The sequence below is a fragment of the Hirundo rustica genome, chromosome 29 (assembly GCF_015227805.2).
Source record: "Hirundo rustica isolate bHirRus1 chromosome 29, bHirRus1.pri.v3, whole genome shotgun sequence".
NCBI classification, from domain to species: domain Eukaryota; kingdom Metazoa; phylum Chordata; class Aves; order Passeriformes; family Hirundinidae; genus Hirundo; species Hirundo rustica.
The window spans coordinates 480,836-541,783 of record NC_053478.1 but is presented as its reverse complement, the minus strand read 5'-3'; the positions used below and the strand labels follow the sequence as shown (position 1 = coordinate 541,783).

At 58.4% G+C, this 60,948-nt stretch overlaps 8 protein-coding genes across 14 annotated transcripts; 5 read left to right on the top strand and 3 right to left on the bottom strand.

The window, feature by feature from the left end:
• Window positions 1-704: 704 nt before the first annotated feature.
• On the bottom strand, window positions 705-17,358 carry IQGAP3 (IQ motif containing GTPase activating protein 3). 2 transcript variants are annotated; one of them, XM_040088186.2, is made up of 38 exons: window positions 17,299-17,358; window positions 15,798-15,885; window positions 15,285-15,441; window positions 14,523-14,600; window positions 14,264-14,340; window positions 14,056-14,123; window positions 13,687-13,800; window positions 13,115-13,293; window positions 12,750-12,837; window positions 12,320-12,483; window positions 12,058-12,145; window positions 11,762-11,925; window positions 11,441-11,601; window positions 11,088-11,212; window positions 10,740-10,903; window positions 10,458-10,548; window positions 10,211-10,378; window positions 9,950-10,092; window positions 9,706-9,876; window positions 9,318-9,401; window positions 8,779-8,850; window positions 8,155-8,224; window positions 7,633-7,841; window positions 7,291-7,443; window positions 7,016-7,179; window positions 6,662-6,886; window positions 6,437-6,577; window positions 5,877-5,961; window positions 5,349-5,581; window positions 5,129-5,261; window positions 4,301-4,403; window positions 3,996-4,140; window positions 3,741-3,828; window positions 3,249-3,461; window positions 2,972-3,138; window positions 2,725-2,826; window positions 2,268-2,376; window positions 705-2,025 (listed from the first exon to the last, which is right to left on the bottom strand). In XM_040088186.2, the coding sequence occupies exons 1-38, from the start codon at window positions 17,321-17,323 to the stop codon at window positions 1,912-1,914; spliced, it is 4,923 nt and encodes a 1,640-aa protein (XP_039944120.1). In that variant the 5' UTR covers window positions 17,324-17,358; the 3' UTR covers window positions 705-1,911. The 2 variants fall into 2 exon arrangements, with proteins under 2 accessions (XP_039944120.1, XP_039944121.1); XM_040088187.2 differs by lacking the exon at window positions 17,299-17,358 and having other exon boundaries at window positions 15,769-16,040.
• A 1,039-nt stretch (window positions 17,359-18,397) lies between these two features.
• Window positions 18,398-23,031, top strand: TTC24 (tetratricopeptide repeat domain 24). 4 transcript variants are annotated; one of them, XM_040088188.2, is made up of 11 exons: window positions 18,398-19,059; window positions 19,353-20,186; window positions 20,265-20,483; window positions 20,570-20,698; window positions 20,836-20,957; window positions 21,073-21,189; window positions 21,310-21,380; window positions 21,480-21,544; window positions 21,660-21,792; window positions 22,032-22,205; window positions 22,852-23,031. In XM_040088188.2, the coding sequence occupies exons 2-11, from the start codon at window positions 19,373-19,375 to the stop codon at window positions 22,949-22,951; spliced, it is 1,944 nt and encodes a 647-aa protein (XP_039944122.1). In that variant the 5' UTR covers window positions 18,398-19,059; window positions 19,353-19,372; the 3' UTR covers window positions 22,952-23,031. The 4 variants fall into 4 exon arrangements, 3 of the variants coding, with proteins under 3 accessions (XP_039944122.1, XP_039944123.1, XP_039944126.1); XM_040088189.2 differs by lacking the exon at window positions 21,310-21,380 and having other exon boundaries at window positions 21,427-21,544; XR_005704201.2 differs by lacking the exons at window positions 21,310-21,380; window positions 22,852-23,031 and having other exon boundaries at window positions 21,434-21,544; window positions 22,032-22,170.
• A 451-nt stretch (window positions 23,032-23,482) lies between these two features.
• On the top strand, window positions 23,483-25,659 carry NAXE (NAD(P)HX epimerase). Its single transcript, XM_040088307.1, has 6 exons — window positions 23,483-23,706; window positions 24,007-24,115; window positions 24,464-24,574; window positions 24,701-24,814; window positions 24,900-25,047; window positions 25,129-25,659. The coding sequence occupies exons 1-6, from the start codon at window positions 23,525-23,527 to the stop codon at window positions 25,329-25,331; spliced, it is 867 nt and encodes a 288-aa protein (XP_039944241.1). The 5' UTR covers window positions 23,483-23,524; the 3' UTR covers window positions 25,332-25,659.
• On the bottom strand, window positions 25,601-28,172 carry LOC120764354 (G patch domain-containing protein 4). The gene is made up of 7 exons (XM_040088305.2): window positions 27,898-28,172; window positions 27,483-27,556; window positions 27,308-27,400; window positions 27,000-27,107; window positions 26,781-26,884; window positions 26,611-26,661; window positions 25,601-26,522 (listed from the first exon to the last, which is right to left on the bottom strand). The coding sequence occupies exons 1-7, from the start codon at window positions 27,971-27,973 to the stop codon at window positions 25,934-25,936; spliced, it is 1,095 nt and encodes a 364-aa protein (XP_039944239.1). The 5' UTR covers window positions 27,974-28,172; the 3' UTR covers window positions 25,601-25,933.
• Window positions 28,173-33,554: 5,382 nt separating this feature from the next.
• UBQLN4 (ubiquilin 4) lies at window positions 33,555-45,180 on the bottom strand. 2 transcript variants are annotated; one of them, XM_040088181.2, is made up of 11 exons: window positions 45,000-45,180; window positions 42,935-43,086; window positions 40,495-40,700; window positions 39,925-40,187; window positions 38,591-38,749; window positions 37,716-37,941; window positions 37,208-37,347; window positions 36,686-36,769; window positions 35,983-36,098; window positions 35,176-35,353; window positions 33,555-34,771 (listed from the first exon to the last, which is right to left on the bottom strand). In XM_040088181.2, the coding sequence occupies exons 1-11, from the start codon at window positions 45,156-45,158 to the stop codon at window positions 34,619-34,621; spliced, it is 1,836 nt and encodes a 611-aa protein (XP_039944115.1). In that variant the 5' UTR covers window positions 45,159-45,180; the 3' UTR covers window positions 33,555-34,618. The 2 variants fall into 2 exon arrangements, with proteins under 2 accessions (XP_039944115.1, XP_039944116.1); XM_040088182.2 differs by lacking the exon at window positions 36,686-36,769 and having other exon boundaries at window positions 45,000-45,164.
• A 454-nt stretch (window positions 45,181-45,634) lies between these two features.
• LAMTOR2 (late endosomal/lysosomal adaptor, MAPK and MTOR activator 2) lies at window positions 45,635-47,483 on the top strand. The gene is made up of 4 exons (XM_040088172.1): window positions 45,635-45,734; window positions 46,599-46,761; window positions 46,877-46,966; window positions 47,256-47,483. Exons 1-4 carry the CDS (start codon window positions 45,667-45,669, stop codon window positions 47,310-47,312), a joined length of 378 nt encoding a protein of 125 aa, XP_039944106.1. The 5' UTR covers window positions 45,635-45,666; the 3' UTR covers window positions 47,313-47,483.
• A 643-nt stretch (window positions 47,484-48,126) lies between these two features.
• Window positions 48,127-51,682, top strand: RAB25 (RAB25, member RAS oncogene family). 2 transcript variants are annotated; one of them, XM_040088079.2, is made up of 6 exons: window positions 48,127-48,466; window positions 49,361-49,556; window positions 49,679-49,872; window positions 50,035-50,115; window positions 50,439-50,535; window positions 50,894-51,682. In XM_040088079.2, the coding sequence occupies exons 1-6, from the start codon at window positions 48,427-48,429 to the stop codon at window positions 51,165-51,167; spliced, it is 882 nt and encodes a 293-aa protein (XP_039944013.1). In that variant the 5' UTR covers window positions 48,127-48,426; the 3' UTR covers window positions 51,168-51,682. The 2 variants fall into 2 exon arrangements, with proteins under 2 accessions (XP_039944013.1, XP_039944015.1); XM_040088081.2 differs by lacking the exon at window positions 50,439-50,535 and having other exon boundaries at window positions 50,894-51,144.
• Window positions 51,683-52,554: 872 nt separating this feature from the next.
• LOC120764230 (ras-related protein Rab-11A-like) lies at window positions 52,555-58,348 on the top strand. The gene is made up of 5 exons (XM_040088075.2): window positions 52,555-52,639; window positions 56,180-56,375; window positions 56,451-56,644; window positions 56,726-56,806; window positions 57,032-58,348. The coding sequence occupies exons 1-5, from the start codon at window positions 52,600-52,602 to the stop codon at window positions 57,169-57,171; spliced, it is 651 nt and encodes a 216-aa protein (XP_039944009.1). The 5' UTR covers window positions 52,555-52,599; the 3' UTR covers window positions 57,172-58,348.
• Window positions 58,349-60,948: the final 2,600 nt, after the last annotated feature.

Genomic DNA, 60,948 nt, shown 5'->3' with positions numbered 1-60,948 from the left:
AGCCCATGCTGCAACTGCGCTTAGTGAACAGTTGGGACTATTATTATTATTATTAGGTGGAGTTCCTTACCTCACGCTTCCCCTCCATCCCCCAAAGCACCCCAGAAAAGTGGTTTTAGCGTGCCAAATGCTGCTGGTGCAAAGCCAGTGGCTGCTTGGCTGCTGGGGTAGGTGGCTGGCAGCAGCAAACCACCCTGAGCCACAGCCAGAGACCTTCTGGATCCTCCTCTAGAGGCAAGGAAGGAAAAAAGATAAACAAATATGGTAAGCAGAAGATAAAACCCCCAATGTGGTAACGGGTAATGTGCAGCAGCAACTTCCCAGGGTCCTGTCCCTGCAGATTGTGCAGCATCCAGCAGGTTAATGGCAGCCTGGTCCTATTTTAAACACAGAAAAGTGCTGCAGCTCGATCCCACTTCATTCCTGTAGAGATATAATCATAGTCTTTAGGAGATGTAATCATAGTATTTATTTAAGAATTAAGTGTGTCTGAAAGTGGCCTAAATTCCCTGTGCAAGAGCTGAGTTGGTGCCTGAGCACCTGACTGGGCACTGCTGGGAGGGAGCTGGTCCCTGGTGCCCCTGGCCAGAAGCCAAAGGGGGAACCTTGTTTTGGGAACAGCAGCAGCCTCAAAGACCCTGGTAAGCAACGGGAGAGGCAGGTGAGGAGCACAGGGAAATGACCATCCAGAGAAATTCTGCATTTTCTGATACATCTTTATTTGGAGTCAACAAGCAGAGGCAGCACAGCAGGAATCCAGCATGGATGGGGATAGAATAAGCACAGTTTGAGGCATTTATATGAGAGGAGGGAGAGAAAAAAAACACATAAAAACCTCAGAAACAAACATCACTTTCCAAAGACGAGACAGAGCCGGAGATGCCAATAGATCAGGTACTGCTGAGCTGCCTCAAGGTCCCAGAGCAGTTACCGAGCAGCAAGGGAGATTCCTATTCCAATCCCCCAAAATACTTTGCAGAGCAGGTTTGGTTCCCATGCCTGAAGGAGATGGGGTAGGAGGAGGTTGGGACTACCAGCATCTCCCTTCCCATCCCATGGAAGGGCTGGAGAAGGAGCTCACACGGAGAGAAAGTGCTTTAAATGCAGCCATGGTCCAACACTTGAAAACCAATTAAGCACCAGAGCAAATCAAGAGGGCACGGAGACACCACCATCCCTACTGAGATGGTGCTGTGAGTTGTTCCACAGCAGGTGCCAGGCAGCAATGTGGGCCCTGCTCCAGTCCCTCACAGCATCTGGGGGACAGCAGTGACACTGAGCCTCTCCCATGTGTTTCACAGCCTGGCTGAAGAGCAGTGAATTTCATCTTTAAAATCAAAATTCTTCTATTGCACCTCAATGTACTAGAGGAGAGCTCACAAGCAGTTATTGCCTCTGTTCTGGCTTCTCCCTATGCCTCCCTATAAAGACTGATTCTGACATTTCCCCAGCCTTAGCGTGAAGAATTTATACATACATATAGATATATAGCTAGATAAATATATATTAGAATACCTTTATTACATCAGTAAAACCTGTGTAGTGTCCAGAAATACCGTGGCCTTGGGCAGCTGGCTGTTGGCAACACAGGCATTAAACAGCCAAAATACCCAGATAAAATAGATTTTAAAAGCAACACAATGCTGCAAAAGCTTTGGCAGCAGCAGCCTCCTGCAAGGAGGTCGGGCACTGGTTTAGTACCAAGCTGGGGGTACCCAGGGCTGGGGATCCCTGTGTTCCCCAGTCAGGCACTGCTGCCTGCAGAGGCTCAAGCACACTGCAGATGCCTGCACACCATGCAGGAAAGCTCCACGGCCAGCAGCAGCTTCCCTGCCCCGGGATCACTAACCCCGAGGTCTCTTTGGCAGGTTTACATTGCTCCCCTTCCCCGTAGCCCCACCCCTGACCCTGTTACTTCTTGAAGAACTTCTTGTTGAGGAGGAAAATGAGCAGGTTGACATTGACCTTGGCCTTATCGAACATCTTCATGACTGCCACACCCTCGTACTGCAGCTGCAGCAGGTCCTGTGGGAGAGGGGACCATCACTGCCACCAGCGCTGTGCCCAGCCCAGGGACAGGCAGCTGGAGTTGCAGATTTGCAGTGGGAAATGCACAGCAAGGCTGCTCCAGCAGCTCAGGGCATGGCTCCACATGGACTCCAAGTCCCCACAAGAGCTGCAGGTGCGGGGACACCACCCAGCCCCCACATACCCCAGCTGTCCTCATCTCCCTGCCCCCCAGCAGCTACAGGACAGGCTCCACACACCTGGTAGTGCAGCTGGAAGTGTTCCATGTCGATCCCCATGAATTTGGCTTTCACCTGGAACCTGCCCGATTCCTCACAGGGGATGATGTCGAAAATCACATTCCTGAGCCTGAGAAGACAGAGCCACTCACTACCAAAAGGGGTTTCACAGCTTTAACACAACCAAGGAGCAAGTCACTCACCCAGTGTACTCCCTCAGCCCAAACCCCACTGCAAATCCCAAATTTCCTGCATTCTCCTACACAAAACAACCTGCCCCATGACAGGACAAGAGTGGCCCGTGTGTGCATCCTCCTCCTTGGTTATTTTCCTCTACCTGCCCAAGTTTTCATAGAAACATGGGATATCCTGAGTCAGAAGGGCCCCACAAGGATCACTGAGTGCATGAAGTCCAGCCTCTGGCCCTGCACTGACCAGCCCCAAGCAAGAGCTCCTCCCCTGGAGCAGGGATACGCACTGGCTGGGCGGCAGGTCCTGGATCTCCAGCAGCACCCCCTTCTCCCACAGCTGGGCTGCCGTGTAGTGCAGCGACGGCAGCTTCTTGCTCTTGCCACTGACCCTGGAAGAGAAGGGACCACGTGCTAAGAGCTCATCTCCACCCCTTGGATTCCCAACATCTCCAGGACTCACAGCAACCAGAGAGCAATGAAAACAAGTTATGGGGTTTTTTTTTTAAATTACTGATTTTTGGTAAGGAACCGCACTTGTTGCTGGCTGCCAGGTTGTCAAGGCAGGTCTTGATGTACTGGTTGTAGTAATCAATTTGCTCCTCATAAAACAGAGTCTTGGCATCGAGGCCCTCCAGGGTCTGCCTCAGCTTCAGGAGCTCCCTGCGGCGCTGCTGCCGGTGGCGCCGCTGGTTCCGGATGTCCTGGAGGGAACAGAGCAGTGCCACAAAGCCAAAATGTCATTATGAGCTGTACCAGAGCAGGACCTCTGGGGGGTTAGGGGTGATCCTCAGCTCGGTGTCCCCCAGCACACCTTGGCCAGCTCATCAATGAGCTCCTGGTACTGGTTGGCAGAGTCCACCAGCCCCAGGCTCTCCAAGCGCCGCAGGTTGCGGATGACCTTGCGCTTCTTCTCCTCCATGGAGAGCTGGCCGTTGGCAGCCAGGGAGCGATGGCGCCTCAGCTGGGCAGAGGCCTGGGCATCCCGCAGCGCCCGCCGGCGCACAAGGTGCTCGTGGGCAGCTTCCTAGGGGTGAGAAGGGGTGAGCCTGGAGCACAGCTGGATACAGCTGGGATAGAGATGGGACAACCAAACTCCTTCACCCACGCTTTGATGTGGGTCTCTCCTGACCCAGAACACGTGGCCCAGTGATTTTTCTGAAAACCAGAGACCAGTCACTGCTGGATCACCAGAGCAGTGGCCAAACCTCTGAGAGGAGCAGGGCAGTCTTTTGCTGAGAACTTTTTTGCCATTTGCCCACAAACTGTTTCAGTTCATCCCCACCAGCGGCCTCACGCATCCCACCTCATGCTCTGAAGCTGGTGTCCACAGGATTTCTGGGAGGGAATCTCCTGGCTGGGACTGGATCAAATCCACCAGCATCTGCTTGGTGCTAGAAACCAGAGAGAGATGCCAGGCATCCGCTCCAGACCATCACCCTCCACAAAATATTCAGTCGCCTCCCAAATGTTTCTTGCCTACCTTGAGCATCCCAGCCCCCAGTACCCTTCCAACACCTGCAGCCCACAGAGTCCTGATGCCCACAGAGTCCATCCTCACCTCAGCAGCAGGCTCCTCGTGTCACTCTCCTCACTGCTGGCCACTGGCACCAGCTTGTTGGTGAGAGTGAGGGAGATCTCTGTTCCGCTGAGCTGGGAGAGCACCTGCTCAGCACCACTGTCTCCCAGGCTGGCAACACTCTCCCCTGCGAGGGCAGAGAGAGCCCTGCTAGCTGTGCTGGGCTTTAGAGGGCTGGATCCCCATGCCCAAAGCAATCCAGCTCAAGATTTGGGCAAGGAAAGAAGTGTGCCCACGTCCACCCTCCTCCCATCAGGGACGGTGGTGTGTCCTGAAGTTGAACCTACCGAGCAGGGACTGGACTGTAGGGAGCTCATCAAGATCCTCCAGGAGCTCGTGCAGGGGGTCACTGGGGTGTGGTGCGATGGAGTCCCGGTGCTCGAGCAGGAGCTGGACAGGGCAAGGGATGAGTCAGTGGCAAAGGAAGATGCAAAGGGAGAGTGAGGGAGGGCCAGCCAGGGGCAGCACAGCACCCTTCACACCCGAGGGGGGATGGAGAAGATATAAGGTTTGCAAAAAGACAAACCTGCAGAATCTAGGTGATTTCCTTGCGTATAAGAGGAAAAGAAAGGGTCAGGAGGAGGAAAAGAAAGGGTCAGGAGGAGGAAAAGAAAGGGTCAGGAGGAGGAAAAGAAAGGGTCAGGAGGAGGAAAAGAAAGGGTCAGGAGGAGGAAAAGAAAGGGTCAGGAGGAGGAAAAGAAAGGGTCAGGAGGAGGAAAAGAAAGGGTCAGGAGGAGGAAAAGAAAGGGTCAGGAGGAGGAAAAGAAAGGGTCAGGAGGAGGAAAAGAAAGGGTCAGGAGGAGGAAAAGAAAGGGTCAGGAGGAGGAAAAGAAATGGTCAGGAGGAGGAAAAGAAAGGGTCAGGAGGAGGAAAAGAAAGGGTCAGGAGGAGGAAAAGAAAGGGTCAGGAGGAGGAAAAGAAAGGGTCAGGAGGAGGAAAAGAAAGGGTCAGGAGGAGGAAAAGAAAGGGTCAGGAGGAAGAAAAGAAAGGGTCAGGAGGAGGAAAAGAAAGGGTCAGGAGGAGGAAAAGAAAGGGTCAGGAGTGGGATACAGAGGAATGGGAGGAACGCTCAGGAGGTGGGAGCAGAGGAAACAGAGGGTTTTATATGTCCTGACCTTGTGTGTGTTGATGAGCTCCCCCACAGTGATGTAGATGACTGGTTTGGCCACCGCCACCATCTCCGAGTACTCATCCACGTTGAACCTCTCTTCAGGCTCAGGGACGCAGCAGGCAGCAGAGATGAACCTCCTGCAGGAGCAGCCCCTTTGGTCAGCCCCAAACCCCTGCCACCAGCTCCCAGCCACCCTCCCACGCCATCGCCATCCTGGGGCCCACCTGAACTTGTTGTGGGTGTCCTCCAGGTACTGGTTCACCCCGCAGAGATGGGCACTCTCCCCCTGGAAGGCCTTGCGGGCGGCAGCGTGCTGCAGCACTTTGGCGATGGACCCCAGGCTGCGGCGCTGGTCGGGGTGCAGGGCCGCCCCGGCCGACACATCCACGACGGCAAAGCCATCAGGGGCCACCACCGCCGGGTTCATGAAGCGGTAGTAGAGCAGGTTGCCCACGATCTAGGGCATGAGACAGGCTGGGGAGTGGGGAGCAGATGGGTTGGGGCCCAAGGAGGGGATAGCTCAGCAAGGAAGGATGTTCCATCCTTGCACTGTAAGGTAGGACCCTCCCGGGAGAGATGGCAGTGTAGGGAAAAGCCCATCTTGGCATTTCCTTAGTGGCTCAAGGAAAATGTTGACTTAGAGGTGTTTTTAAGTCAAGAGGACCCGACCTTTTGTGGAAGGATATTGGCCCTTCATGTACAGACACAGCTGAAGCCCACCAAACCATGCAGATGCCCCAGCCCCACGGTACCTTATCGACCTCCTCTGCCGGCGCCTTGGGGAATTTCTCAGCCAAGGACATCCTCAGGATTTTGGCCATGTAGCGCATCCCATAGCTGAGGAGAGGTAGAGAGAGGACCATCACAGCATGTGGGCTCACCCTGATGACCCAGTCCTGCTACCCATCATCCAAGAAGCAGCAAGCCCTCAGCCCTGGCATGGTGGAGAAGCCCAGAGGTAGGATTGGCAGCTACAGCACCCCTCAGCTCCCTCCCCACCCTGCTGCCACCCCAGGCATCTCTGGAGGAGGCCTTCACCCTCTGAGATGACCACAAAGCTCAGATTCTTCCTGGCAGAGATCTTAATGTCAGCAGAAAACTACCCCGAAATGGCGCAGAAAAGAAAGGCAGCCCACGGGGTGCTGCTGATATTTGGGGTTCCCCTTGCTGACAGTGCAGTAACTCAGTCCTGCAGCAGCAAAGGGGCCAGGAAGCCCCCCCTTAACCCAACCTCCTTTCTAAGGCCTTGCTGGAGACACCTTAGAGCCAACAGCACTCCTGCAGCGTGCACAGAAGCCATCAGGATACTTACGGGATCTGCTCAACAGAAGAGGTGATGGCAGAGACAAACTTGTCTGTGATTGCCAGGAGATTGCGGATAGAAATGTCCAGCCGCCTTTGGACCTCGGGATGGCTGAGAGCCTGCTCAGGGCTGACCTCATACGGGAGCTTGCTGTGGAGGGAAGACAAGATCCCCATCACCACCCCCATGTCCATCACCCTGTGGCCGAGCCAAGCCTTCTCACCAGGGTCTGACCTCCTATGCCCACTCTGCGACTCGGTCTGATTGATCCACGCCTTGTAGATGTTCACGGGGTCGGTGCGGATGCTGAGGGTCTTGTCCTGCAGGACCTCCTGCACCGGGCCAGCCAGGATGTGCCGCAGGGCGTTCTGCCCACGCACGTTGCGATAGAAGCTGACCACCAGCCGGATCACCGTGGCATTGCCAGTCAGGATGTCGTGGACGTGGTCCACCTTGGACCTGGGGACAGAGATGGGATGGACCGGCCGTGCGTGCGTCCTCCAAGCAGGAGGCAGCAGACAGAAGAGATAACAGCATCCAAGCTGATGCAGTTCAGCCTTTCCCTGGGCTGCCCCCATGGACACCCACCTGATCTCCTCCTGCAGCGCTGCTTTGAAGAGCTGGAGCAGCAGATAAGCCTCCCGAGGGTTGGACGCATAGTTGTAAAGCGTAAAGATCACCGACTCCATGAATTTGGTGGACTTGTTCTGGGGCATCTGGAAGATCAGCCTGGCCAAGTACACTGGCTGTGTCTGCAGGGAGGAGGGACACCAAGCTGACCCAAGTGTCGTGGGGTAGTCGGGGATGAGGTCTCTGCACTGCCCCCCCAGCTGTGGGGGACACAGCAGAGACCCCCACCCCACCTGCAGCAGGTAGAAGAGGTGCTGATAGGCCTCCAGCTTCTGCCGCTTCTCCTTGCTGAGTGACTTCAGCCCCTTCTGCTTGTCCATGGACATCATCTCTGAGAGCTGCTCCCTGTTCTTCTTGGTCAGCTTCTTGCAGTGGGCGACCACCTCCTGTGGCCACAGAGGGAGAGAAGCACTGGGATGTGCCTAAGGCTCCAGCATTGTGACCAGGGCCAGAGGCACCCCAGTGTTCCCCAACCCCTCCAAACTGCTTAAAAAGTGAAGCAGAAACAAATCCAAGCTGCAATGTCACTGAGGGCAGGACAGCATGAGGCAACCAAGTCCTCCCCCACTCTCTACCTGCAGTGTGATCCTATTCTTGACCAGCAGCCCGATCTTGATATCCATGAGGTCCAGGTCACTCTCCAGCTGCTGGTTGGCACGGATCCTCTTCACCACCTCCTCCTGCAGCCGCAGCACCTCCGACTCCTCCCAGAAGTCGTGCTGGCTCTGCTCCAGCAGGTGGATGAAGCGCCGGACAATGCCCAAGGGTGGACTCTTGGTGTGGACTGCAGCAATGCACAGTAAGGCCATGAATATTTGCAGACAGATGGAGTGGCCACCCCCACCACAGACCCCCAGCATTCACCCAGACACCCCATCCTCCTCCCCATACCGTGCAACAGCCTCCAGGAAGCTTTTGAGGGCAGAGGAGCAGCCCCAGGGCTGATGACCAAGGCTCTGTCACTCCTGACCTTGCCAAGGGGCCACCAGTGGCCTGCCCACAACTGCTTCCCCGCTATGCAGGACCAGCAAGGAAGAGGCAGAGTTCCCTTCCCAATCAGCCATTGCACTTTAGAGCAGCAACGAGCAGGCACTCACCCAGCATCCTGTAATCCCCACGGGCCTTGTTTGCTCGCACAAAGGCCTGGATTTTAATTACAGCTTTAATCTGCCAAGACAAACAAGGGGGTGGGAGATATTTTACTGTGGTGTCCCTAACACACACGGGGAGTGAAGGAGAGCTGGACAAGCACATTGCTGCCTGGTCCCGCTGCCAAGAAATGTATTAAGGCCTGGGATGAGGGTCTCTATAACACAGGAGAGATTTTGGGATTCTACCCTTCTCAGTGGTCATTCCCCTCCACTCACTGTATATCAGAAGCTGCAGCAAGTCCTGGGGTACAACTTCACTTCCTGAAAACTGACACCCCTCCTCTTTCCCCAAAAGTTTCCTTCCCCTCTTAATAGGCATCTTGAAGTTATTGTTGTTTTTTTGATGAAACGGGAGTGGTTTTTCTCTCTTCACACATTACAAAACCTGAGAGTTTAGCTTCCAGACCCACCACGTACTTACTACTTCTCATCTGTCCCCTGCCAGGATGAATCAGTTCTTCCAGCTGCACTGTGAGCACTCAGGGCTGGGGATCCAGCTTGTGCTCTGGATCATGCCCCTACATCCCCACCAACCCGGTCCCAGGAGTTGACTCCCATCCTATCACTTACATTCTGCCTGAAGTAGCGCAGCCTCTCCTGGTACTTCCTCCGTGCCTGCCACATCCTCACAGCTGCCTGGATCTGGGATAGATGTTCAAACATTTGTATTCTGGAAGGACTTGCTTGACCAAAGAGAATGAGTGGAGGGGAAAAATCATGAGGACTTCTAGGGAAGGTTTAGGTTGGATATTAAGGAAAATTTCTTCACAGAAGGGGTGCTCAGGCATTGGCACAGGCTGCCCAGCAAAGCGGTGGGTTCACCATCCCAGGAGGGATTAAACACCCATGGGGATGTGACACTTGGGGACATGGTTAGTGGTGGCCCTGGCCAGTTGGACTCAGTGATCTTCAATGGCTTTTCCAGCCTCACTGAGCCCATGGTAACTATTCTGATTTTTTCTCCCCTGTTCACTCACACACTGCCCTGGCCCAGCTTCCACAATCCCCCCGGCTCCTCTGCTCTGGGGTAGATGCCACCCTCGCAAGCTGAACAAGCAGGCAACAATGCCCAACGTCGGAACAAAGGCTGAAGAAAGAATTTTCCAAACCTTGATTGCAGCTTCTGTGTTGGATTTGAGGTAGTGCAGCCTCTCCAGGTAAGCTCTGCGCTGCCTGTACCCCCTCCAACAAGCCTGGGCACAAGAAGACATCAGGTAGAGAGACCTGTGTGAGGTCACCCTGACTCCATTGGTTTTTTTTCAGGGAGCACGTGAGGAAAGAGAATAACACAGCACGGGGAAAGAGGAAACCAGCACCCAGAGCAGCTACTGTGAGAGAAATAAGCCCCGCACTACTCTCTGCAGCACCTCAGGTGTCCTGTCAGTAAAACCACAGAGCACCAAGCACTGGCACTCCCCAGACCTGCCAGAAGGTGCTGAGAGCAGCTGCCCTTGGTTTGCGTTGCTGTGTTCAAAGGACAGATTCTGGCTGCCTCACCTGGATCCTGATGGCAGCCGGTCTCTGCTCCTGCAGGACGTGCCGCCGTGCCGCAAACCGCTGGCGAACGAGGAATCCCCGGAGCCGCGCCTGCAGCCTCACCACCAGGGTGACGCTGGACGCCCACAGGCGCTCCCGGTCGTGCGCCGCCGTCACTCGGGTGATGACCGACTGCAAGGACACGAGGCACCAGCTCAGCCCCTGTCGTGCCCCCAGTGCCCACGCAGCCCCATCCTGCCCGTACCTGGATCTCCTCCCGGCTCAGATGCGTGCTGTTGAAGCTGCCGTTGCGTGGGCACTGCCAGCTGCCCTCCAAGGTCTGCAGGTTCAGGTAGTACTCGGCACCATCCGGCAGCCTGTGCCGGATCCAGGATGGCTTTGTGCTCCCTGCATGCCGGGATGGATGGGAGCTGCTGGAGAGTGCTGCGCCCCCTGAACGCCCTAGCCAAGGGTGCACCCCAGGCTCCCAGGGTGGGGGAGGTTTTGCAGCCCCCCAGGGTTTTACCCCCTGGTCTCTTGGTGGCCATCAGAGCCGCCAGCTGCTCCTGGTAGGCGTCAGCACAGGCGTTCACCACCCCACGCAGGGCCACGTCAGGGTTGCACAGCACCCTCAGCGTCTGTGACGCCTTCCCTTCCTTGATGGCCTGGTTGATGGCGGCTGTGCCCAGAGCCACTGTGGGAGCAGAGGGGCTCATGTCAGCCCCTTCTTGTCCCCTGACCTCCAGCAGGACCCACGTGGGGAGAGCACTCACTGCTCCTGGCTGCCACAGTGTCCTGGTTGGCCTGACAGACCCCTTCCTGGATCTCTTCCCACCAAAGAACAGCTCCATTGTCCTCTGTAGCCTGCGAGATGGTGGGGATGGGGTCCAGTGAGCTGGGCAGCCCCCTCTGAGCACCTCCTGCTTTGCAGATGCTGCATTGCTAGAGTGGGGGCGGTTACTTCACAGTCTTGCGACCAAGGCGGGGTACCCTGCATCCAGGGGGAATGCCATGCTGCCATGGAGGTACTCCACAGCTGATGACCCCCACCCCACCTGGGCTTTCTGCCTGCGTGCCCCGGACAGGACAGTGTGGTAGCGCGGGGCGGTGGGAAGGGCAATGTCGGGCAGGGTGGGTGCCAGCAGCAGCAGCGCCGCCAGTGTCTTCTCAGGGTCCGCCTGCAGCAGCGCCTCGTTGACCAGCCAGACCGCACGGGCTCCTGTGTGGGAGGGAAGGGATGCGCCTTTCAACCCCTCCAGTGCTCCAGGCACCCAAGGGAGTCACAGCCCAGGGTGGTGCGAGATTTTCTGGTGCCTCACTAGGGCTGGAATCCCACTGCAACCTCTCTCCCAGGATATCTGCAGACCCCCTGCATGCCCAAACCTTCTGTGGGCAGGACTCACTGTCATTTTCTTCCTGCACTGATGAATTGGTGCTGTTGACACTGTCCTGAATGTCATTCCAGCTCAGGAACTCAGCTCCTGCTTTCCTCGACTGGCCTTTCAGCTGCAACAAGTCATCAAAGTACCTGCAGGAGAGACACAGGGCAAGGACTTGGAGCATTCCAAGAAGGGCTCAGCGCATTCCGAGGAGGGCTTGGTGCATTCCAGGCAGGAGGGCACCTGCCACAGCCAGCTGCCCAGCTCTTCAGAGGGGAGAGGCAAGGCACAGGACAGGGAGGCTGCTGGAACAAAGCCCACAAAAAGCTTTCCACAAGATTTCTTCACACCAACCCCCAACACAAAGCCCAACTCACCGCTGTGCATTTGCATCTTCAACTCCTGAGAGGCCCAGGGCAGGGCTGGTCAGGCTGCTCCAGAGCCTGTTGGGGTTCCTGGCATCCAGGGCTTGGTTAACCAGTGCCACAGCTGAGAGCATCTCCACAGCCACAAACAACTCCTCCTGTGCCAGCTCACCCTGCACAGGGCAGGCAGAGACACTGAACCTCCACAACCTCCTCCTCCAGTCCCAGCCTCCCCGGGGAAGCAGCAGTAGAGGAAGCACCCCGGTCCTAGCAGAGGGACCAACCCACCCACCGTCCAAGGGGACCCATGGCCCATCCCTGGGGGTCTCTCACCCGTGGGTGCTGGCACTGCAGCAGGGCCAGCTGGTGCTGGTACAGGGCGGCAGCAGGGGCATGCACATCAGGCAGCTGGGCTGCAGGGTCCATCAGCGCTTCCAAGGTTTCTGCTGGCACCCCTTGGCGGACAGCAGTGTTGATCCGGCCGACAGCCTGCAGCACTGAGGGACAGACAGGGGGGCTGGCACAGCAGGGCTGTGCCCCGTCTCAGGGTCTGGCTGCCAGCAGGCCCACCAGCTCCTGAGATGCACTGGGCAGCAGAACCTGCAACAAGTGTTCATCCAGGCACTCACTGGCTCGCTCCTTCTCGTCCCTCCGGTTCGCTGTGAGGATCCCTGCCTGCACCTCCTCCTGCTCCAGCAGCTCTGGGTAGCCCAGTTCCTGCAACAGGCACAGAGGGGTGTCAGGTCTCACAGCTCATCATGTTTGTGCTGACAGAGAAGCCGTGCTCAGACCCCTGGCAGAAAGCTGCCAACTCCCCAACCCGTGGGACCTCCCTGTTCCCTGGGTTCCCAGTACAAGCACTCTGCACCACAGGCTCCTGCCAGCCCCTACCAGCGCCTTCTCCTCCCGGTCCGTGCTCAGCTGCTCCAAGTAGAGCTCGAGGTTGTTGCGCTGGAGGCAGCGCAGGGCCAGGGCGGGGTCCTGCAGTGCACGGTGCAGCGCCAGCACATCCTGTCTCTCCAGGGCATTGTCCACCTCTTCCAGAGCCCCACGCACTACAAGAGGCCAGTTCACCCCAGAGGTGAGCAGAAAAATCATCCCACAGCTCCAGGGAGCCAAGGCAGCTGTGGCTAAAGCCTGCATACTCCTCATTTTAATTTCTCCTTGGTAGTGCACACCCAGCCCTTCTTCCGACTAGGTCTGAGGCTGGCCTGAGCAGACTCCTTTCTGCTATGCCCACCACTCTCCCCACACCCTGGGCTACCATGAACCCACCATAAGCTCTGGACAGCCCCCAGAGGGAAGGCCCAGCTTTGCTCACCATTGACTTTGTTGATGTTCCCTTGGATTTCAGCCTGGGTCAGACACCAGTCGTAGACATCCTCTCCTTCAGGGATCACCTGCGGGTACTGGACAGGGCCTCCCCAGCCTGAGCCTCCTGCCCAAGCACACCTCACCGTGCACAGTGGGGTCCCCATTTCCCAACCCTAAGCCCCGGGTGAACCAGTCCCCAAAGAGGAATCATCTCCTCTATCTTCTGCTGAGGGGCTCCCAGGCCGTGTTTCAGCCACAAGCACCGTACGGTCTATGGCAAAGGGACTCCTCCAGCTGAAAGCACCCACCTGCCCCTCAGCAAAGGGACTGCTCCTCTCCCAGCCACCCCAAAGCACCCTATGACCTCCTCACCCTGTTTCTGGCATTGCTGCCCTTCTCCAGCTTGGCCTGGTGCAGCACCTCCTGGTAAACCTCTGCCAGCTCCTCGCGCAGTCCCACCAGCATCGCGTGGGGGTTCTGGAGGGTCTCCATCGTCTGGGCCACCACCCCCCGATCCAGCGCTTCGTTGATGGCCAACACTGCAGCGTGGACTGGAGGTGAGGCAGGGAGGAGCTGAGTGAGACGGGACACGATGGACCATCTGCTTTATCCCTGCATGCAGTGGGACAAGGCATTCCACAGGCGATGGTGGGAACCCGCCCTGTTCCAAAGGCAAGTTGCTGCGGGAAGTCTGTGTCGCACAGCAAGCCCAGGGAATGCACAACCCCAGCTGCTGCTGGCTAGGAAAGGGCTGTGCCAGCATCTGCAGCCTTGTGCCAGGCTGAAAGAGAACAACCAGGTGCCTTCCACTGCATCCCAGATCACCATCACCTCCCAGAGCACCCCCTCCCCGTTTGCTGGCCCCAGATTTGGCATTCAGGGGCTGAACCAAGATCGTGCTAGGGGCTGACACTCAGCCCTGCTCCCCTCCAGGCACCCATCACCTGCTGCTTCGTCCACTGAGAGCTCATTGGCCAAAATGCCACCAATTTTGCTGAAGGCAGGCAGCTGCAGCCCATACTTCTCCAGCTCCTGCTTCATGTTGTTGATCTCTTCCTCTGGAGCAGAGCAGAGGCAGCATTGGTCAGCACCAGCCCTGTAGCCCAGTACTGGAGCAGGGGCAGCCACCAGAGCCCCCACCCCCCAGCCAGACCAAGAAGGGTGCAGAAACCCCCCACACTGGGGTGAGTATCCCTGAGGCGGCCTTGGCAAAATGCATCCAAGACTTTCCCCTCCTGCCACGGGACCCAGAGCACTGGTGGCAAACCCCCCTTGGCAGCTCACAGCCCAGGAGTCCCTGCACAGCGCCATACCTGTGAAATTCACTTTCCCATACAAGTCCTGGATCGGAGGAGCCAGCCCTAGCTTGAAGAGGTAGAAGCTGAAATACAAACCCACACCATGACATCACCTGCTTCTCTCTCCCAGTGCTTCTGTGTCACCTGAGGCTGACAGGTGACACCACCAAAGGGCTCGTAAGCCCCTCCATACATTCCATGCCAGCCAGGCCAGGGCACCCACCTGAGTGCATGGATGCAGTAGACCACCCGGGGCATGTTCTTCTTGTCATAGATGTCAGTGGTCTCTGGGTGGAAGATCTGCGAACAAGACAAGAGACACCTCAGGTGGCAATGGCATTGAAACAGTCCCCAGGTCAGCTGGTGTCAAAGAGTGGGGGACAAAGATGAAGTCCCCCTGCCATACCAGCACCCCCCCAGTACTGCCACAAGGCAAAGGCCAGCGTGTCCCTTGGCTGGGGAAGGCAGAGGGGAGATGTTACCGAGGGAAGCCCCACGTGGCTCATGGCATCGCGCCAGTGGTTGATGTTATCTGTGTGCCGAAAGTGAAGCCCAGCTGCCTGGAAGAGAGGAGCTGAGGTCAGGCTGAACCCCACTTTTTCCCATCCCTGGGGTCCCCCTTGCCCCCAGACCAACCCAGCCAAGGCAGGAGGTTAAAGACAGAGACAACACCTGTGACACCCAGGGGCAGCACAGCTCAGGGACCCCATTGCAGCCACCTGCTACAAAACCACCCCTGTTACCCTGGTTTTTCTGAGTTTTTTAAAGCCTTTTGAATTTTCATAAAATGGAGTCAGACCTTTTAGCTACTGTACAATATTAGAAGCAGTTTCTACCTTTTTCTCACAGACGTAAGATAAACAAATCCTTTGTTTTTCATTCTCTGTCCTTTGTTTGCATATTTCTAACCTGAAAACAATTGTAACTGACAGTTGGTCTGGCCACTGAGGCTGAGGGGTGATAACTCCAAAAGCCAATCTTCAGCCAGACCCACAAATGTATAAAAAGTCAGAAATAAACAAGGAGGCTCGCTCTCCGCCCTGACTCAGCTTGAGCTGGATCAGAGAAGTCTCTGCCCTGCGAAAATCTCTCGTCTTGTGTGACTGCTTTGCGTATCACGATAACACACCCCTCAGTGACTGCTGTCAGCGAGTCCCTCCTCACTCTGCACTCACCAGCAAGAGAAAAGTTTGGGACTACACTCCAAGGGGTACTACACCTTCCCTCTGGTGCCACAGCCTTACCTTGTACCGTGTCTGGTCAGGGTCATAGATCTTCTTCAGTGGGACAATGGCAGGGGCAAAGCAGTGCCCCAGCTTGGCCAGGACGACCCCATTGCGCAGGGTCTCCTCCAGCTCCATGGGTGGGGGCAGCCCCTCACCCAGACAGGCCTCCATCCAGCTGGGAGGGCAGAGACAGGGCATGTCACAGACACCCAGCACCCCAGCCAGCAGAAAAGCACCCAAAGAACATCCCCCCAACCCCATTCCAATAAATCCTCCCTGGCAGAGGAGCTCAGGCTTTTGCTGCTGGGTGGTTTTCAGTTTCAGTGTAGGGCTGGGTGTCCCCTCACAAAAAAAAAAAAAAAACAAAACCAACTCAAAAACACACCAGCTTTGAGGAGACACAAAGCCCCAGGATCCAGGCAGCATTCTGCAGCATTATAGCCACTCCCCACCCATTCCCCCTGTCCCTCCCCTTAACACACCTTTTCCCCCCAAATCTGACCTCGGGAATCTCCCCAAGTGCAGCCCTACCGCTTGGCTTCCTCCAGGTGACACAGGTACTGATAGGCAACGTTCTGCCTCCTCTGCTCGTCCATCTCATCTGCAGTCGGGCGCTCACCTGAGCAGAAAGGAGGCCTCCCATCAGAGCCCCCTGCTGAGGGAAGCTTTTTGAAGCCCCCACGGCCACTGAAACTAAGATTTGGGAAAGGAAGCCAGGCTTTGGGTGCAGTAGCCTCCCACAACCCTCATGGGAGTGGCCACCAGCGTCACAATGCCACCAGCCAGGCCCTTCTGGCAGTGGGAGGAAAGTTTCCAATTTCCCTTTTTCCCAAATAACGGCTGTCAGAGCTGGCACTGGAATAGGGGAGGGAGCAGAGCAAGCACCCGGGCAGGAGGTGGGGAACACGGCTACAGGTCTGGGGTCCTTCAGCACTGTTCGTGCGGGAGGCACCCATGATTTCTGGGGGGCACCCGGCAGTCCCCCAACAAGCCATTCCTCAAAATATGTCTCTCTCAGTTTGTCTGCGGGGGGCCTGGCACCTTGCCACCGCCATCCCTCTACCCACACGCAGACCTGCCCGTTCCCTCACCCCCCTGCACCCACAGACGCAACTGCTCCCCGCATCCCTCTGCACGCCCAGTCCCTGCACCCCACACCTGTCTGTCCCCACGGCCCTCCCTGTCCCCTCACATCCCCACAGCCCTCCCTGTCCCCTCACATCCCCACAGCCCTCCCTGTCTCCTCACATCCCCCCTCACCCCACACCTGTCTGTCCCCACAGCCCTCCCTGTCCCCTCACATCCCCACAGCCCTCCCTGTCCCCTCACATCCCCCCTCACCCCACACCTGTCTGTCCCCACAGCCCTCCCTGTCCCCTCACATCCCCACAGCCCTCCCTGTCCCCTCACATTCCCCCGCACCCCACACCTGTCTGTCCCCACAGCCCTCCCTGTCCCCTCACATCCCCACAGCCCTCCCTGTCCCCTCACATCCCCCCTCACCCCACACCTGTCTGTCCCCACAGCCCTCCCTGTCCCCTCACATTCCCCCGCACCCCACACCTGTCTGTCCCCACAGCCCTCCCTGTCCCCTCACATCCCCACAGCCCTCCCTGTCCCCTCACATTCCCCCGCACCCCACACCTGTCTGTCCCCACAGCCCTCCCTGCCCAGTCACATCCCCACGGCCCTCCCTGTCCCCTCACATCCCCACAGCCCTCCCTGTCCCCTCACATCCCCACAGCCCTCCCTGTCCCCTCACATCCCCCCTCACCCCACACCTGTCTATCCCCACAGCCCTCCCTGTCCCCTCACATCCCCCTTCACCCCACACCTGTCTATCCCCACAGCCCTCCCCCTCCCCGTCCCCTCAACGTTCCCCCGCACCCCAGGCCCGTCTGTTCCCCCATCCCCGCGCACCCCCAGACCGACCATCCCGTCCTCTCCCTTCTCCCGCACCCCAGACGTGGCTGCCCCCCTCATCCTGCTGCACTCTCCCCCTCAGGACAGCCCCCCTTTGCCGGTCACTCACAGCGCCCCAGCGCCGCTCCCGCCATGGCCGCGGCGGCTCCGCCCGCGGTTTGAATCTCCCGCCGCCCACGTGACCGTGACTGCGCGCGGGGCTGCCGGGAACCCGGGTCCGGGACACCGGGAACCCGGGACATCACCGGCATATCACCGGGACATCACCGGGAACCCGGGACATCACCGGGAACACGGGACATCACCGGGATATCACCGGGACATCACCGGGACACCACCGGGAACCCGGGACATCACCGGGACACCACCGGGAACCCGGGACATCACCGGGACACCACCGGGACATCACCGGGAACCCGGGACATCACTGGGACAGGGACACCGGGAACCCGGGACATCACCGGGACATCACCGGGAACCCGGGACATCACCGGGATATCACCGGGACATCACCGGGACATCACTGGGACATCACCGGGACACCACCGGGACATCACCGGGAACCCGGGACATCACCGGGATATCACCGGGAACCCGGGTCCGGGACACCGGGATACTGGGACATCACCGGGACATCACCGGGATATCACCGGGAACCCGGGTCCGGGACACCGGGATACTGGGACATCACCGGGACATCACCGGGACATCACCGGGAACCCGGGACATCACCGGGATATCACCGGGAACCCGGGTCCGGGACACCGGGATACTGGGACATCACCGGGAACCCGGGGCATCACCAGGAACCCAGGACATCACTGGGACAGGGACACCGGGACACTGGGACATCACCGGGATATCACCAGGACATCACCGGGATACTGGGACATCACCGGGATACTGGGACATCACCGGGAACCCGGGACATCACCAGGATATCACCGGGACATCACCGGGACACCACCGGGACATCACTGGGACACCGGGACATCACCAGGACACCACCAGGATACCGGGACCCCGGGACATCACGGGGATATCACTGGGACCCCGGGACACCGGGACATCACCGAGATATCACCAGGACGCCGGGCATGGGGACCCACACTGGGGAGCTCAGGGAGTGCTGTGGGTGCGGGGAGTTGCCTCACAGCGAGGGGAGCCTCTGGCTGCAGGGGGAACCTTGGGGCGCAGGGGCTGGGCACACACCGGGGTGCAGAGGGAACTCAGGGGTGAAGGGCTGCTGGGAGACTCCACGGGCTCAGCACTGTGCCAGACCAAGGACGTGGTGCTATCTGGCCCCAGGGTGCCCTGTGCCCTTGCTGCTCTGAACCCATCCATCATCCTGCTTCAAAGCATAAACGTGCCCCTGCGTGGAACGAGCCCCCAGCACCTGCCACATGCTGTTGAGACAGCGATGAGCCGGTTGTGCCATCCCTGACACGGCTGTCCCGTCCATCACACGGTTTTCCCACCCATCCATCACGGGCCTCACACTGGCACTGCTGCACTGCGTTGCCATGGCACTGCACACCACCCTGGTGACAGGGATGAAACTGGAGCCAGTGGAGCCATTGTGGGATGTGCTTTTCCAGGAACAGGCCTGGCTTTGTCCCAGCCTGTGCCACCACCTGCCACTCCTCTGTCTCTCAGAACCCGGCTGTGCTCTAGCACTAGGTGCTAGCGTCCATCACCAGGGGCTGTGACCCGCTCCAGGCAACTTTCCAGGCAGCCCAAGTGCGGAGGTGCCTCAGACATCCCGGCGCCAGAGAGCCCTGGCTTGCAGCAGCGATGCAGTGGCAGCGGCGGGGATGCCCTGTCTTTCTGCTCCCCGCTCTCATCTCCCTTTGCACCTGAAGAGCAAACAGTAAGTGTGTGACGCCGGTTATTCTGCCTCCCAAAAAGGCACCCCAGCAACATCCCACTCCATGCTGTGGTGTCCCTCCTCGTCCCACAGTGATCTCTTTCCTCTCTTGTGGCCACCAGGGTTTGTGGGAGTCCTCCATGGGCAAGGTCTTTTTCTTCCTGAAACTTTAGAGCTAACAGGCTACAAGACATCCCTAATTTTTTGTAAATAATATAAAATAACGCTGCTCATTTGAAGTGCTCCCTGGCAGGACCCTGCTGGCTTGGCTGCCTAAGCACCTCTCCCTCTTGCAGGCAGCTTGCTGCCCCTGCCCATGGATTTGGAAGATGCTGCTGATCTGGGAGTGCAGCCCACCACCTCCACACACCCTGCTGCCCCCTCTGCCCCCACCATCGCCTCCAGCCCGGCAGACCCCACATCCCCCACAGGCCCCAGCAGCTGCAAGAAGAGCCGGAAGAAAAAGAAGGCAGCTGAGACCAGGGAAGCTGCTCAGGAGGGAGGGGATGAGGCGGCAGGGCGGGTGGATGCCATCGAGGGGCTCACACAAGCCGGGCACCGGGCGCTGGCGCTGGGCTCTGGGCAGGAGGCAGTGGGCTTCTTCAGGAAGGCCCTACTCCTCTCCAGGGACACAGTGAGCCCCCAGCTCCACAGGGCTTGTGCCTTCAACCTGGGGGCTGCCTATGTGGAGACTGGGAAGCCCAAAAAGGGCCTCGAGTTCCTCCTCCAGTCCCAGCCCTCAGAGATGGAGAGCAGGGACCACTTGGGGAGCCTTTATTTCAGCGTCGGGGCGGCTCATGAAGGGCTCCGGGATTTTCCAAAGGCTCTGGAGTGTTTTGAGAAGGTCGCTGGCCACGGCGGCGCTGCGCAGGCCGGTGGCCGAGCAGGGACCTGCGTGCAGATGGGCTGCTGCTACCTGGGGATGCGGGAGCCGGCCCGAGCCGCGCGGTGCTTCCTGGACGCGGCGCAGGCCTACGCGGCGGCGGAGAGCCCCGAGGCCGCGGCCGTGGCTCTGAGCAGGGCGAGCGGCTCCATGCTGCAGAGCCGGCGGTTCCGGGCGGCAGAGATCGCCGGGGTCCTCGCCCGGTGCCGCTCGTTCTGCGAGACCATCCCCGACCCGGCGCTGCGAGGTAACGCTGCGCCGCGCCCCTTCGCTCTCAGGGCGCTGGGGAGCGGCTCCCACGGCCGCTTCTCCTCTCTGCCCCCAGGGAAACTCTACAACGACATCGGCCTCGGCTACTCCCAGCTCCACATCTTCTCCCTGGCTGCCGAGAGCTTTGAGCTGGCCCTTGGGCTGTGCGGTGCGGAGCCGCGGCGGGACCGGCGGCGGGAGGCCGCGCTGCTGCAGAACCTGGGCGCTGCCCACAACGCGCGGCGCAGCTTCGGCGCGGCGCTGGGCTGGCACCGGCGTGCGGCCGCGCTGCACGGTGCGTCACACCGCTCGCCCTGGGCCTCCGGGCGCTGCCGGACGTGTCGGCTCGGCACCGCTGGAGCCCCGCGTTCCCATTTCCAGGCGCTCTGGGGAACCGCAGGGCTCAGGGCCAGTGCTTTGGGAACCTGGCGTATGCCTGCAGCCAGCTCGGCAACCACGGGGCTGCCGCGGAGAGCTACCTGCACGCCCTGCAAGCCTTCCGCGACTCGGGTGAGGGGAGGCGCTGGCACCCTCTCGGGGGGGAGTCTGCAGCATTCGGGGGCCGAGTGGACTCAAGCCGGGTGATGCTGCCTGCCGGGGATCCCGGCTGAGCAGTGCTGGGACCGATGCAGCCCTTTGCCTCCCAGGGGACTTGCAGGGGCAGTGGCAAGCATGCGAGGGGCTGGGTGCAGCGTGCTTCCACCTGGGAGACCCCCAGAAAGCCATCAGGCACTATCAGGAGGCCCTGATTTTGCTTTCCCACTGTCAGGTAAGGCATGACAGGGCACCCCCAGGGCCAGACCGTCCCGTGCATCATGGGGCACCGGCCTCAGCCCTGGGACACATCCACTCAGCCCGTCACACGTGTGTTCTCTCCAACACAGGACAGCCCCAGAGCTGCCCACAAACGGGTCGTGCTCAAGCTCACGGATGCCATCCAGCACCGACTCCACCTCAGCCACTTCTCCTACCAGGGGAGCTGGGCATCCACCCCAGCCCTGGTGAGCACCACCCAGGGCATGGGACACTCTGGAGGGCTGGGAACTGGGACCCCAGTAGGGGTTGTGGCAAGAGGGGCCTGAGTTTGCTGGGCAGAGGGACACACGTGTTAATCCTATCAGGAGCCCAGGCAGCTGCGGTTTTGCTCCACACTGCCCCATGCCAGTAGGACACAGCTCCAGGGGAGCAAGGTGTGAGTAGGAAAGCTGCCATCCCCTCACTCCTGCCTCTGGAATGAGTTTCTAGATCACACAGGAGACAAGCCTTCCTTCCTTCATTCCATGTCCTTCAGGGAGAAAGCCCAAGCTGAGGATGAGTTGTATCTGTGTACGCCAGGAGCACATCCTGAGTATTCAGGTGAGAGGGTGTGAACTAAATGTGGGAATGAGGGATCCAGGCAATTCCTGATGGAGCTGAGGCTTTGGCACAGTCTGATACCGTGTTCTTGCCTGTTTGTCCTTCCTTCCTGGAGGCACAAGAGTGGCCCTGACTGGTGGTCTCACACTGGAGCCCTGCAACCCACTTGGCCTCCTGGGCACCTCTGGGGAGGATGATGATGGTCCCAGCTCAGCTCCAGGGTATCACAGTGAGCCCCAGGCTAACAGGTGGGCAGGCAAGGGGGAGGCACCTCCATATCGCCCCTGACACCCAAATACCTGTGCAGCACAAGGGACTTCTCCTGTTTCATGGTGAAAATCCAGAGATGTTAAAAGATGCCTAATTTTAGAGTGTGTTTGGGGTGATTCCGGCTGGATCCTCGGGAGGGTTCAGTCATGATGTGATAGGGGAGAGTTTGTCAGAGATGCTGTCCAGGACCTGCACATGAGGCTGACTTATCTCTCAGTAAGAACACCAGCCCCCTGCACGTGGCCAAGCTGCCCCATGCCAGCCTCCGGGTACCTAAGTACCACACACAACCAGAACGTCGCTTCTCCAGCAAGCCCAGGCCTGAGGTTCTCACACCACGTTCCACAGGGCATCAAAATCACCAAACCCTCCATTCAAGGCCTCCAGAGAGGTAGGTGATGCCTTGGGGGAGTGGGCAAAGGAGTGGATGGGAGGTTTGGGCTCCAGAGTGTCCTCTGAGGGAAGAGTTCATGGGTGGAGACCCCAGCAGGGCTTGGGACACTCCTGTTTCTTAGAATGGACACAACCACAAGCCAGAAGTCACGGGGACTGGGGATTTTGGCACGTCCAACACCAAAGCCATGCCCTGTGGATGGGGCAGCAGATCTAAGGGTGGTTTCCAGGACCCTGGTATGACCCTCCTGCCCACTCCTGCCTTCCAGTGCTTAAAGCAGCTCCAACAGAGCTGGAGAGGGACTTTGGACAAGGGCCCGGAGTGACAGGACAAGGGACAATGGCTTCCCACTGCCAGAGGGCAGGGATAGATGGGATATTGGGAAGGAATTCTTGGCTGTGAGGCCCTACCCAGAGAAGCTGTGGCTGCCCCATCCCTACGAGTGTTCAAGGCCAGGATGGACATGGCTTAGAGCAATCTGGGATAGTGGAAGGTGTCCCTTCTCATGGCAGGAGGGGTGGGATGAGATGGGTTTTAAGATCCCTTCCCACCCAAAACCAGTCTGTGACTCTGCAATTTGATTATTCCATCTCGCATCCCACTGGACACCCTCACTCCCCGTGACGCCTCCGTGACCTTGCAGCCTCGATGATGACCCCGCTGCCACTGCTGCCAGCTGCTGGTCCCGCCGGGGACCTCGCACGGGGACCAGGACCCTGTCCCTCGTCTGCAGCCTCGTGTGACCAGGAGGGCACCGGGGAAACGCCGTTTCTCGGAGGGGCTGTGCAGGCCCAAACCGGGGACGGGGGCGCTGAACCAACACGCTTTTGACCCTGCTCCGTTTCCGCCGTCTTTTGTGTGCCGGGGTCCCGGGGAGGGAATGAAGGGGGCGGAGGGAGCGCGGCCGGGCCCGGAGGGGGGAGCGCGGCCGGGCCCGGAGGAGGGAGCGCGGCCGGGCCCGGAGGAGGGAGCGCGGCCGGGCCCGGAGGGGGGAGCGCGGCCGGGCCCGGAGGAGGGAGCGCGGCCGGGCCCGGAGGAGGGAGCGCGGCCGGGCCCGGAGGGGGGAGCGCGGCCGGGCCCGGAGGAGGGAGCGCGGCCGGGCCCGGAGGAGGGAGCGCGGCCGGGCCCGGAGTGGGGAGCGCGGCCGGGCCCGGAGGGGGGAGCGCGGCGGAGCCCGGAGGGGGGAGCGCGGCCGGGCCCGGAGGAGGGAGCGCGGACCCTGCGCGGCTCCGCCCCGGGGTGGCCCCGCGCCTGCTCCGTGGAGCTCCGGGTGCCGAACGGGGCCGTACCGGGCCGAACGGGGCCGTGCCCGCTGCATGCCGAGCCCGAGAGCGCTGCTGGGCCTGGGGCTGCTGGTGGCGGCGGCGCGGGCGGGCGGGCGGTGCCGGGACCGGGGCTGGGGCTGGGGCTGGGGCCGGGAGCGGTGCCGGTGCCTTCCCCGCCGCGCCATGCACGTCCCCAGCACCGGAGCCGGCCCGACGGGGCTCCGCTTCCTGGGGTAGGGCCGGCGGGGAGGAGGGAGGTGGGAGAGGAGGAGGCGGTGCTTGGGGTCCGCAGGGGGCCGGGGAGGACAGGGGAGGGGACAGGGGAGGGAACGGGGTACGGGACAGGGTACGGGACGGCTGAGGGGTGCAGAGGGGTTAGGCAGGGTACGGGATTGGGGTGCAGAGCTACACGGGGGCTCAGCTCTGTGTGTGTCGCCCTCCCTGACTCATACAAAGTCGAGGGGATGATGGCAGCCCCCAGGCTGGGCCTGGCCGGGGTTTGGGGTACCCAGGGGTGCCATCTCCCACCCTAGGCAGGAGGAGGCCCAGGCCATCGACCAGGAGCTCTTCACTGAGTACAAGTTCAGCGTGGACCAGCTGATGGAGCTGGCGGGGCTGAGTTGTGCCACTGCCATTGCCAAGGTATCCTGGGGGACAGAAGGGGGTCCTGGCGCTGTGGCTGAGCTGTGCACTGCCAGGGTGGGTGCCCGGGAGGTGGGTGGAGGTCCTTGGGGAGAGTTCCAGCACTACAGGCTGTCACCTCCATCGACAAGCTGCGGGCCCTGAGGGGCAAGGAAGGGTTCTGAGGGTCCTAGCATTGTGTACCAAGCTGTGCTCCCACCTAGTTGGGCACCAGGGAGGCAGATGGTGATGCTGGGCATGGTCCCAGTCCCGTGGGCATACCAATCCCAAGTTGAGGGTCTTGTGAATCCTGGCCCCATGGTGTGGGCCCACTTACACATCATAACCCTGTGCCTCTTGCCCCCTCAGGCCTACCCACCCAGCTCCTTCACCACGAGCCAGCCCGCTGTGCTGGTGGTCTGCGGGCCAGGGAACAACGGCGGTGACGGCCTGGTCTGTGCCAGGCACCTGAAGATGTTTGTGAGTCTTGTACAGGCAGCCACAGGGTCCCCATGAGGGTCCCGGTCCCTGTGCACCCCTGTCCCACTCCTCTGGCTGCTGCTGGTGCCAGAGTGGGATTAGTTCAGGTCCCTTGTGCTCCTGCAGGGCTACCAGCCAACTGTGTATTACCCCAAGCGGCCCAGCAAGCCCCTCTTCGAAGGTTTGACCACCCAGTGCAAGAAGATGGATATTCCCTTCCTCCCCGAGTTCCCAGCTGAGGTGAGGAGCATTCCCCAGCTTGGCAGCACCTGCCCCTAGAGCTGTGGCCAGGACTGCCCTTCAGCCGCTGCCATCCCTGCCGCAGGCTGCGTTCATCGACGAGCTCTATGGCCTGGTGGTGGATGCCATTTTCGGCTTCAGCTTCAAGGGAGCAGTGCGGGAGCCCTTCGGCAGCATCCTCAGCACCCTCGAGCGCGTCACGGTGCCCATCGCCAGCATCGACATCCCCTCAGGTGAGTCCTGGCCGCGGTGCCAGAGGAAGGTGCCCGGCCAGCGCGGTCCCAGCCGCAGCCTGGTCTCGGGGCTCGTTGCAGGCTGGGACGTGGAGAAGGGGAAGGCGGACGGCCTCCAGCCCGACATGCTCATCTCCCTTACGGCGCCCAAGAAGGCGGCGATGCATTTCACCGGCCGGTACCACTTCCTTGGGGGCAGGTTTGTGCCCGCCGCGCTTCAGGAGAAATACGCTCTAAAGCTGCCGGCGTACCCCGGCACAGACTGCGTCCTGCAGCTGACCTAGAGCTGGGGCCAGAGGGGCTGCGTGGGCCAGGCTCGGCTTCAGCACTGCACACCAGGGCCCAATTCTGCCCAAGCCTGTGCTAGGAGGGCGCTCAGCGCTGCAGTGTGAGCCAGCAGGATCGAAAGGGCCAGAAAGAAGGCTCAGGTGGGAGTGGTGAGGGGCTGCAGGGGGGCTCTGTTTGGGGTTGCTGCCTAATCCAAGTGCTACAGGTCTAAAGGTGATCTGGGATCCAGGGCCCTGCCACTCATGGCACCACTCACACTTCAGGATAATCTGATTACAATAAAGATTTATTCATGCCCTTGAAAAAAAGTATTTCAGTACTCTGCAGGGTGCTGTCCTCGTGTCCCTCTGTGACAGGCCCATGGCAAATGAGTCCTTGCCCCAGGGTCTGGGGGGAACCAGGGTCACCCCTGAAGGTTCAGGTGGTGAAGTGAAGCTTGATACAGCTCCAGAACAACTTGCTTTAGCCCATGCAGCTGGGCCACAGTGCTGGGCTCCATCTGGAACAAGCTCAGAGCACCCCACGGCACCCACCAACACCGGGATCAGGACTCTTACAGCCAGGTGGGACTGGCCAGCATGGCAACCATGTCACTTGCTCACTCTGGCTCTCTCTTCCTCTTCTTCTTCTTCCTCTTCTTTGTAGGGCTGTGTCCCAAGTTTGGCTCATCTGTGTCTTGTAGAGGTACGTCTGTTTCAGCTGGCTCTTCTCTGTTCTCCTCTCCCTGTTTCTTCTTTTTCTTTCTCTTCTTTGCAGCCTTTCCCTCCTCTTCTACCACCTCCTCTTCTGTACTTAGCTCTGGCTTCTTCTTCTTCCTCCTCTTCATGACTTTCTCGTTCTCTCCTGATACCTCTTCTCCACATGGCTCCATGACCACCTTCTTCTTCTTTCTCATGACCTCTTCCTCTCCCGTCAGCTCCTCTTCTCCGCTTGGCCTCTGGTTCTTTTTCTTCCTCTTTACAACCTTTTCTTCCAACACCTCCTCCTGTTCTCTCTTTGGTTCCTGGCTCTGTGGCACCTCGGGGTTGGCTCCATCCCTGGGCCGTTTCCTTTTCTTCTTTTTGCCCTGGCTGCTCTCCGGGGGCTCCTGCTGCCGCTCCCGTTGCCGGTATGTGGCCAGGAACGCTCGTTCCTGCTCCTCCAGGCGCGCCAGCTTGGCACTCATGGTCAGGCCGTGACGGGCACCCCTGCAATGACCGCAGGCAGCAGGGACTGGCACCTCCCCAGCAGGGAACGTGCTCCCCAGCCCAGCCGGGCAAGCCCCCAGGCACTCACTTGTGCGCTGTGCGGCCCCCACACGCCTGCACCAGCTCCTCGTCCGTCAGCCTGTGCGACACAGCCAGGACCTGTCACCCCCAGCATGTGTGGGGGGAACAGTCTGGACCAGGGCTTCTTCACCTTGCAGCCCTCGTCCCTCTCCGTCAAGGGATGGGGCCCAGCCTCACCTCCGGACTGAAGAGAGGTCCAGCTTCTCCTCCTCCTCCTCACTGCTCTCAGAGCTGGCAGGCATTGTCACAGACTCCTCCCCGCAGGCTGTGAGTGTGGATGACTGCAGCACAGACAGAGGGACTGTGAGAAAGGGGAACAAGGAAAACGGAGCTCTGGGGGCCACAGCAGCAATGAGCTGGGGGCCATGTAGCCCCCAGGCTCCTGGGGCCCGTTACCTTCACGAAGCGGCCGTACAGCAGGCTCCCGCTGTTGTTGGCCTTGCGGGGCTTCTTATTGCTGATCCTGCCTCCCTGCTCAGAAAGTGCTTTCACAGAGATGCCATCCTGGGTGGGAAAAAGCAAAGGGCTTGGAAATTAAATGTCCAGCACCTCTCCACCACCACAGCCCCCGTGCAAGGTGCTGCTTGCTGACAGGGCCTGGGGGACACAGTGGCACTACAGGAGCCACCGAAGGAACCCAAACACCCTCCCCTGCCTTCAACTCCACCCCTGTCCAACCGGGGCGCCCCTGCCAGCACTCCAACCTGCCCAGCCTCCACAGCGATGTTGGCAGCGGCCTTGTTGAAGACGTGGTCCCACCAGTGGAAGGTGAAGGGCTCCGCCGCGTCGTGTCCCACCTGCGGGGTGCAGAGGAGCCGCCGGAATGGCTGCGATGGGCAGCGGGCACCGCACCAGGGCCGGGAGGGGATCCGCGCTCACCCCCGCCGTGTCGCACTTGACCTTCACGCGGATGGCCTCGGCGATGCCGTCCTCTCGGCGGCCCAGCCCCTGTCCTGCAGACACGGCAGCCGTCACCCCCGCACGGCCGGGGGGCGCCGGGGGCGGGGGTGCCGCAGCGGGTGAGGCTGACACCGAGTACTGCAGGAAGGAGGGGAGCGGGCTCTGGGGACCATGGGGGTCTGGGGTGGGGACCTGGGCGCTGCCGGGGTCTGCAGAGTCCCGGGGCTTGGGGGGGAGCTGGGGCCTGGTGGAGAAAGATGGGGCTTGGGAGGAACCCGGGGGGAGACGGGGCTTTCGGAGGGACCGGAGTCCGGGGGGAGCCGGGGGCGCTGAGGGGGGACAAGGCGCGGCGCAAGGCCGGGGACCGCGGCCCGGGACCCCCGCCCAGCCCCACCTCGGCGCCAGCCGTGCCGCCGCAGCTGGGTCTCGGCGAACAGCATCCCGCGGCCCCGCGGGGCCGGGGCGCTCATGGCGCGGCGAGTCCGGGGGATCCCGGAGCGTCTCCGGGAGTCTCGGCGTGTCCCGGGGGTCTCGGTTTGTCCCGGTCTGTCCCGAGGGTCTCGGTTTGTCCCGGTTTGTCCCGGTCTGTCCCGGGGGGTCTCGGTTTGTCCCGGTTTATCCCGGTCTGTCCCGCTCTGTCCCGGCACCGCCGCACGAGGCCGGGACGGAAGCGCGCCTGGGCTGTGCGCGTGCGCGAGGGGCGGTGCCGAGAACGCGCCGAGGGCGGTGCGGGGCAGAGGGGGAGGGATTGGGATGGGGACAGGGATGGGGAGAGGGATACGGGACACGGGGAGAGGGATCGGGATAGGGACACGGAGAGACGGACACGGGGACAGGGATTGGGACAGGGACACGGGGAGAGGGATCGGGATTGGGACACGGGGACAGGGACGGGGACTGGGACACGGGGACAGGGACGGGGACACGAGGACAGGGACACGGGGACCGGGATGGGGACACGAGGACAGGGAATCGGGGACAGGGATGGGGACACGAGGACAGGGACACGGGGACAGGGATAGGGACACGGGGATGTGGTGGGACGTGGACACGAGGACGGGGGCATACATGGACACGGGGACATAGGGGACGTGTTGACATGAGACACGAGACACATGAAGATGGAGGAGGGGGATACAGGACATGGGGGCGCGGGGACAGGGGTACACAGGCATGGGGACACACGGACCTGGGGACACGGAGAGAGACACGGTGTGCACATACCCGCATCTGCACACGTGCTCACACATGCACGTGTGTGTACATGCTCACACACATGAGCGTGTGCGCACGCGCGTGTGCTCACAGACCTGTGCACGTGCACACGTGGGTGCACACACAGACACTCGTGTGTGTGAACGTGAAACACCATCTCTCCTCACCTGCTGAGCGATGCACACACCCCTGCTGGGTGTGCCACAGGCACACGCACACACACACACAGCGCTGACTCTGCCCTGTGCACACACACACACACAGAGCTGACTCTGCCCTGTGCACACACACACACACAGAGCTGACTCTGCCCTGTGCACACACACACACACAGAGCTGACTCTGCCCTGTGCACACACACACACACACACACAGAGCAATGACTCTGCCCTGTGCACACACACACACACAGAGCTGACTCTGCCCTGTGCACACACACACACAGAGAGCTGACTCTGCCCTGTGCACACACACACACACACAGAGCTGACTCTGCCCTGTGCACACACACACACACACACACACAGAGCTGACTCTGACCTGTGCACACACACACACAGAGCTGACTCTGCCCTGTGCACACACACACACACACACACAGAGCTGACTCTGCCCTGTGCACACACACACACACACACACACAGAGCTGACTCTGACCTGTGCACACACACACACAGAGCTGACTCTGCCCTGTGCACACACACACACACACACAGAGCTGACTCTGCCCTGTGCACACACACACACACACACACACACACAGAGCTGACTGCCCTGTGCACACACACATGGAGCTGACTCTGCCCTGTGCACACACACACACACACAGAGCTGACTCTGACCTGTGCACACACACACACACAGAGAGCATTGACTCTGCCCTGTGCACACACACACACACGGAGCTGACTCTGCCCTGTGCACACACACACACACACACACACACAGAGCTGACTCTGCCCTGTGCACACACACACACACACAGAGCTGACTCTGCCCTGTGCACACACACACACACACAGAGCAATGACTCTGCCCTGTGCACACACACACACACACAGAGCTGACTCTGCCCTGTGCACACACACACACAGAGCATTGACTCTGCCCTGTGCACACACACACACACACACAGCTGACTCTGCCCTGTGCACACACACACACACACACACGGAGCTGACTCTGCCCTGTGCACACACACACACACACACACACACACAGAGCGCTGACTCTGCCCTGTGCACACACACACACACACACAGCGCTGACTCTGCCCTGTGCACACACACACACACACACAGCGCTGACTCTGCCCTGTGCGCACACACACACACACACACACACAGCGCTGACTCTGCCCTGTGCACACACACAGCGCTGACTCTGCCCTGTGCACACGCACACACACACACAGAGCTGACTCTGCCCTGTGCACACACACACACAGAGCGCTGACTCTGCCCTGTGCACACACACACACACACAGAGCTGACTCTGCCCTGTGCACACACACACACAGAGCTGACTCTGCCCTGTGCACACACACACACACACACAGAGCTGACTCTGCCCTGTGCACACACACACACACACAGAGCTGACTCTGCCCTGTGCACACACACACACACACAGAGCTGACTGCCCTGTGCACACACACACACACACACACAGCGCTGACTCTGCCCTGTGCACACACACACACACACACACACACACACACAGAGCGCTGACTCTGCCCTGTGCACACACACACACACACACACACACAGAGCTGACTCTGCCCTGTGCACACACACACACACACAGTGCTGACTCTGCCCTGTGCACACACACACACACAGAGCATTGACTCTGACCTGTGCACACACATGTGCACACTTGCCCTCTCAGTTCCAGTGCTCCTCCACTGTGGGCAGTGTCGGTTCTGATACAGCCAACCCTACAAGCTGGAAATGCTCCAAAACCCACACCAAACTCTGGTGAACATGACCAGCACCAGCCAGGCAGTGTCAGGAAACCAGGTGTCAGCTTGCTGGTGGAATTAAAAATAAACCACGTCAGAGAAACAAAAATACGACCCTAAATGTGCCATGGTCGGGTCCTGCAGCAGCGAGCTGTCAGGGCTGGCTGTGGCCACCCATGCTCTAAATCATGGTTTTTCTGCCCTTAAATGCTGCAGAATTCAGCAGAGAGGCTGAGGAGCATCATTCAGGAGCCTCATGGCTCCTGCGGCTGAGCAAAGGTGCTGCAGCAGTTCCACATGTACACACATATATATTTTCCAAGCTATCCTACTCCATGACCTCCTAACCCCAGGATACTCCCCTACTGACCCTCTCTTGGGTCACTCCATAGTCAGGGCTGTGGCCACAGGAAACTGCCCATACCATGGATCTTGGCAACAAAAAAACCTGGTTTGTTGAAAGGAATGTGGATACTGGTTTCCTGCCATCTTTCCCTCCTCCACGTTTTAGAGCTTTGATTTCAAAGTTGGAAGTGTTACACTTCCAACTGGGATATTGAGGGGAAAGGCTGCAGATCCCTGCCAGGGAAAGGGGGAGGAATGGACTGAAAATATATCCTTGACAGCAGAAACCTCTCCCAATCAATCAGCTGGATTTGCCTCTACCTGCTGCAGAAATTGGTCCTTTCATTATGTTTTAAAAGAATTAATTCTATTTATCAAGAGTAAAATGAGAGGGAACAGTCAGTGAGAACACCTTTGGTCAATTCCTTGGGGAAGGAGAGATATGGGATCAAAAAAATTCAGTCATTCCTTCAGAAGTGGGCCTTTGAACACACATTACCAGGGATTAGGGGAAGGTCTGGAGGGGGTTAAGGTTTCACTAAAAGGCTCCTTCTCACCAGCCTTCAAAGCACCTTTTTCTTCAGAGCCTGGGAAGGCCGGATCTGCATCCCCTGTAGGAACCAAAGACCAGATCCAGCTGCATCCAGCTCGCAGTGATCCCTGCCTCACTGTGTCCCGGTGCTGAGGAAGCTGCAGGCCAGACCCTCCCAGCTCTCCTTCCCAGTACCTGAGCAGCACAGCAAAGCCCCTGGGAGCAGTGTGGAGTGAGCAGCTTTGCCAGACTGCTGGGGGAGGCTGAAGAGCTGGGAGGTGGAATCAGATGGACACAAGAGGCTGCAGGCTGCCCTGTGTCTCTATTTTAGCATCTTGGCTGGGGGCTGACAGCAGAGGAGGAATGATCCTAAAGTGTCACTGGAGCAGATGCTACACTGTGGAGACACAGGAGAAATGTGTTTTCCCACTTAAACAGAGACACCCAGGAGTGGATGGCCTGTGAGGGCTCATCGTGGCCTTTCAGGAGTTAAAGGGAACTTGTGAAAATGATGGAGAAAGATTTTTTTATATGGACAGATAATGATGACTCAAGGGGAAATGGTTTTAAACCAAAAGAAGACTTACACTGGATATTAGAAGGAATTCTTCCCTGTGAGGGTGGTGAGGCCCTGGCACAGGGTGCCCGGAGAAGCTGTGGCTGCGCCATCCCTGGATGTGTTCAAGGCCAGGTTGGACAGGGCCTGGAGCAACCTGGGATAGTGGAAGGTGTCCCTGCCCATGGCAGGGGTGTGGAATGAGATGAGCTATGAGGTCTCTTCCCACCCAAACGATTCTGGGGTCCTCAGACTCCTGTGGACTCTCCTCAGTGGTTCACAGCCATCTGCACACACTGCAGCAGGATTCCTCTACCATGCAGGGATTTATCTCCAGCCAGCTTTGGAGTCACTAAACTGCTCCATCCCTCCAAGTCCCTGTTGCAACACAGATCCCCTCGCACACACGCAGATCCCTTGCACTGTGGTGACTGACACCACCATGTCACACCTTGCTGACACACTGAGGGGGTGGAAGGATGATTTTTGCCTGGCCAGAAACAACACTAGTGGCACTAATTTTGCTCCTCAGATGTTCAAACTCACCACGGGGGTGTGTGGTGAGTACCACTGCCACTCCCTGTGACCCTGTGCACGCTCCTTTCCCTGCTTGCACCATCCATCCTCCCACAAGCACATTCCTTACAAGAGCTGGCTTGTGCAGTGACACAGACTTCAGTGCCATCAAGGGACACTGAAGAGCTCATATGGGCCTTTTCAGGAGCCTGGTTTGAGCTGCAAAAGGACCAATCTGTTACATTTGGGAAGAGCTCTGACCCCCCCAGTGCCAACTGGGACCTCCAGTCCCACCCACGCACAGCTCTGTGCAAACTTCCCATGTCTGAGGAGAGGTTCACAAAGCAATCCACACATTTGTGCACAGCCTCCAGAAGAGGTTAAAGTAGCTTTCTAAATCCTCCTCCGAGGGATTGCAGTCTCATTAGGATGCACACACAGAGGCAGGAGTGTTTCCAGCCCTGTGTTTTCTCCACCACCACCACCTACACTCTCAGCACCACGAACACCCATCGATCCCAGTTCCAGCTACGGAGCCAGGTGGGTGCAGCAGGTTTTACAGGTACGCAGCAAACCTCCTCTCCCCTCTCTGCCCAATCCTCCCACACTGAAAAAAAGATACCTTAAAACTATCAAATAACACTGACTCCCAGCTCTCAACAGTTCCAACAGTTGCTAATTGCCAATTCCAATTCAAGAGAAGCTTCCAAACCACCACTTTAGGACCAATTTTGGGAAGATTCAGCAGCATTCCTGAAGTGTCAAAGGTTTCCTGGCCACGAGGGAAGGCAGCTGGGCCAGACTGGGAGGGAGAGCAACATCCCCATGCCTGCATTGAGCACAAGGAACAGGACAAGACAGAATAATCCCAAGTAACTGGGAACTGGCCCAGCTGAGCTGAGGCAGGCAAGGATGAGACAGGGATGCAGGGAGACAGATGGTTGTGCGCATTTATTTTCCTTTGATAAAAATGGTGTATGCAAATTACACAGCCATGGAGGCTCCTGGGAAATACCACCCTGCTGGTCCTGGGGAGTCTCTTGGACAGTAGGAACATCCAAACGCATCAGAATGGAAGGGGGGGTGGAGTATGGATCTAAACTGGGAAGAACACGAACTTCAACACTTTCCAGTGAAGCGAAAAGACTGTTAGCTTATTTTTCCATTTCCTTTTTAGTTTTCACACTTGTAGAAATGAGCCCACTGAGCACAGGAGCCAATGACCCCGCACACTTCCGACCAGGAACCACACGACTTGGGCAGAAACACACCTTCCAAACACCTTCCTCTGCACAGCACCTTCAACTCAAGCTCAAGAACAGCACACTTGGTCACTGCACACCCCTAGGCTCCGTTACACCGCCCCCAGAGCGTAAAGAGGCCACACTTCAAATGCAGGTTTTGCACCCATTAACCCTCTACCAGGAGATTGGAGGCACCTGTGAGTGAAGGACACGGGCTCGGTTCATCCCAGGAAACATTAAGACAAATGACATCAGAAATTCGCAGGTAATTTCATTTTTTCTTTTGATCCATTCCCAGTAAGATGCTGAGAGAAATAACCAATCCCCAAACTTGGCTCATTTTTTTAAATATTTGCCTGAAAGGAGGGCTAGGGGAAGGAATCATGTACAGTTAAAATCAAGCTACTCAAAACACAATCATTCAGGTAAGTAACTAGAAGTATCGCCTCTACCATCTAGAGAGAGAGAGAGAAGAGTGTCTGAGACAGGGCATATTTAGGAAAAAATACACATCTGAAGTCTCTGTGGCCACGATGAGAACTGGAATCCACATACAAGCCAGTTAAAGAGCATTTCAACATGAAATCTTAACTTAGTAGGAAGGTCAAGGGTTAAGCTGTATCTTTTTGTTTTAAATACATGGACAGCTGTCAGATATGAAAATGATGGCGGGCTTTCCGGAAAGATCCCCTGTGCATGTGTATGGATGCATGTGCTGACGTCTGTGGGACAGCAGGACAGAGTTTAGGAAGGCTGGGAGCCCAGCAGTCTCTCGATAGCTGCGTTGATGTCCCCACCAGTGGCGATGAGCGCCTGGAGATTGGCCTCACGGTTGATGAAGCCCATGGCATTCAGCTGCTCCAGCTGCTGTTGGAATCGCACTTCGGGACTCTGAGCCTGTGAGGGAAAGGACAGAAACCCTGGAGTCAGAGACCACAGACAGCATTCCAACACTACGGGCAGTGCCAGCAGCCACAGCTGTGCAGGAACCCCGAGCTCAGCTTCAGGCTCGTGTGGGGACAGTCTCCACTTAGGTTGTGGCACAGCAGCCACACCAGAGTCCGTCCTGGTTCGGTACTGACAGTGGCATCAGTGCAGGGAGAAGGATCCCCAGCACGCTGAGCTTAAACCTCTCAAAGGGTTCAACACCCCTAAGAGTCAGCCAGACCCCAAGACCAAACCTGGCCCAGAGCACCACAGCCACAAGAGACTGTTGGGGACCACATCCCCTGAGTGCGGTGAGGTGGGAACCCCCCTGGAGACCTCCCTGCCCCTGCCAGCTCCCACTGGGCACTACGTACTTGAGAGCTTCCTCCGGCCAGCAGCTGGATCATCTGCTGCATGAGCTGCTGTTGAGGGTTACCACCCCCAGCTGGAGAGGCACTGGCCGGCGTCGAAACGGAGGGAACGGGGTTCTCCGGGATTGTGCTTCCTCCTGTGGAGGACGGGGGCATCCGGGGCATGCCAAAGGAGCCGAGGCTGCAGAGGAAGGCAGGGCATACTCAGGGTGACAGTGGCATTGTGGGCACCCCCCCAGAGTGGGGCAGCAGGGCAGCCAGCAGGCATGACGAGGCTGGCCCTCACTGAAGGCCCTGCTACAGGTGTGCTCTGAAAACAACAGGCTGCACTCATGTTCTGGTCACAGTTGGCACTGGGAGTGAGCAGAGCTAAGAGAAGCCTGCAGAGAACTACTGTGATGGAGCACAACCCACAGTGAGAATGAGGAGAGAGCTGCCAGTAGATCAGCCTGCCCCAGCACACCCACCCAGCCTTGTGTCTGTGTCTGTCCATCTCATACTGTTCTCCAGAGATAAAGTTCTTGAGTTCAGTCCACACCAAATGCAGGAAACAAAGGATGGGGGAAGGACCAAGTGCGTTCCAAACCTTTTCTCCAAAAAGAAAGGGTCAAGGACTTCCCAGTGAAGCACAAGCGAGCAGCAGGTGCTATAATTAGCTTGCTCAGAGAGGCCTGCAGGCACACACCCGCACAAGTCCCCATGACAGAGCGGCCTAAGCAGATCTCCCAGATGAACCCACAGCCAGTTCTGCCTGCTGGTACTGGGCACAGCAATTCTGCCTGCATGGCCCCACTCTGGAGCGCTCCGTACCTTGGCACTAGTCCAGGGGCCTCCGTCTGCAGCGTCTGGAGTCCCTGCTGGATCTGGAGCAGGGCCTGCATGGCGCGGGGGTTGGTGAGGATGGACAGGGAGTCCGGATTCTGCATCTGGGGACCAAGGCAGAGAGACACCACGGTACCAACCAGTGAGAGCTCAGGCAGCCAGAGCTCCGCCACTGTCACACCTGAGCCAGCGCCAAGCCGCGCCTCTTGCCTGCGGCCAGCGCCGGCCTTCGTGTCTGGATCCTCCCCCGAGGCTCCAGACTGCAGGGCTCACCTGCAGGGACACTCACAAAGCTCACATCAGGTTTCCTAAATGAACTTGGTGAATCAGATTAGAACTGGGGACACATGCCTCTGGACTCTGATTTACCTGAGAACCAGCTGCTGTAATTTTTGTAAACTCAAGACAGTGAGAGACTGTTTACACAGGGGTACCAAGTATGTTAACAAGCCTAATCTGGAGTCCACCTTTCAGTAATTCAGGTGAGTTAATTCAGACTACGTTGTCTAACCAAGTTCTTCCTCTTTGTCTCCCCTGTGCAACCCCCTTCCTTCCTCAGCCCGGCCCCCCAAGCCCACATGCTTCCTAGTGCACTCAACCAAGCAGCTGAGATCCTGCCTGTCCCACAGTGGGGGGAGAAGCTCTGGAGCCAGGGGCTGAGGGCAGCACAGGGCCAGCCAGAGGCCTTTACCTGCTGCAAGAAGACAGGGAGCTGAAGGCGGAGCTGTTCTTGAAGCTGTGGATTCCCAGCAAAGAGGGGGACATTTACCATGATCTAGCAAGAGACAGCACATGTAGGTAGGGTCAGAGGGTTGCTGCCACTTGCTGTTAAACCCTATGCAACTAAGCCATGAAGAACAGGTCAGTCATGGGGCCCCTGACTCCCTCCCTGGGCTTTCAACACACTCCCCTGCTAAGGGGGATCAAAATGCTCAGTTCCTGACAGCAGTGTTGAACAGCGGCCACTTGGCCACAGGCAAAGAGAAGGGTCATACCCACGTCCTTCTGAGAGCCACCTCTTGTGTTAGGGGCACTGCAAACACACAGGGCTCAGAGCTGGGGCTGCCTTCAGGCTATTGAGAAATACAACCAAACCGTGTATTCACTCTGCTCCAGGGCCTGCAGGAACCAGTCCGACCCCAGCAGCAGCAGACTGACCTCACTCTGAGCTCATGGCCTGCCTGGCATCAGCAGACAACTGCAACACTTTTACCTGTGCTGCAAAGTCCGGGTTCTGGGCAAGAGTTTGCATCATGCTCCGCATGTACGGGGCAGAGATCATATTCTGCATCAACTGAGGGTTTTCAGAAATCTGCTGCAGGAGTCCTTGCATCTCCGGGCTGTTGAACATGCCTACAAAGGGAAGGGAAGGCAAAGCAAAACCCCTGATGAGCCTGAGCACCACTGCATTGCCGGAAACACAACGTGACAGATCACAGCTCTGCCTGCGCTCTATCCTCCCTCCAGCAGTGAACACAGCTGTGGACAGCCATGGCAGTGCTCTGCTGGCCATTCTCCTGCTCTTGAGAGTTCATCAAAGTTCCCGAAGGAATCGTCCGACAAGTGCACCAGAATAATTAATTTGTGTCTGCAAGTAGGCTAGACCCATTCCTCTGAATAACAGCCACGGACAGGGCTCAAATGCCAGAGGAACTGGCCCTCCAGGGAAGCCTGGATGACCTGCCCAGCCAGCAGGATCCTCGGGCTCCTCCCTTACGTACCAGCGCCAAAACTGGCAGCATTCAGCCCAAAGGGGTTGGATACACTCGGGGTGCCCTGGGTGGTTGCCGAGCCCGTGCTCCCTTCACTGCTGGGTGCCTGACTCTGGGAAGCAGGGGGTGTGGGGCTCCAGGGGTTTGGCAACGGCTCTCTGTTCTCCGTCCGCAAAGGCTGAGAGCTCGAGCTGTCAGAATTCCCCGTCAAGGAAGAGAAAGGATTGTTGCCAAACTAGGGAGAAAAAAAAAGAAAAAAAGAAACAGATGGAATCAGTTAGTCCCAGCAGACCAACCCCTGAGCAAGCCAGGGAACAGCCGATGATATTCAGCCAAGTCCAGAATTTGCTAAACACGTGCCATGATCCGCCTCCTGAGAAATCTGCAATCCACAACACACCTCACTCGGAGAAAGACCAGGCATAGGAGTGGCCATAGCTCCCAAATGCAGGGCTTCAAAACGCCCCTGTAAAAGCTGCACCCGGACATACCAGTAGGTAATGCTGACTGGAGTGTGTCTGCAAAGCCCTCTGAAGCCAGACCTGTGCTCCCTCCTCCTGCACTACCAGCCAACTGGATCTGAGCCAGCTCCATTCCGAAGGCGTCGGGCTCCAGCTAATCCAGGCAGCAGAGGGCTGTGCTAACAGTGACAGGGCCTGCCTATCAGTCAGGGCTGGCACCCAGCCTGCTGGGGGAATGGAGGAGCCAGAGCAGGTCTCTCTGACACCTTAACCCAAGTCACGAGAGGCACTGCACCATGTTCTCCAACCAGTGCCTGCACTGGAGTGGAAGAGCCACACTCCAGGAAAACTGCCCCGTCAGCACAGGGGACAGGGAAAGACCCTCTTCCCCCACTACACCCCACTCACAGGAACAGCCAATACCTGTTCCCTGGCCGCACTGAACATGGGCTCCTGGATGTCCGTGTACATCCGGCGCAGGGCATTGTATCCTCCTGGAATGCTCTCGAGGTTACTCAAAGCACGGTCCTGGTTCCGCATCATCTCCTGCATCATGGCAGGGTTACGAGCCAATTCCATCGTCTGTGAGAGGAGGAAAAGGTGGAAAGCTCAGGCCCACATGCACCAAGAAGGGCCAGAGTGGATCAAGACCTTGATCAGCAGCCAAGCCCTGAAAGAGTTAAATCTCAGCTCCCAGGAGAGAGAGGATAATTAAACCCTATTCACAGGCAGAGGGCAGAGAGATCATTTATCCAAGCAAAGAGAGCCCAGGGATCCAGGCTCCTCCCCAGCCCTGCTCAGCTCTCTTCCTTCTCAGACTCAGTTCAGCTCGATGAGACTGTTCTGTTCCCAAGCAGTGTCAGGACATCCAAAACCTCTGACACCCAACTGTTCCCACTCAGACTGGATGGACTACATACAGTAACTGGGAAGGCGGATCCTTCCACCCTCTCCACACTTCTGATGGGTCTCCCCCACACACAGAATATCCAGGTCTCATCTGAGGAACTGCTTAAGTACAAATTATTCACAATTTAGTCCTGCAGCTCTGGAATTTTGTGTATGGCCGACACAGCTGAAAGCAGAATAACCGAGAAGCAGATGGAAACCCGGCCCGTTCAGCACAACCCTCCTGACAAGCCTTCCCAGGAAACAGCAGAGTCCTGTCAACAGCTATTAACACCCAGATTCTCACTGATCCCTTAGGATTCCCTTCCGATGAACCTTTAGTCTTCCAGACAGCCACTCCTCTTGGACACGGGTCCTCTCTGTTCTGGGAAAAATGAGAGCCCTCTGGGATCCCAGTCTACACTAGGGCTCCCCACTGACACAGGTAGTGAAACACTCACTGTACAGCTCTGGAGTCTCTATGTAATCTGTCAAGAGAACTAGAGAGAAATAAAGAGCTTTTGCAGTAGCTTCAGTTCTCCAGCACTGTTTTTACTCCCATTGCTGTATCACAACACAGTAGCCTCGTAGTCAGCATGCTAGAAAAATCCCAGCATCCCTTTTTCCCCCAATACACCATGGATTCAATAGCTCTGAAAGGGAGATAAGAGTTGCAATGATGTGAGTTGAGTAATCAGTATTCACATAACTAAAGACCACCATCTGTTTGTGGGGAGCTCACAGCAGGAAGGAAGAGATCTCCAAAACCACTGCTCTGGCATTCCTACTCCTCCTCTGCAGTGCAGACACTGATGTTGCTCCACAAAGACTCTCCTCAACACTCTTTACTGAGCCCTGGTGTGACTCACCTGCCTCATGAGCTCTGGGTTATTGAGCATGTGGCTTATCTCTGGATTTCGCTCCATGAGCTGCTGCATCTGCGGATTGGCCATGATCATCTGCCTCATGAGGTCAGGGTTAGACATCATGTTCTGCACCAAGGGATTCTCCATGATCTGGGAAAGCATCTCTGGGTTGGACATCAGCTGTCGCTGCATCTGCTGCTGGAGCTCCATGAAGTTGGCAGAGCCCATCCCAAGGTTGCCCAGCCCAGTGATGCCACCGAAGCCAGCTGGAGAGGGAAGAAAGGCGTGACTCAGTAACTGTCAGCAACTGCAGAAGAGGACAGGCACATCATCTGAACTGCATTCCCACAAATCCAGAGGTATCCTGTATTCCTGCAGTCCCCAGATCTGGGTAAAAACATCCCTACACACACACACTTCACTAAGAGGCATTACCTTGAGCAGGGACGCAACGGTGTGCCATGGGAGTGATTCATGCAAAGTCCACGGCAAGCAGAGACAACAACAGGGGTCAAGAAACCCAACCCTTGGTCTAATCTCAGAAAATTCTTCCTTCCCACAGCCCCCACTTACACAGGATGGATGCTGCACTGTTGGGGCCTCCATCTCCAGGACCTCCCACGGTCCCCGACCCGCTGCTCCGTCTGCTGCCACTCCCTGCATCCGGCCCAGCACTGCTGGATGTAGAGGGCTGAGATGGGGCAGCAGGAGAAGAAGGGGTTGCAGTGGGGGCAGAAGCAGCACTGGAGGCAGAAGCAGCAGATGCTGAATCTTGGACCCTGCAAAGGATAAGAAGTATTAAACTCCTGGTACCCGGGGAAGGGAAGGGGAGTCCTCTGCGGGGACACAGGATGCGCATCCCATGATGACCGGGCTCCCAGCACACCAGTCATCCCCACAGCTGCCCGTCCCAGCTCCCATCCCCTCTCTGCCTGCACTGATCCACAGCTGTGCTCCCAGACGCCTTCCATCTGCTGGAACCTGCCTCCCATCCTGATACACTGCAGCCCCTGACATGTCCTGGCCACACAGAGCAGCTGGGTCTTATCCTGAGCTGCATCCAGCTCTTCCTTGAATCCCACTGAACTACTTAGTGCAGCCAATATCCTTGAGCAATGAGTGTGCTCCGAACAGGAAAATCCTTCTGTTCTCTCACAGAAACCACAGGAGGTTTTAATAGGGCTAGTACATGAGGTAAACAACCATGTTCACTTCTGAATATTCCTATCAGTGCTTCTGGGGCAAAAAGAAGCATTAGCATTAATGTACAAAGAGGGAAACTGAGGCACAAGGCGGTCAGCACCTGCCTCACAAAGCCACAGAATGTTTCCAGCCAGCTTGGCTCCAAATTCCCAGCTCTGCCACTGGCTGCACCCTGATGCAAGGCTCCTTCTCCAACACAAGTGGTCTGGAGCCTCTTTTAACACACCCACACAGACACCGTGCTGTAAGCCACCAGCAGCAGGTGCTGGACATCCGCTTTGCTGAATACACCAACCCAGGTTAGTACCTTGTTACCACAGTTACTCCTCAAGAGGGTTACAGGAATTTAAAAGAGAACATTTAAAGATTTTCTGAAGCCTTTGCAGTCACGACAGTGAGTCCTGGACTAGGGTTGAAGAGCTTTCATTAAATTAGACCAAAAAATTCACTTTACTCACCTCAGTAATGCTACTATACCTCTGACAACAAGAACAATTATTTCCTGATTTTTTTTTCCCAAACCAAGAATTATTCCTTTTCTCCACCTCCTTTTCATTTTTCACTCTTCTAGAACTTGAAAAATCAACCCTGAAGGTCCCTGCCCACTGTCCAGACTAACCTGACTGCTGCTGAAAACCATTGGTCACTGAGAGAGGCAAAGAGTGGGGAAACAAAGCAAATGGGAAGCTGAACAAGAAAGGAAGAAGGAAGCTAAAGGACACTTGGTTTCTCTCAGCCTCTTCTCAGAGGAAGAGCCTGTAATGTCCTCTGTAAGCACTTATCTAGCACTATTAGCAGGAAAAAAATGAGCAGCCCAGGACAGGCCCAATTCACCCTTTGAAATGGTTCACCAATATCACATTTATAGTGGAGACAGCAGAAACAGCATCAGGCTCTCAGGCTGGCTGGAGAGGCAGAATCCAAGGAGAGGCCATAGAATCTGATAGTTCACTTCCTTGTGGTTGTACAAAAACAGGTGGGGAAAAAAAAAACCCAACAAAATGGGAAAAAGCCCCATCTTGATTAACGCGGCTCTGCAGAACTGCACAGAGACAAAGGCCTGGAGCTCCCCAGCAGCTGGGACACACTGCCGCCGGAGCCCGAGGCACGGCTGTGAAGGGCCTTTCAGGATCAATGAAATGTGGCTGCAACTAAAGCCCAGCAGCTGTTCCCAAAATCCTTCCATACCCCTCTGGAAAGTGCTGGGAAGAGCTAAACCCGCAGGAGCCTGAGGTCAGCCCTGTGTCTGTAGGGCCCATGAGCCACATCCCCACTGGGAACTGCCCCGAGGGCACCCACAGCACCAGGAGGAACCCCGACACTGCCCCGTGTCTGTGGTCGCACAGCCTGAGCCTCTGTGCGCTCCTGATGTGGAGCATCCATGTCTGCACTGTGCAGCTGGGCCTGCAGGGGCCACACAGGGCTCTGCATGCCGTGTGTCTCCTGTGGAGCACAGGCTCAGAGCTGAGTATGTAGCAGGTGATAGAAAACCCAGGCATGGGCTTCTACAGCAACACAAATTCACTGGGAAAGCAATTTCTTCTATCAGAAACTTTCTAGAACTTTTGCTGGTTTGCTAGAACCAGTATCCATTTCTGAGGGGTTCTTCCAAGACACACACATGAGTAATGTTAAAGGGTACCAGCCCCTCCAGGTAACTGCCATACACCATCACAGCTGTGTCATCCATGGACAGCTTAGTGACAAATCCTATTGCTGTGTGGCACAGCTTGGGCAGGGAAAGCTCACCAGGATCATCACAGTCAGTTATTCCCATTTGATCCCAGCCCCTCCAAGACCAAACTCTTACTTCTGCGGAGTCTTAATGACCAAGTGAACAGTGAGCCCATCTTTGATCCCATGTTGATTCAACGTGTCTCCATCCTTCAGGATCTTCCCAGCAAAGATCAGAACCAGCTGATCCTGTTTGGCTTTAAACCGTCTAGAAATCTCTTCTTTGAACTGAAAAACAAACAGAGCATTTTTCAGGCAAAGGATTTGTACCAGTATCATAAAGCTCCAGGGATCACATCCACTCTGGGAACAGCACAAGGAACTGACAAGCCCTCAGAGCCCATAAAGGTACCACAGTCACCAGTTGCTGATGTTGTCTGAGGTATTAATGAAAACAAAAACAAAGCAAAGACAAGCTCTGAAATCACAAATTATGGAGCAAATCTCATAAAAAAACAGAGCCATTCCCTCAGAAGAGCTGAAGGCTTCCAAAGCCAGACCAATTGTGCTTCAGACCTAACTCAAACACACCATTTATCCTGAATAACTGAACTGGTTTCGTCTGCTCATTTGAGTTTGGGGTTTTTTTTGGTTTTTTTTTTTTTTCCTAAGGAAAGCCAAACTGATTTAATACAGGACAGAGCTCTATGGAAAAGGGAATAATCCTTTATCAGCCAATGGAAATAAACTAGGTCTCCGCCAATTCCTATTTCTGCAACTGAATTCCCTGTGAGCATGCCATAGAGCATGGCCACCTCTTCCTTACTGTGTGCTGCGCTGGGATTTACACCTGCAAGCAAGTCTCTCGCTGCTGGCCCTGCTGGGGGATTCCCAGATTGATCTGGAGGAAATAAATCCTTGCACATGGAAAACACAAACTCCATGGAATTCAGAGGGGAAGGCCAGAACGGAGAGCCAAACACACACCCATTTCAGAGCTCTCAGCCTTTGCACTAGAATCTAAAAACAAGGCTAGGCACAGCATAGCCCTGGCCTCAGATCACCCTGTCTGTATCTCTCCCCACACAGCTCTGCATTCCTCCCCACAGCTCTGTGTCCCCCTGTACAGCTCTCCCTGCACAAAACCCTCACTCCACACCCCCTGTACCAATAGGCTCCCCGGATGGAAAGGATCAGGAGGGGCACACGTGCACAGCCCCTGCCCACGCCATGAACTGCTGCCTGGAGATCCCTGCCAGGCCCTTCACACGCCGACCTCGTGTCCTGCAGCCAGCCCAGCGCAGAGCCCACGACACCTTGTCCCAGTCGGCATCGCCACTTCCTCAATGCCAGGACCAGCCCCGAGCCAGCCCCTGCCAATCCCAGCCTTTGCCAACCCCAGCTCTTGCCAATCCCAGCCCTCTCCCGCTCCCTAGCAGATGCAGAGCCCCCTCCGCCCACCCATGGAAGGGCCGATGTTTCCTCTTCACCTCATCTAGCGTTGACCCCAAACATCTGCCCGGGGAATCTGCCTCCAGAGAAGTCCAGACCTACGCCAGGACTCCCAGATGCCCACCCAGCAGCCCCTCACACACTCCTGAGGCTCTGCCCACAATCCCAACACCTCTCCCACACCTCCGCTCTGGGAACAATCTCCCACGCACGCAGCCCAGCGCACGGCCCAAGTCCCCAAGCCCCCACCCCGGTCCTTCACACCCCTCCCACTGCCACCACCCTCAAAGCTGCTCTCCGAGTCCCTCAACTATTGTGGTTTCGACAACTACGACCCCTCCGACAGGTGAGCCCCCACGACCACCTCCCGCCCTCGGGACTGTTTCCCCTTTAAAGCCCTCCAGCACCTGCCCTCCTTCAGATCTCCCCGCTCCCTCCCACCCGGGCTCCAGCAAGGCCCAAAGGCCCGGGGTGCCCCGAAAGACTCCGAAGCCAGCTCCAGCCCTGATCCGGGTCTCCAGGAAGCCTCCCGGACCCTCTGACCGCCCCCCAGCTCAGAGCCCCCTTCCTCCGCTCCTCAAGCGCGCCCGAAATTCCTCCACGGCCCCAAACTCAGGTCCCTTCCCAACAACCCTTCACCCCACTCCTCGATCCCTCACGCCTCCCCCAGACCAGCCGCCCCCGCCCCTCAACACCCGCGACAGCCCCCCTCCAGGCCTCTCCCCGCCCCGGCCTGCCCCCGCCCCCACCTCGCGCACGGAGGCACCGTCCGCGATGACGATCTCCTCCTTGTCCTTGGGGGTCTTCACGGTGACGCGGATGAGCGCCCCGCCAGGCCCTGCCTGGCCGTCCCCGCCGGACCCGGGGCCGGGGCCGCCGCCACCGCCGCCACCACTCGGCTCCGCCATCTTCGCCGCCCGCCGCCAGCCCGGGCCGCCAACACCACAGAGAGGCGGGAGCGGCGCCACAGCGCCTCCTCGCCCTGCCACAGCGCCCCCCGGCGGTCCGGAGGGACAGGGACAGCGGCAGCGCGGGGGCCGGGGGGGAACAGAGCGGGGCGGGGGCTCACAGGGACGGGGGAGGCAGAAATGGAGCGGAAAGAGGGGGCCAGAGCCTGGGGAGGGCAGAGCGGGGAGAGGGTGATGCCCGCAGGGCCCCACTGGTGCCCCCAACGACCCCGTTTTAACCGGCCGCATCCCCGACCCCCGCGGTCACCGAGGGCCCACGCCTGCCCCGCGCTGCCTGCTGCTGCCGAGGTCCCTCTGGAGTCCCGGGGCCCGCGGACCCCCCTCCCACGGGGACACGGGCAGGGCCCGGCCGGGACTACAGCCCCCGGGATGCTCCGAGCCCGGCGCGGCCTCGTGACGGCCGCGCCCGCCCCGGCCCCACCCTCGCCCCGCGGTGCCGGCGGTGGCCATGCTGCGGCCCAAGGCCCTGACGCAGGTGCTCAGCCAGGCCAACACCGGCGGCGTCCAGAGCACGCTGTGAGTGCGGGGGGCGAGCGGGGGGCGGCTTGTCCCGAACGGGTCCGGCGGGCGCCGGGCGGTCCCCGATGCGGGGTGACGCCACTGCGGGGGGATGTTTTCCCTGCCCGGGGATGTTTTCCCTGCCCGGAGGTGTTTTCCTTGTACTTAATGCGGCAGATATTGGCCCTGTCCCTGCCCCAGGGGACGCTGCTCCTGCCCGGAGATGCTGCCTACCGTTCCCCCGTCCCTGCCCTCGCTCCTTTCCCAGCCCTTGCTTTTGACCCAAATCCTGTCCGTGCTCCTGCCTATGTCCCTGCCTCGGGCATGCTATCCCTGCCCAAGGATGCTGCCTGCCTTTCCCCTGCCCCTAGCCCCTGCTCCTGCCTCTGCCCAGGGGTGCTCCCTGTCCCTGCCCGGGGAAGGTGAGGGGCCCTTCCAGGAGTATGCATGGGGCTGAGGCCACGAACCCTGCATGGTGCTGGGCTACAGATGGTGCTGGGACCGTGCACTGTGTCCACACACTGGCTAGGGCTTTGCAGCGTTCCCGATGTCTGGTGCTGGGATGCCTTGTGTACAGTGCAAGGGCCATGCTCAGAGCTGGGGCCGTGCACAGTGTTTGCCCCACAGGTTCATGCCCAGCCTGTGGCAGGTCCCACTGCTTCAACAGACAGAGCCACCACAGCCCTGCACTGCCCTGCCCGGACCTGGGGCCACTGCTGAGCTTTCTGGCTTTGAAGCCCCCTACCCCCTGCTAAACCCCTGCAGAATGGGAGTGTCTTGGGAGCAGTGCATGGGACTGGGTGGGGGGCGTTTGCTCTGCCCCTGTACTGAAAGGGGGTCTGGTGTTAGAGGCGTCAGTTTGCCCTACCATGTCCTTCCCAGGCTGCTGAACAACGAGGGGTCCTTGCTTGCCTACTCGGGCTATGGGGACACTGATGCCAGGGTCACCGCAGCCATCGCCAGCAACATCTGGGTGGCCTATGACAAGAATGGGCACCAGGCATTCAATGAGGACAACCTCAAATTTATCCTCATGGACTGTATGGTATGTGGGGCTGGGACCTGCCCTGCCCTCCCTGGGGGCTTGGCTGTGGTGCCAGGACTGTGCTGGGAATCCAGGCCAAGCTGGGGTGCAACAGGTGCTCTTTCTTCCTGGGCAGGAGGGGCGAGTGGCCATCACACGGGTGGCAAACCTGCTGCTCTGCATGTACGCCAAGGAGACAGTTGGATTTGGGATGCTGAAAGCCAAGGTAATGCTGGTGGGGAGGTGGCTGGGGTGTCTGCAGGGCTGCATGCCTGCTTTGGTGTGGGAAAGAGCTGTTGAAGAGGATTGGGATGGAAGGGCTGGAGGAAGCTGCTATGCCTGGGACACTCTTTGCACCTTGCAGAGACTCCTCTGTCCCCCATGCCTGCCCAGGCACCGTATCACACCTTTTTAAGGTTCTAAACTGAAATATAAATTACAATAAGCAAGTGGGCAGTGGGCACACAGGTTGCAAAACCCACCTGAGCGCGGCTCACGCCATTCTCTGCTTGCAGGCACAGGCGCTAGTCCAGTACCTGGAGGAGCCACTCACACAGGTGGCTGCATCGTGAGCACGTAGTGGAGGGCTCTGCAGTGCCACTGGGCTCCGACACCATCACCGTCACCAGTGTGGGTTGGGCGTGAGTGGCCCCATGGGCATCCCGGAGCTCTAGAGTGGTCTTGAAAATAAGGTGGCAGGGATACAAAAGCTGGGGGGAATAAAAGTGTGTTTGATGCTTGTGTCCATTGTGTCTGTCATTGGGGGAGCTGAGGGGTAACACGGCCTGGCTGGGCTGCAGGTGCCCATTGCCCTGGGGAAAGACAAGAAGTTGCCAGGGGCTGTTGTCAAAGGAGAGGGGTTCCAACAGAGCCGAGCTCCTGCACAGCCCTGCTGGTCACACTGGGATAGCTGGGGGTGGTGGGGGTTCCTTCCCGTCCCAATTTCCCTGGCTTTCACACGATGGCAGCAGAGGCGAGGGAACATTCACAGTGGCAGGAGCCAGGCTGAGCGGGGGTTCTGCTCCTGGCACAGCTGCCCACGCTGGCGTCCCACCTCACAGTGCCCTGCTCTGCCTATGCTGTCCCGGTGTGCTTTTGCTGCCATCGCCCCGCACGCTACCCCGTTCTGCCCATGCTGTGCCACGGCTGCCCTCGATGTCATCGCACCCTTCCCTGCCCGTGCCATCCTCACTGCGCACGCTGCCCGCGTTGCTCTCACTGTCCTGTGCGCGCTGTCCCAGCCTGCCCACGCTGCCCTCGCCCCCCACGCTGCCCTCGCACGCCTTCCTGCCCATGTTGCCCATGCTGTTCATGCTGTTCTCACCGCCCCAGCCTGCCCCGCACTCAGGATCAGGCCCTGGCTCCTCCTCCAGCCACCCCGTGACGGTCCCAGGGGTGACACTACCTGCCCAACCTGCGCTGCGACACCCAGTCCCACCCCTTGAGCCAAGCGGCCGCGCTGCCGCCAGCTCGGCCTCTCTCGCCGCCGCTGTCCCGGACCCTCCGCGCTCCCCTGGACCCCCTTTGGTCCCGCTCGCTGCCCGACAGAGAGGAGCCTTTGGTGGCTCCGTCCCCTCCTTCGGCGCCTCCGGGAGCCCGGCACGCCCCGCCGTCTGCTCCAGGCTTGGCAGCGGGAAGGAGGAAACTCAGGGCGGCCCTGCCAGGGCAGGCGGCAGCCGGGGCGACATGGGCAGCCCCGAGGAGGACTATAACTTTGTCTTCAAGGGTGAGTCTTGCACTCGATGCGACCCCCGCCTCCCCCTTTCCCCGAAAGGGGTGGAGCAGAAAGCCAGAAGCTGTGGGGAGGGAATGAGGGTGCCCATTCCCCGAGCTGGGACGTTGTTGACTATCCCTGCAGCTGTGATGGGCACGGGGAGCTACGGTGGGTCGGGGGACTGGGGAGCAGGCACCGAGCACTGACAGCAGTGAGGCCAGGGCTGGTGAGCGGCACCAAGGTCCACAGAGATCCACATTCACCCCAAGGCAGCAGCTGTGCGGTGCCAGGCAAATTGCTGTTGCAGGATGGGGCGGCTGTAAAAGCTGGGGCTGAGTGTGTGAGACAGAAATGCCACGAGAACCTGTAACCCCCGAGCACAGTGGGCATTGAAAAGTCATTTGCTGTGGTGACCTGGGCAGTGGCACATGCAGAGAACATGGGGGTCAAACCTGAGCTGGAGAAATGGGGGCACAGCCTCACACCTCCCTTGCTGAGCTCCTGGGGCCCACCTGGTGTCTGCCAGGTACTACTGGCTGGACTCTGCTGGAGTGTCCCTTTGGGCAAGTGGAGACAGACAGGCTCTGGTGTGCCACCCGTCCTGGATGCCCACTGCAGTAGGGTGACCCAGGGCTCACCAACATCCTTGCCGCGCTCCTACTGCCCAGATCCCGGTTGCCATGACCCCTCCTTGACAGCTCTGGGGCTGCACCAGCACTAGGGAGCACAGCTGCCTCCCACAGGGACCCCTGTTTGCTGATGGAGTGACCACACTAGGGGTTAAACCCACACAGCTGCCCAGCCTCTGCGACCTCTCTGGGGTTATCGGCCAGCAAGTGATGCCCATGCAACCAGTGCTGGTAGCTGGGGCAGTCCAGTGGGATTTCTCCGTCCTTCCTTCCACAGTTGTCCTGATCGGGGAGTCTGGGGTGGGGAAAACAAACCTGCTCTCTCGTTTTACCCGCAACGAGTTCAACCACGACAGCCGCACCACCATTGGTGTGGAGTTCTCCACGCGCACGATCCTGGTGGGTGACGCTGTGGTGAAGGCTCAGATCTGGGACACTGCTGGACTGGAGCGCTACCGCGCCATCACCTCAGCGTAAGGATGGGAGGCCTGAAATCCCTGCTTCTCCTGGGACATGGGTTCAGCCCCACGGGCGAGGATGCTGGGGTGGGGGTGGTGGATCTGGAACATGGAATGATGATGGGGTTCTGTCATAGGTATTACCGGGGGGCTGTGGGTGCCCTGGTCGTGTTTGATATCACCAAGCACCAGACGTACGATGTGGTGGACCGCTGGCTGAAGGAGCTGTACGACCATGCTGAGGCCAGCATCGTTGTCATGCTGGTGGGGAACAAGACCGACCTCGCGCAGGCTCGAGAGGTGCCCATGGAGGAGGCAAAAATGTTTGCAGGTACAGGCTGGCACCCCGCCACAGGGCTTGGGGGCTTGAGAACCTCCCCAAAAGCGTGGACCTACACCGGGGCAGGCACCTGAACATCTCTAAAGGTGCTCCAGATTGGACCCATGTCCTCACTAGGGTCTGCACCATCTCAGGGGGTTCTTCTCCTTGCAGACAACAATGGGCTGCTGTTCGTTGAGACCTCAGCGCTGGACTCCACCAATGTCGAGGAAGCATTTGAGACCATCCTGAAGGGTACAGGCACTGGTGCCATGGTGCAGCAGGGTCCCAGGGCATTGCGGAGTTCCTTTCCGAGGGATGCAGGGCTGGGCAGATGATGTGCAGCACTTCCTCTCCCTGCTCCACTTGAGCTATTTTGGGCTAGTTTCAGGAGATCTTTTGGTGGTGTCTTTCTGGCTGCTTTGGTTTTCAGCCTTTGGTGCTGGGTGTTTCACTCCCCATACCCGAAGCTTTGTTCTCATGGCCCCTGGGCATCCCTGAAGCCCCAGGGGCTGCTTCTCCCCCATAATCTCCAGTCTCCTTCCTGTTGTCCTGGGCTCATGACTTCGTGTCTCCAGCATCTTGCCAAACCGGCCGTGGGGGCCTGGAGGGGCCAGGGATGGATTCCAGGAGCAGCTCTCCAGGAATGGCAGCCAGCAGCATCTGGGTAGCGAGGTGTGCCATGCAATGTGAGCCATGCCAAACCGTGCCGTGCTATTCCATGCCATGCTGTGCCATGCAGGGCTGTGCTGAACCAGCCTGGCCCAGTGAGCTGCCAGCCCCAGCACAGGGTGAAGCACTAATCCCAGGTTGGGCAAGAGGAAATTGCCCAAGCACAGGGTGTTCTCTGAGTGCTGCAGGGATGCAGCCTGTAGGAGCTGCTCCCTTGTCACCCTTCAAATCACCCCTCTGCTGCACAGAGTGGAAGGAGAGCCACTCTCGTGCCATGCTGTGGGCACCCAGTGCCGACTGCAGGCTCGAAGCTGTCCTTGCATCCCCAGGGGCCTTGGCTGACACACTTCTTCTTTGGCAGAAATCTTCTACAAAGTGCAGAAGCAGAAGCAGAGGAGCAGCCAAAGCAACACGGTGTCACTTGCCAGCGAGAACCCTGCGAGCGCAGCCCCAGCGCAGGCAGAGAGGCGCCCGTGCTGCGTGGCCCTCTGAGCCCGCCGGGCACCCCAGGAAGTCCCCGGGGAACCCCACAGCCCTGGGACACACCAGTGACCACCAGTGATCACCCTGCCTGCACTGCCATCCCTGTCCTGGTGCAGTGGGGACCAGCAGCCTGGACAGGGGCCAAATTCTGACATAAACAGTGAGAAGCACCAGTTCCAGGAGCTCTTCTCTCTCAATTTCATTTTTGCTGGGCCCTGATTAGCATCACAACTGTCACGCACCGTATCAGCCCTTCTGGAACTAAAGGGCAAAAGGACCAGGACATCCCTGAGGCACCTCTGGGGAAGAAGCCAGGAGGTTCTGGGCAGGATCGTGCCAGCAATGGGAGTCTCTCTGCCTCTGGCCCTGGGGTTTCTCCTGTAGGGCCACCCTGCACCGTGCACTGAGGATGTGGCTGACCAACTGGTGTCTGTCTCACCAGGGACTGCTCTGGAACTGAGCCAAGCCTTCGAGTGTGAAGTGGCAGCACTCAGCCCTTGGCTGTCCCATCCCTAGACATCTGTCCCATCCCTGGACATGGGGCACAAGTGGCAGCAGGACCAAGCAAAGGTGCCCGCTGTCTGCAAGGCAGGACAGGGCCTGGCACAGAGCCCAGTGCTGTGGGGCTGGGAGCAGCTCTGTGTCCAGCGCGGGTGTGACACAATCATTAAAGGACTTGTGAAATGCACGTTGACTGAGCTGGAATTCCTGCGTGTTTGTGGTCGACGCCCTAGATCCCCACCTTCGTAATGTGTTGAAGATCATGGCCTCCAAAGCAGCCCAGCTAGATGCCACAGCTCCCCTGTGCCCCCTCCTACCCTGATACCATGGCCCCCTGCACTCCCTCCCACCCTAAAGCCATGCTCGCCCTGTGCCCCCACCCCGTGCGGCCTTCCTCAGTTTAGCTCCCCTTGTTTGAACTTTATCAGTTCAAACGATGACGCAACCTCTGCCAGTTATCTGAAACCCCTCGGAAACGGGACAATTCCTGCTGGATTCTCCGTGTCTTCTCTCGCTTTCCCTTTGCACCTCCGCGCCAGCCCAGCCCCACGTCACACCACTGTCCCCGTCAGGAGCACAAACAGGCTGCGGCCCTGTCCCTGTCCCTGCCCCCTCACCTGGCCGAGGTGAGCACACCTGAGTGCTGACGGGCAGCCCCGGCCCTGGCCCTGCCCCTGTCCCTGTCTCTGTCCCTGTCCCTGCCCCTGTCCCCTCACCTGGGCCAGGTGAGCACACCTGAGTGCTGACGGGCAGCCCCGGCCCTGCCCCTGTCCCCTCACCTGGGCCAGGTGAGCACACCTGAGTGCTGACGGGCAGCCCCGGCCCTGTCCCTGCCCCCTCACCTGGCCCAGGTGAGCACACCTGAGTGCTGACGGGCAGCCCCGGCCCTGTCCTGTCCCTGTCCCTGTCCCTGCCCCCTCACCTGGGCCAGGTGAGCACACCTGAGTGCTGACGGGCAGCCCCGGCCGCCAATGGCTGTGGAGAGGAGAGGCTCCGGGCCGCCAATGGCTGGCCCTTCCCGGGGGGATGAGGCCCGGAAATCCCAGTTGGCCCAGTCCGAGCGCGGCTGTGGCGCTGGGCGAGATGCGGGGCAAGGACGATGAGTACGATTATCTCTTCAAAGGTGGGTTGTGCTGCCCGTGCCCGGCCTCAGCCCGTGGAGCTGGGGCTCCTGCTGGGATATAACTCCGCTCTCGGGCCGGGCCGGGAGCGGGGCTCGCTGTGGAGTTCCGCTGTGCGGGGGAGCCGGGTGGGTGCCGGAGGGGCCGGGGATGAGGTGCTGCCGTGGTCGCAGGGTTTGCTAGAGCTGCTCGGATGGGTTTTGGTCCCGATGCTGGGTGCGGGAGGAGGCCGTGGCCACGGCAGGGTGCCGGGGAAGGCTGGTCCGTGGGACTCGGTGGGCGCCGCGTCGGCCCCTGAGCACCTTTGGGTGCTCCGCTCTGCGGCACTGGGTGAGGGGAGCGCACCTGGCAGCTGAGTAATCAACACCAGCAGAGAAAGCCGTGCTGGTCCCCAGCTGCCCTGGAAGGAGAGATCCAGGGATCCGGGCTTGTCCTCCCTCATGCTGCTCATGCTCCCACTGCTGTGCACGGGCCGGGTGGGCGACAGGGACTTGTTCTTGGAGACACAACACTGGCGTTTCTGCCTGTGGGAGCGCAGCAGCCCCATGAAGCATCGCCGTCCCTGTGCATGCCAGGCTTCCCTGCGGTCTGCTGCGGCCAAAGCAGGTGCTGGGGAAGCAAAGGGACATCTTGACAACGCCACAGCCTCCCGAGCCATAAACTCCAGGGTGTGAGCTCACCAGTGGGTGGCTGTGAGTCAGCCTACCCACACAGGCCTGCCTGCAAGGCCCTGGGTAATTCTAGCCACCGACAGGACGTAATTCCAGCCAGCAACGTGCTGGTAGCCCCTGGTTCCTTGCACACCTCCCCTGGCCCCTGCCCAGGAAAATCTTTCTCCCTGGTGTTAGTCTGGGACCTGGTGTGGGAGAAACTCTGCTGCTAAGCGGTGCCTTGAGTACGATGCTCAGGCAGGAGCTCTCCCAGCTGCTTTGTTCTGCGCTTCCCACCCAGCTGTGCCAGCTGTGTGGCTCCGAGGGGGCTTCAGCACATGGTCCTCCTGTGTCCGTCCATCCGCTGTCATCCTACAGGAGCCACCGCTGGGAGCAGCTCATGTAGGCTCTTCATTCCCCTCCTGGGTCTCATGGTGGTCTCTGGAGTTCTAGAGAACTCTGTTTTCATTGCAAGGGCAGCTCAACCCTTCCGAAGCAGGAGCAAAGTGGAAGGGGAATGCAGTGTCCAAGGGCATGGAGCTGGGCTAGTGCTCCCAGGGTCCAACGGCTCTTCGAGCCCAGGCACCCCCTTGAGAAAAGGGAGATGGTCACAGCTGGAAGCAGCATTATCCCGAATTCCACTGAAATGGGAGCATCAGCCGTTTCAAAGCACAATGCAAGTTCCAGCTGTGCAAGGCCCTGGAGGGGCTCAGTGTGGCTGGAGAACGCCTCTGGGCATGGCTGCTCCTGCAGCCCTTCCTTGGGGCCCCTGTGTGGAGCTCCAGGCTGTTCCCATCCCGGCACTGAGACGTGGTGTGGCCATGTTTGGAGGCAGTGAGGACAGAATGTATCAAATGCTTCTGTGCCTGGGGTAGAGGGTGCTGCTCCAGCTCCCCAAGCCATTCAAGCTCAGGGACATGGGGCTCATCACCCCCACAGGCTGCAGGACCCTGCACCACCCACCCTGCATCCCTGGTGTGCTTCAAAGCCCTCTGGAGTCTGCCATGGAGCGTGGCACTGCCAGGATGGGGATTGTGGCCGTTGAGCTGGGGAAGCAGAAGTTTCCTGTTGTTAGTATAAAACCGAGCTCAGATCAAGACTCTGAAGTTGGGAAAGTGCTGATGAACCTGGCTTGCCACTGGCCTGCGTTTCCTGCTGTCTTGTCCAGGGCAGTCCAGGCTGTTATGGTAGTCTCAGATCTCTGTGGGGTGGGCAGCAGCTGAGAATTCTGCCCAGCAGCCAGGCGAAGGCCATGGGGGGAGTGGATCCTGCCCCTCTGCTCTGCTTTGGTGAGACCCCCCTGCAGAGCTGCCTCCAGCTCAGCCCCCAGCGCAGGAAAGATAAGGAGCTCCTGGAAGAAGTTGAGGAGAACACAGACATGCTCCAAGGACTGGAGCCAGGCTGGGAGAACTGGGGATACTCAACCTGTAGAAGAAAAGGCTCTGAGGAAACCACAGAGCCCCTTCCAGTGCCTAAAGGGGCACCAAGGGAGCTGGAGAGGGACTTTGGACAAGGGCCTGAAGGGACAGGACAGTGGGGAATGGCTTTCTGCTGCCAGAGGACAGGGTTAGATGGGGTATTGGGAGGAATTCTTGCCTGTGAGGGTGGTGAGGTCCTGGCACAGGGTGCCCGGAGAAGCTGTGGCTGAAAGTGCTCAAGGCCAGGTTGTATGGGGCTTGGAGCAACCTGGGATAGTGAACCAAGGGGTGAAACAAGATGGGCTTTATGGTCCCATCCACCCAAACCATTCTGTGATGCCGTGGAGAAGCTGCCCTTCCCTCATTCGCTGGCTGTCCTGGCACAGCCATTGCCAGCAACGCTCCAGGCACCTTCCAGCTTCCCTCAGCGATCCTAGAGAGCTGCTCCACTTCCTGCTGGGCTTCCTGCTGCCAGGCTCTTTGCTGTCTGCCCTACACGGAGGGTTTTGCCAACGGGGTGGCTGCGCTGTTGCAGGCTTTGCACCGTGCAGGGAAGCCGTGTCTACGAGCTGGAGCTGGTGGGAAGGGGTTATCCAGGCCATGGAGCAGCATCCTTGCAGGATGGTAGCTGCTGAGCATGGACTGGGTGTAGCTGCCTTGCTGAGGCTCCTGCAGTGTGTGGCATCCCAGTGATCCCTTGCCGGTGCTGCTGTTCCTGTGTCCTCCCACGGTGGTCACCGGATAGTTGTGACCTCAGCCCTGCTGTTTCCCAACCCTGGTGGGGAGATGTCCCACACGTGGGTGAAGTGTCTGTACACATGGAGAATCAACAGGATTGGCAGTGAGGGAATTAGAAATGACTTAAAAAATAAAACCAAAAAACTGTTGAGTCATAAACTCAACAAACTTGACAGGGGAGTTGTGTGATAAAGCTCCCTAGAGCCTGTTTCTCCAGGTTTTACAGGAACCAGCCAGATCTGGGATGGGCAGAAAATGCATTTAACCCACACCCAGGAACTTCCTGGCTCATGGGCTGGACCAGCAGCAGCAGAGGAGGATGCTTCTTTCCAAACCGTGTCTTTAAGCCCTCCAGTGTGCCCTCAGTGTTGGAGGGCACACAGGGTTGGCAAGAGGAGCCTCAGCTCTGCCTGGCCTCCGGCCTGGCTCTTCCTGCACAGCTCCTGACCCTGGTTTTCTGGTCATTTTGGGTACATCAGTGCATACAGTGCTTTCCCATCCCCAAGGGCAGAAACTTCTGGCAACTTCCCAGTGATGGCAGGGATTTTCTCGAGGGGTATTTCTAAGCAGCAGTGATGCTTCTAGGAGGAGTGGAGGCAGCTGGTCCTGCTCTGCTTCACCCCTCACCTGTCAGCTTCTCCTGGATGAAACGTGGTTGGGGTGGGGAGATTCCCATCCCCGGCAGGCTGTGGGTGGGCGGCTGGGGGTCTGCTGACGCTGTATTTGTGCCCCCCAGTTGTGCTCATCGGAGACTCAGGGGTAGGGAAGAGCAACCTGCTCTCACGCTTCACCCGCAACGAGTTCAACCTGGAGAGCAAGAGTACCATCGGGGTGGAGTTTGCCACGAGGAGCATCCAGGTGGACAACAAGACGGTGAAGGCTCAGATCTGGGACACGGCCGGGCAGGAGCGGTACCGGGCCATCACCTCAGCGTGAGTTTCCTTCCTCTCAAGCTGTGGCCCTTGCCCGGGGCCCTGCTGTGACCCTGGCCCCTCACTGTCCCCCAGGTACTACCGGGGGGCGGTGGGAGCCCTGCTGGTCTACGACATTGCCAAGTACCTGACGTACGAGAACGCAGAGCGCTGGCTGAAGGAGCTGCAGGACCACGCTGACGCCAACATCGTCATCATGCTGGTGGGCAACAAGAGCGACCTGCGCCACCTGCGGGCTGTGCCCACCGACGAGGCCAGGGGCTTCGCAGGTATCTTCCCCCGTCCTGTCCAGTCCCGTCCCGTCTGGCTGGGATTCATGGCACTCACCTGAGCTCACGCTATCCTTGCAGAGAAGAACGGGCTGTCCTTCCTTGAGACGTCTGCTCTGGATTCCACCAATGTGGAGACAGCTTTCCACAACATCCTCTCGGGTAAGGGGAAAGCAGGAAATAGAGGTGGCTTTGGACTTTGTGTCTTCTCAGGACACCCCTGAGGGCTTGGCTGTACTGGGTGGGATCTGGGTTGGAATCCTGCTCCCCTGGCTGGGGAGAGGTGGGCATTTGCACCCCTGGAGCTGTGTGTTTGTGGAGGGAGTAGATCCTCACTGAAATACTTCCCTAAGGCAATTTTTTCACTTCCCCTCTCTCTGCTGGCAGAGATCTACCGCATCGTGTCCCAGAGGCAGATCGCTGGGCAGCCCGAGTCGGAGTTTGGCCCCTCCACCACCATCGAGCCCATCCGGGTGCTGCCCACGCAGCAGGAGAGCCGGCAGGCGCCCTGCTGCCAGAACATCTGAGCCCCTGCGGTGCCCCCACCTTCACCACCCAGCACACGGTGGCATTGAATGTCTCACCCTCTACCTCTGCCTGCCACGGCTCCCTGAGCGCTGCGGGCCGGCCGCTGCTTTTGTGTGCACCGTCATCCTGCCTGTGTGCTGCTCTGCCCGTGTTTATGTAGGACTGACAAAAGTGGGGGGAGGTAAAGCATCAGGGTGTCTCCCCTCTCTCCTCAAGGCTGGGGACATGCCATCCCCTGTGTCCCTGCTCCCTTTAGCCCTGCAGGCACTGTTGCTGGATGACTGGGTGGCACTGAACAAGCCTGAACACGGTGAGTCCCTGTTTGGTGACGCCCTGTGTGCAGCGCCATGGGATGGGTGTGCAGGGGGTCACTGCGGGCATCCCTCTGCCCTGTCCCCGCGGCACTGAGAGCTGGGAGTGCCTCTGGGTGCTGCTGGGGCCGTCCAAGGTGGGGTGTAGGAGCGACACCGTTTTTGTGTTGCGATCCCCACCCTGTGGCATGACCCCAGCAAAGGGAAAAGCTGTGACTCTTCCATGGAAAGAGATGGGAGCAGGGGCTGGGGGGCCTTGGCCTTTGGGGAGCCCCAAGGAGAGGACAAGGGGGACCAGGGAGTTAGGGGGCTGAGGGTGAGGGCAGGGATGAGGTGCTGAGGGTGGGCACATTGTCCTTCTGCACAGCGCCCGGTGTGGGAGCCAGTGTCAGCATTGGGGACCCCTCAGCTCCAGCTGCAAGGACCTCTGGCATGGCTTGGCCCTTTCCTGCTCCAGTTCGGCCTCCGGGGCTGGTGGCTGGGGTCATGCCACCACAGGGTGGAGTGTCTGCTACATCTGTGGGGTGACAGTGATCTTCTCCCCTGCTTGTGGGACGGCAGGCATCACCCAAGATGCTGGGACAGGCTGTGCTGAGCCCTGTGCTGCTCTCGGGGGTGATTGGCAGGTGTCAATCAAGAGGGGTGCAGGTGGGAAACCCTGCACCATTAACCCAGTACTGGGAATGTGGCCCCTGTCACAGGGTGGGGTTTGGGGGATCTCTTTCTCTCCACAGCTGCCCCCAGTCTCTGCATCTGACTTGGCTGTGCCAGTAGGATCTGGGACAACCTTGCCGCTTGGGGCATGATTTCTCAATGAAATGGAAGTTGAGGCAAAATCCCCAAATAAAGCTGCTGTTGAAGCCTTTCCTCCCTCTGCCAGGTCTTTCCTTCAGGCACACGTGGGGCAGCTGGGAAGCATCCACAGGCAATAAAGGAGGAGGAGGAGGAGGAGGGTTGGGAGGAAGGTATGATTGTAGCAAGGGGTGTCCTACTGGGAGGCCAGAGGGGAGAGCTTGGAATTCAGGCTTAGAACAGGTGGGATCCTGCTGCCAGCACAGGGACAGTGCAGGGCTGCACAAACGGGGCACAGGAGTCTGGGTGCCCCTTTTTATCCACCCCAGCCCTGGCAGCACCTTAACCTTGGCTCCAGCCGCCTGGCCCCGTGTCCCTACATCTTGGCACTGCCCCCTCCAGAGGCAGCCTCCTCCCTGAGCTGCCCAGACCCAACCTCTGTCATACCCTGGCTCTGGCGACAGCTGGGGGCTGTCCCCAAGTGAATGCTGGCCACTGCCCCACGGGCTGTGCTTCACCCCGTGCCTGCCTCGGCTGGCAAAGCCCTGGCAACGTGCAGACCAGCTAGAGCTGCCAAGCACCACCTCCTCCCACACCATCTGCCCACACCAAACCACGGTGCCAAGAGGTGATGTCAGCCCCGCCAGCTGGAGAGGTGGGCACGCAGGGGATGGATGCTGCTCCACAAAGGGACAGGGCTGAGCCCAGTGTCCCTTGGGCCTCCCTGCCATGGCAGGGACACGGACACACGGGGTGAGGAGTTCATTCAGACTCATGGAGACACTCTCGGCCCGGGCAACTCAGTTTTGTTCCAGGCTTCCCAGTTTTCAGATGTTTTCTGCTGGGATGAAGAAGTGGGAAGGGTAAAATGGGGCTCACGGATGTGGGACCTGCTAGCACCAGCACCGGGAGAAGCAGCTGCCTCAGGAGGCTCATCCTCTCACAAGTGCTTTAACACGCTCCTGGGGGGAGATGCAGGAGGGGTGGCAGAGGGGGGTCCAGCCCCACTGCCCTGGAACTCAGCCCAGCTGAGTGCCCTTGTTCCCAGCCACAGCTTCTGGCCCTCCCTGAAGTGTGAACAGACACAAACCAAGAGCAGATACCAAGTTTCTTAAGTAATAATACTTTAATAAAATTAAGTTCTTAATGTAATTTAGCACATTTAATACATTAACCCTTTCCCTTCTTTGTTTTCTACAAGTTGTGCAACATCATTATTTTAATTTTATTTTATTTTAATTTTTTTTTCCTTCTCCCATTATACTATATGCCTCAAAACTCAGACAACAAGCCTAACTCTACTTCTATGTTCGGTTATCTCTCTCTCTCTCTCTCGGGCTTTTATTTTTGCGTAACGCCAGAGAGATGAAAATACCTGGATGGAACATGTGATCGGTTTCCAATAGTAACAATCCCGACTACAGGTTTCCTATGATGTTAAAAGAGGAAAAAAAAAACCAACAAAAAACCAAAAAAGCTAACACAAAATAATAAGGAATGGACTTTGAATGGAAGGGCCACACAGTCAGCATGGCCAGCTGGCTCAGCACGAGGTGGGAGCACCTGGAGCAGGACCCTGCGACAGCACCCGGACCCGAGGGGAAGTGGATGCACACAGACTCGTACGTTAGTCTGGAGCGAGGATGAGAGGAAAGTGGATACACACAGACTCGTACGTTAGTCTGGAGCGAGGACCAGAGGAAAGTGGATGCACACAGACTCGTACGTTAGTCTGGAGCGAGGATGAGAGGAAAGTGGATGCACACAGACTCGTACGTTAGTCTGGAGTGAGGATGAGAGGAAAGTGGATGCACACAGACTCGTACGTTAGTCTGGAGTGAGGATGAGAGGAAAGTGGATACACACAGACTCGTACGTTAATCTGGAGCGAGGATGAGAGGAAAGTGGATGCACACAGACTCGTACGTTAGTCTGGAGCGAGGACCAGAGGAAGCGCGTGACGCTGTGCAAGCAAAGCGTGAAGGGCTGGGCTGGGCTGTGCTACCCTGGGTGAGTATCAGCCACATCGGCTGCTGCAGGGACCCCGCAGCCTGGGTTTCATTTTAGCACGTCTCACGTGGGAAATCCCACTGGAGCTGGCCTGCTGGAGTCCCAACGGCAGAAAGCTGGAGCCTGGATCTCTTTGATACTGGGGCAGAGCCGGAGGAAGCCCTCTGCAGCCCCACAGGCTCCTGACTTGGAAGTTGGATGCCCAGGGGCTGCTCTGGGCATCCTTGGGGATTTTCTTGGCTTGCCTGGGGCTGGGATCAGAGCCGGCTCTGCAGCAGTTGCCAGACCTGCCAATCTGGGATCTGCCAGCCCTCATGCCCATGGCCTTTCATGTTTGCTTAACACTGCTTTCTAACTCAGGAGCAAATCCCGTACTGCAAATCAAGATCCAGCCCCTGGTCTTTTTTTCTTTTTTTTTCCCTTTTTTAAATGATTATCTTGAACAGAATTCATAAAGAAAAAGGAAAAAAGAGTGCTTATGGTTTCACAGATAAGCAAAACAGCACAGCCTGTGACCACGTGTTGTGTCCCTTGGCTCCTGGGAGCCAAGAGCCGATCTCAGTGGCCACACCACACTGCTATGTCTCACCGCTCCATTTCTCTGCAAATTGTTTCAAAAGCATCATCATAAGCCCAGAAAGCACATCCTGCTGTCAGCAACCC

Excerpts from the sequence above, each read along its gene's own strand:
- IQGAP3 (XM_040088186.2), bottom strand. The coding sequence starts at position 17,323 with ATGGCGGGAGCGGCGCTGGGGCGCT. Across the intron at positions 11,213-11,440 it reads GAAGATGCAAATGCACAGCG|GTACTTTGATGACTTGTTGC; the intron begins GTGAGTTGGGCT and ends TCTCTCCTGCAG. Across the intron at positions 5,962-6,436 it reads TCTTCTGTTGAGCAGATCCC|CTATGGGATGCGCTACATGG; the intron begins GTAAGTATCCTG and ends ACCTCTCCTCAG.
- TTC24 (XM_040088188.2), top strand. The coding sequence starts at position 19,373 with ATGGATTTGGAAGATGCTGCTGATCTGGGAGTGCAGCCCACCACCTCC. Across the intron at positions 20,699-20,835 it reads GCAAGCCTTCCGCGACTCGG|GGGACTTGCAGGGGCAGTGG; the intron begins GTGAGGGGAGGC and ends TTTGCCTCCCAG. Across the intron at positions 21,545-21,659 it reads AGCACATCCTGAGTATTCAG|GCACAAGAGTGGCCCTGACT; the intron begins GTGAGAGGGTGT and ends TCCTTCCTGGAG.
- NAXE (XM_040088307.1), top strand. The coding sequence starts at position 23,525 with ATGCCGAGCCCGAGAGCGCTGCTGGGCCTGGGGCTGCTGGTGGCGGCG. Across the intron at positions 23,707-24,006 it reads ACGGGGCTCCGCTTCCTGGG|GCAGGAGGAGGCCCAGGCCA; the intron begins GTAGGGCCGGCG and ends CTCCCACCCTAG. Across the intron at positions 24,815-24,899 it reads TCCCCGAGTTCCCAGCTGAG|GCTGCGTTCATCGACGAGCT; the intron begins GTGAGGAGCATT and ends TCCCTGCCGCAG.
- LOC120764354 (XM_040088305.2), bottom strand. The coding sequence starts at position 27,973 with ATGAGCGCCCCGGCCCCGCGGGGCCGCGGGATGCTGTTCGCCGAGACC. Across the intron at positions 26,885-26,999 it reads TGTACGGCCGCTTCGTGAAG|TCATCCACACTCACAGCCTG; the intron begins GTAACGGGCCCC and ends TCTGTGCTGCAG. Across the intron at positions 26,662-26,780 it reads GACCTCTCTTCAGTCCGGAG|GCTGACGGACGAGGAGCTGG; the intron begins GTGAGGCTGGGC and ends TGTGTCGCACAG.
- UBQLN4 (XM_040088181.2), bottom strand. The coding sequence starts at position 45,158 with ATGGCGGAGCCGAGTGGTGGCGGCGGTGGCGGCGGCCCCGGCCCCGGG. Across the intron at positions 43,087-44,999 it reads ACGGTGCCTCCGTGCGCGAG|TTCAAAGAAGAGATTTCTAG; the intron begins GTGGGGGCGGGG and ends TTTGTTTTTCAG. Across the intron at positions 35,354-35,982 it reads GCCCCTGGACTAGTGCCAAG|CCTCGGCTCCTTTGGCATGC; the intron begins GTACGGAGCGCT and ends CTTCCTCTGCAG.
- LAMTOR2 (XM_040088172.1), top strand. The coding sequence starts at position 45,667 with ATGCTGCGGCCCAAGGCCCTGACGCAGGTGCTCAGCCAGGCCAACACC. Across the intron at positions 46,762-46,876 it reads TTATCCTCATGGACTGTATG|GAGGGGCGAGTGGCCATCAC; the intron begins GTATGTGGGGCT and ends CTTCCTGGGCAG. Across the intron at positions 46,967-47,255 it reads TTGGGATGCTGAAAGCCAAG|GCACAGGCGCTAGTCCAGTA; the intron begins GTAATGCTGGTG and ends CTCTGCTTGCAG.
- RAB25 (XM_040088079.2), top strand. The coding sequence starts at position 48,427 with ATGGGCAGCCCCGAGGAGGACTATAACTTTGTCTTCAAGG. Across the intron at positions 49,557-49,678 it reads TACCGCGCCATCACCTCAGC|GTATTACCGGGGGGCTGTGG; the intron begins GTAAGGATGGGA and ends GTTCTGTCATAG. Across the intron at positions 49,873-50,034 it reads GGAGGCAAAAATGTTTGCAG|ACAACAATGGGCTGCTGTTC; the intron begins GTACAGGCTGGC and ends TTCTCCTTGCAG.
- LOC120764230 (XM_040088075.2), top strand. The coding sequence starts at position 52,600 with ATGCGGGGCAAGGACGATGAGTACGATTATCTCTTCAAAG. Across the intron at positions 52,640-56,179 it reads GTACGATTATCTCTTCAAAG|TTGTGCTCATCGGAGACTCA; the intron begins GTGGGTTGTGCT and ends TGTGCCCCCCAG. Across the intron at positions 56,645-56,725 it reads CGAGGCCAGGGGCTTCGCAG|AGAAGAACGGGCTGTCCTTC; the intron begins GTATCTTCCCCC and ends CTATCCTTGCAG.